Genomic DNA, 51,470 nt, shown 5'->3' on the forward strand with positions numbered 1-51,470 from the left:
ATTTATTCTAAATATTTATAACATTAGCAATAATCTGTACAAAAATCTAACCACTCATTAATTTTGCATTTGGTCAAGTAGTCCTAAAAATGCAGTCCGTTTCACAGAAGGTATAATTAAATTATCACTACGTAGAAACTCGCAAACTCGATAAATTTTATCTATAGCTGATACGGTATCTTTGATGTACTGGAGAAAATGAAAAAATGAATAGTTGCATGAAAAGCGATGCATTTTTAAAAGAGTAAATTACTCCAATAACTAAATATCTCAAGATTTCACAAATTATAGGTGAATGGTGTTTGGATTATATAATATTAAGCAAATACATCTTTAGAAAAAAATAATTATGAAGGAAATCATACGAATTACTTTGTGAAAAATGACGTTATTTCATTTTATAAACACTATATGAGACATATCTGGTCTTTCATTTTTGACAAGTTCATTATCAATATCGGTCTACCAGTCGATTATGTATTGCTTTTATCCGATAAGATATCTCTACGTTTTTTGCAACTCCTTGCTTAGCGTCGATAATGTCCATGATTCACAAAATTGATACATGTTGAAAAGAAGATAATGATGCATGCTATCGATTCTTTGTTCAATGTTTGATTATAAAGCAGGAAATAATTCTAAAGTAATCTTGGACAAGTTCCGTGCCGCCACCTATTCAATTAAAGCGACGCTACTGACTACGATCCATCTTTGCCTTCTCTTAAAAGTTACCAATGGCGGCTATTTAAGGTTGTTTGACTAAGAGAAGATCATTTAAAATTATTTCACATCTTGGCAGTTTGCACAAAATTAATAGGTGTAATTAAATCAGTTTCATTCCAATGTGAACAATCAACAGAACATGTCTCTGATAATGGGAAAGGTTCGTCAGATAAACTTAAACTTGACACAATAAGTTTGGCGACTCGCTGGTTACATATTTCAATTTGCCTATTTGTTGACATCTGTTCCTTGAATGCCAAATCTGCGTCTAATATGCAACACAAAATGTATCATTTCTCTTCATCTTGTTACAATGTCGGTATCAGTCTGTATCAAGAAGAGATCTGTAATGCACCGAAATACCTTAGGAAAGCCTTACGCAGAACCTACCATCAAAGTAAATAACCTAACTCTCATGGCAGTGGGCGTGTTCACCGATGAAACGTGCATTAGAACGGCTAAAATAATGTGTGGGCTTTGGCAGACTACGCGGACATTTGTAAGATAGTTAATGAGAATAAGATGGCAGGACATGGTCAATAACACCAAGCTTCTCACACGGGCAGGTATTAAAAGCATCCACACTCTGCTGACCAACTCTTAGTTGAGATGTGCAGTCTACATCAACAAGATGTTAGAAGACCAGTAACGAAGGATGAAGGAGGGTCCTACGAAAGTCTTAAAAAATTCCCTCAAGTCATCTTGAAACACTTCAACATTGCCCTAGACTCTAGGGAGGAGTACGCATATGATCACTCCACCGGGTAGGGCATCATCCATGCTGTCGCTGCAGACTTTGAAGAATTGCCGAGTCCTGCAGATCACGATTCTATAATTTCGTTTTGGGGTTTATTTACTCATTTGTTTTATTGGGGGTATACTGTTGGCATATTAAGGAAATACTGCACTAAACTATACTCTTATCGGTGAAAGTAGATTATATGAAGTTGATGATAGGTTTTGCGAAATTTAAAGAGTCTATGCAATTCAATAATTCATAGAGTTCGATTTCGTATAGTCATTAGAACGTACCCAACTAAACGTATCACCTAGTGTTATTGCGAAACTGTTGTAATATTGGTCTTCAAGAGTAATTTCCCTCAAATTATTAAACATATGAACCTGCATAAATTCGGTACCTTGAAGAAAGGTTAAACAGTTGGTTTTTTTACATAAATCTATTGTTGGAAAATATTTTAGGTGTAATATTGAAATGTGAGTGAAATAACTGAATGCTAAATGTATATTGCATCTACTTATTTCTAAACAGTTCAACGTATTTATCGCTTGTAATGAAACCTATGCAGATAAGAGTAGTTGTAGTATACATTGGGCTATAACAGAGATACTAGCTATTATGCTTTAACGAGAATATATGGAACAGTTATATCTGGTGATCATTCATGAATGTGTTTGAAATTTAGTTTGTGCGTTAAGGTGCGCATATTACACCTACAGACATTGTACAATCGACATGTACGATTATACCTGCTTTACATACGCTTACCTCGAAAAGAGCATTGCATGGTCGCTGTTTTTGACGTTGTCATAAGTCCAGAGTGAAAGATGACGCAGGTACTTTTCAACATCAACTGTGTACTTTCCTTCAACAATCTCCACCATAGAATGATTGTGTCTAAAGTCTTCCATTGTCTTTATAAAACATTAGGAAATAAAATGGAAAAATATAGTAAGTGTGCAACTACAGTTACCATCTATAAGCAAAACAATCAACGAAAGATGTAGTAATTATTTCGATTGGATTTCTAATGTAGTGTTAAAACACGCAAATAGTGACATGGGTGAAATAAGGAAACAAGTGCCATATTTGTTTAAATCTATTTTTATTTAGCAAATTAAAACTTAAAACGACGACGAGAATCATACAGTTTATCTGATAATAGATGGCCCCAGATCAAATGTCACAAGTTCTGGTGTTTTTAGATAGTATGGGGTTAGGACTACGTGCAAGGTTTACTTGCCTCCAGACTTGAAGGATATAACAATGTGCTAAACTATGCACCTTAAAATATGATCATGGAAGCGCTCCAACTTCCAGAGGCAATCTGTCGTTTAGCAAAATCACATATTACACAAATTTTGTTGGCAAAGAATGGCAGGTTAAATTGAATCCAGAGATATAGTAGACCGACAGTCAGTAAAATGAACCAAGCAATGGAGCTAGTTGTTGGTAACTATTTTGCTGCTCTTAACATAGAGACGAGATGTCTGAATTGGTCGGGAAATAAAAATCAATCTCAGCTGAATATATATATATATATATATATATATATATATATATATATATATATATATATATATATATATATATATATATATATACTATTAATATTTAGGCAATATAGAAATGAATGCATTCTTTGAAGTATGTTTAGAAAATCTACACATTCATGCATGCCCATTGGCATTTCAGTACATTCAAAGACGTTGACACTGTGCATTTTCAAACCCTGACTCAGAAACAGTGGCAATTATTAGAGTATTAGAGCAGTTGTAATAAACCATGTACAAGTCTTTGTAACTTGTAAAAAGCACAATATTTTCCTTAGCAAGTAAAATGAATTAATGTAACCGTTAGAAGATTTAGATTGTTGCATCTGATAAATGAGAAGACCTGACTTCTGGATAATTGGAAGGTTCGGTTATATTTGAACGACTCAAAGACGCCTGAATCATGAAACTCCACCCAGACAAAACCTTCAATTGTTGTCATGGAGGATCCCATTAGGCCATACGTTTTCAAACATAATGTATGCAATCGTCAACACTAAAGGATGCGAAAGAATCTATAATTCACAAAATGTTCTTACCTTTAAAATGTAAAATTCATGAAGGGTGACAATGATTTCTATACTAGGATCTTCTATTGTTTTGTATCGCAGATTTACCTACAACCAAAAATATTTCCAATGTTAACATAATGCTTTATATTCATTATGAGATTTCGCATAGAAGAAACAATCATAAAATGAAATATGGGTAGCATACACAATCAAATTATATATGGACAGCTTGTACTATCACAAAATGATATATGTATAAAATAAAAAAATCCTTAATCGATATAGAACAATCATACATTGACACTGCATTCCAGTGCATAATATCATATTTCAAATACAGTTTAGATCTATTACAACCAGAGCAGATAAACAAGGAAACATCATATTCAATGTTTTTCTATCAACGAGAGTTTAATTTAAGGCAATTGCTGAAACGTATCTAAACCGGACACTACTAATAGTATCATTTAGCCACTTCAGATTGATGTGCACGGTGCATGAGATTGGTTTACAAAGGCAACTCGGAAGGGAAGTTTCGATTAAAATACGAAGAGTACAGTCTATCAGGTCAGTTGCATCCAAGTAACTCTAAAATCTTCCCTGTTAGGGCGACGTAACAGAGAATGTACGATCCTGTGGAATCACGCTTCGTTCCATTCCAAGTTGTTTAATGTTTTCCTTTAAACTAATAGGTAACATATAGTTTAAGAGAACATTAAAGTGTTTCTTGGCTACGTATTCATTACTTACACCGTTAATGATGTGTGAGTAAACTTCTCTGATTTTTCTTTCGACTTCACCATCCATTACTAGGGCATTACTTGTTTGCATCATCAGAGACGAATAGCTGAAAACACAGATTATATCGATATGTCAGAAATCTCCCATTCAGTATCCGCGTATCAACATATATATATATATATATATATATATATATATATATATATATATATATATATATATATATATATATATATATATATATATATATAATGTGTCTGTGCATGCTCACGTTTGTACGCCAAAATGGTTACGTCAGAAATTTCTAACCCAGTATCCGAATATGCGCGTATCAACATATATTTACCATCTAATATCTTAATGGGACACTACCTCTTCATATATGTTTGTGTGAAATTAAGGCACGACTGTCTTGTTTTCATGCATGTTGTTAGTTGAACAAAACGTTTCAGTAAGCTTTGTTTGCAAGAATTTCCAGGGGTAGATAAACAAAGGCATGTGCTACTGAATAATATATACATAGTAGACTTGCTTTTGCTTACCTGCACAATGTTTAGCATTAAATTCTTTTTTAGATAATTTATAGTGATAAAGAGAAACCATAAAAAGGAAGTTCAGAAATATAAAAAAAATGCAAGAGACCACAATCACGGTTACACAGTTGGTACCATTGCGAAATTATAGTCAGCTTTGAAATGATTAACCGGGTATCTTTTTTTTTTTTTTGTTTTCTTCTAGCCGCTCTTGACCAGCTGATGTTCTGCTCAATACCAAAGTACTAGCCAATTTCAAAATATATTTACTATTGTTTTTACCAATATTAGCCACTGTGCCCTAGCACTTTGCTTCATTTCGGTTTCCGCAACATGTTCCTTTTCATAATTCATAGATTACACACAGATCATATTTTGCGTATCACATGAAATACGGTTGTTAAATATTTTACCTGTTTTCAAATGCATTATACTAGGTCTGGGCTACTTAGAGGATGACACAGTTACCTGGGATCTGAACTATTAACATATTTGGAACATCATCTCTTTAAGGTCCTTTAAGACAAAAAATCGAGATTGTTGTCTTCAGCTGCACTGCATACAGATTTAATCAGCTTGTTTTGCATCATAGATAATTGTAGGTAGAGTAAATATGTAGTAATGTAGATATTGGGAGCCAGATGTAAGGATGTAGCTACGTAAACAGATAACCAATTGTCTTAAAGATAGAAGATAACACTCACAAGTCCCATATTCCTGAATCGAGCACCACAGCCGTCTCAACATAGTAGACTTGCTTTTGGTTACCTGTGAATAGAACATGAAATAAATAAACATTCACTTTGCATTGTTCCCGCCTCTAAGAGGTATAATTTAGTTTTAAAAAGTGCATGTTTGTTGTATTACTAATTTAGAATGATTCGATGTAGTAGTTTCTATGTGAAGTGTTATATTCTTCCAAACTAAGGTGCATTATGAATACATACGCAAGCAATGTTTAAGAACAATAAAGCAGTGTAATATAACATAAATGAAATCAATTATCAACTGAATTTGGCATTCTCATCCCGGGTTACCTTGCCATCTTTATATATAATAAAAAATATTTTGACATCCGTTAAAACTGTTCTCACCTCTATTATGTAAACTTGATCCTTTTCTGGACACTGGCGTGGAGTTTGGGAAAAGAAACTGCTTTTGTCCGTTTGCAAAACGTCGGAGTAGGCCTTTAACTACTTGTTCTACTTTGGCGGTTGTTGTATCTGCAAGATAAGATAATCTTTATTATGTACGAATATAGTAAAGTGAGAGGGGCTTTATATTCCCGTATTTTGTGACTGAGTTATATCTTCAAAAGCAGCAGAGGGGCTGTACAGACCGAAACTTTTTGCACAATAAACCCCTCCAGGAAGCTATTCCTCGATAGAGGGCTTATTTCGACGAAATAAACCCTTCTATTCAGAATACAGGACAAAAAAAAATGTCCCCCGAAAACTCGAAGAGTTTCCAGGGACAAACTCGTTGAGTTTGCACTGACAACTTGGGTTACTTCAATAAATCTGAAACAGTTTCCGTGGCGGGGTCGTTATTGAAAAATCCATGGGTCGGGTCCATCCCCTCTGCTGCTCTGGGAAATGAGTTTCCAAGGAAAAACATTTTTATGTTGCAAATAGTGTATCAAGTCCAATACGGTATCTTGTTCTGGGATCGTGTAAATTTATTGTCACAAATCCGTGAGGTTTTCTTTGAGCATGACTGAAGAAATTTTTAAATTTATTTAAATCCATATCGCCAACCACACCAGGTTTGATGAATATTTCTCAGTGTATGTGTATCAACTCCATTGAATATCGCAAGGAGATTACAATTATCCCTGATTACTTTAGGAATTTGTGTATAACGCTGAGTAACATAAATCACATCAGTGTTTTTGTGACGTCCCCGGGAAAATATTCTTGCGGGATTTTTTTGCTTGTCCAACATAACATCATCATACACTACTAGGTTGTTAATTGATTCATCAAGATCCTCGACGCTGGGGGCTTCTTCGATATCAGTGATAAATTCAACAACATCCTCACCGTCTTTACTCAGCGCGCTTGCACTCTCATTAAAATCTTTTATAACGTTATAGCATCGTTGATCATCTACAGATGGAGCTATCAAATACAGTTTATCCCATTTCATCCACTTCATTATCAAGTTCAGCAACAGCTGTGTTTTACCTGAACCGGATGGCCCAATTATAATCGCGCGGATAGAGTTTGGTAGCACTGAATTATGCTTAACTGGCTCTTTCTTTTTTGTCGCAGAAAAATCTGTAATTTCCATTTGTATATAAAGAATAATAATTATGGATCTATATTGTGTGAAGTGTAAGGCACGAACCCCTACGAATGATCTAACAACCATTACAACAAAAAATAACAGACAAGCACTTTCTGGTAAGTGTACGCGATGTGGCACAAAAAAATTTAGATTTCAAAAAAAAAGCGAGAATTTAGCGGAGGTGACATTGCAGCCAAACTTGGAAAGCTCCCCGGAACTCCCTGGGCAAAGTATCCCGGAGAAAAACATCTCCCAGGATACAATTACTGCGGTCCAGGGACCCGACTAGATATCAGACTTGATGAACAATCTAAACCAAAACCGGGAGAGTATCCGATAAACGCTATCGACGCAGCGTGTCACATACATGATGTTGCTTATCGAAGTAAAGATCTACAAGACAGGCATATCGCGGATGTGAAATTAATTCATGCACTAAGCGCCATAAAAAATAAATCATTTAAGGAGTCACTCGCTAATTGGTTAGTAAGATCAGCGATGAAATCTAAATTAGTATTAGGCGCTGGATAATTAAATAAAAATGCAAGCGATTTATTATTCCCCAATCGGATACTGGAGAGGTAACTCAGCAATTAATAAACTCGCCAACGCGGCATCAGTAACACGCGAGGTTGCCAAAAATTGGCTATCAAAACAAGCAATATGGCAAATCTACTTACCACCACCTCGACAAATCAACTTTGCACATTTTGATGTTAGTGTGCCCAATGAAGTTCATCAGGCTAACATACTATTCCTGCCTCATGATACTGTCCGTAGAAAAATATACAAATACGCGCTAACAGTAGTTGATGTTGCCAGTAGATACAAAGAAGCAGAACCGTTAGCGACTAAAACAGCGTCCGAAGTCGCCTCTGCGTTTAAACGAATTTATCAACGAGGACCTCTAAACTGGCCACGATTATTACAAGTTGATCCTGGCAAGGAATTTCAGGGCGCGGTGTTATCACTGACAAAGCAGCATAACGTTACCATACGACGAGGACATACTGAAATTCATCGGGATCAGGCAATTGTTGAGCGATTTAATAGAACACTCGCTGAGAGATTATTCGGATACCAGTACGCGAGGGAATTCATTTACGATACGAGATCTCGTGAATGGGTTGCAAGACTGCCAAACGTGATAGCCGCACTGAATAATGAAATTACCAGAACAACAAACATGAGACCTGTAAATGCAATCACAAAAAAATATATACCCCGCGTCAGTGAACGCGGACAACAGCAACAAAATGTTTCAACGCAGCCAGGGACGCTAGCGTCCCCACTGCTGGGTAATGTCACCGTTAGGTATTTATACGAACCAGGCGAACTAGAAGGAGGAAAAAAAAGAGCAACCGATCCCACATGGAGTGTTACTACACATAAGATATCCAGCATAACCAGATCAACTGGGAGAAACGCAATCTACAGATTAGATTCGACTGCTCCTCAACGCGGATTTAAACGCGAGCAACTTCAGGTGATTCCCGAGGATACACAATTACCACCCCGATCACTAAAGTGATCCGCACTGAAGTGATTCAATCATTTAAATAACTGCAGCCACACCTCTGCGTCGGTTACACTCAAGACAGGTCAACATCACATTTTCACGTGTATGACCGCGACTGCTATCTATTCTATCTACGGTGAATTGCCTTGGGTCGTTTTTCGAATACTGCCACAGCAATAAACAATTACAACTCGCACAGTGATTATTCTGCTGTTGTTGTAATTGTATTACAAATTCAACATCCAAACTTTGTTTGGGATCAAACTCTCTACCATTTTTTTTGTCGCTCTGTTTGTAACCGGCTAATTTCTTTCTTATTGTGTCATCAGCGATTGAGCTGTCGTTGACAACATCATCTAATACAATTCTTCGTAACTGACCTATCCTTCTTACTCTTGACACGGCTAAATAAACTAAATTTGACCACTCGATGCGATCATCAACAATCCAAACTGTTGTATCTGAAATAGTTAGTCCCTGCGAACTGTGGATGGTCATAGCGTATCCTAGCGTCCACGGGGATTTGCTCATTTTCAGTGCCTGTTCAACAGCATCAACATCAACTGTGACAATATCATTTAATACTAAATTCTGTTTCTCCGGACCCGACGCAGTCAGGCGCCCTGGAATATCAACATCAATATTCTGCAATCGCGTATCAGCTGGTCTATAACACAACGGCACTGGCAACATGGGAAATTTCTTCTGATGTAACTGAAATAACCGCTGCTGAAGTGTGTCCCTGACTATCTTTCTACTTGCCACAATTAAATCACCTGGTTTCCACGTTTCCCAAAAGTCGCTCAGCGAAGTCTCTGGAATTATTTCACGCATTATCTCACACTGGACTTTATTGGTTTGTAGCCTGATCAGTGCCTTAAACTCTTTCAGCGTTTCATCGAGTGCTCTAACATCGTTAGTTATTTCCTCATAATAATCTACAAAAGTTTTCAGCCACTCGTGTGGAGATTCACCTGTAAATGGGGGTGGTTGACCATGATCGCCGCACATCACCACTGCGGTATTTTTCTTTAGCAGCCAATCCAGAAACTGTTTTAATGTATCCAACGGCACAGTGTCTATCTCATCCCAGATGATTTTCTCGGGAATATATTTCGTTCCCATTCGTTCAGGTGTCCACGTGCCGCCGCTGTATTTGAAAAAACTGTGATACGTGCACGCGTTAACATCCCGTTGTCTCATCTCCCTGGCAAGTCTGTGTGTGGGTGTTAGCACAATCATGTCAGAGTTTCTAAATAATTCAATCGCTCGAGTTGTTTTACCAGAACCACCAGGACCGTTCAGATAAACTGTTTTGTGTCTTGTAACAGGATCGTGCACCGGCGGCAACAACGAAGTTGCCCCCGACGAAACCATCGAAGATATTTCTGCGCTGCGATACTCATCCTCGATTTCAACATCAGCCGATTTACAATATCCGTGTAACATTTCATTCTTTATTCTCCACGAGCCCCACGATGGATCATCCGATATAACATTATCCAACAGCGCTGAGTGTTTTTTATCAATATAAAATGAATCCGTTGCAACTCTCACTGCGGCAACAGGGAATCTATTGATCATCGACAACAAATTTATGGATACATAAGCCAGCATCGAAGATCTCAAATGTATGTACTGAGATGATTCTCCGTCAATATAACTAAAAACAGTCCCTAGTTTTTCCCCGTTTGACAGAAACACATCTTTGCGGTTACAGAACATGTTGTTCGTGGCTGCATCAGCGACAATAAGATCCAATTCAGTCTTGTCCATGATTAATCGACTGTGATGTTGTTTATGATCATACGCTCCACCTTGAGTGAATTTCCCTATTATTCTTCGTCCTAGATCTTTTGCTGTGCTTTCATCATTTCTGAGTTTGCTTTTAAGTACTTCAGGAGCTTTCTTGATGATAGCGTCGATAGAAGTTTCTGGATATTCTCGTGACCAATCTTCGATGACTTCTTCTAACGTAACCGGCGTTGGAGTTGGCAACCAAACTTCGGTTTGACGACAATAACATATAATCGCTTCGCTGACCGTCAGCGACAACAGTATTCGACTGTCAAGCATGTATCGCAATAACACTATCGGTGCCCATCGCTTCTCAACGAAATGTCTGCCAAACCAAACATAACACACAGGATGTAAATCCTTAGCGAATTTAAACGACGACACACAAGCAAATCCGGTCAAGTCAAAATCGGGTAAAACACCGTTGACAGCTACTCTTGTCATGATATTGCCAGCGTGGCCAAACCGTTTAAAATATTCGCTGCATTCTCCACGCCCAAGGAAACTTCCTGGATAACACGCCGTCATGTCCACGGATATAATACCGCGGTGATCATACTGAGTATTCCACAAACCGCCGTGTCCGTATTCGACACAGCTCTGCTGGATATCAGCAAGAAAACTTTTCGGAGTTGGTCTCCATGAATTTCGTTCCCGGGCTACATGCGCGACAACACCCGGGACAGTAAAACAGTGTGTCAGTAACGTATCAGTGTTGCCAGCATGATATTTTTCTGCGAGTTTTTTCATTTCCTGCTGTAACGCCATTGTTCTGTATATTTCCCCGTTGGGTCTCACAAACTGATCATATTCTCCATCTTCGCTACTTCTGAATAACCACACAGACACTGGATCGGTTTTACTTATCTGATAAATAAAATCAAACATGCTCCCAGAATTGCTTTGCAATTCCGGATAATACTTCACAACACGGTCTTGCGGAAATATCCTAACCGAGTCAGTCCAGGCGTGACTGTTATGATCGATAATAGTTATTGGTGTTCCACGGGAATTGTATTTACACTCATACAATACCTCACCGGTTAACGATGAAACCGTTATAGGAAATTTTAGTAATCGCTCTAGCTCAGCAACATCATTTATTGACGCTCCTTTATCCGCTACTCGTGTCGCCCACGCTGTTATTTTAGTTTGTCTTAGCGGTGTTAGGCCGTTTCCTCGCATTGCATTTTTAAAATGTTCCATTACTCGCTCAGCTACACAATTCAACACCGACACCTTCATCGGTTTGAGTTTATCAACGCGTGGTTTCTTCATCGGATAAATTCCATAAACAACTGCGGTCACAGGATACGCTCTGGCATAATATGGTATATCAATCCCAACAAGTACTCCCGGTTTTGAGTCTTTACTTAACAGAACGGTTTTTCCACGAACGCCTCTGGCATCAAGAACAGGGTCTAGTTTGTCTCTGATAATCCACTTTCCCTCGCCGACTCCAACAATAAATTTTATCTGTACGAAATATCTTCTATCGTCGAGATACCCAATTATGTTACGCGCGATTGTATCGTTCATGGTAGCATCAATGATACGGTCACGAGAAATGCTCGCGTTTCCGAGGATAATTTTATACGAAGACCACGTGTGTGCGGCACCATCACGACGAAACTCTTCTTTGGCATTCTTGATAACACCAATTACCTCTGCTAACTCTCTTCGTCGTGGATCAGCGGTTAACCGGTCAAGATCGAATCTAGAACCTGATATGGGTTTTATTCTGGATAGTCTTTCAAAACCCATTATTATAATTAAGACAAATATTTAAATAGACAAATATATTATATGATGAACCAATGCAAGTGGATCAAACTAAATTCATCAGCGCCGTGTAGCAAACCCTGCAGAGGCGAATACTGTGGACAACATGCTCAACAGGTCCGCGGTGGGAGTCTAGGACCGATACCGTGTATCAGATGCGGCATTGGAGTACGAGGAAAAACGCAATTATGTTCAGCGTGTGGTGGAAAACGCTATCGAGAACTAAAACGGTATTATGATAAAAAAAATCCAGACTGTGATAACGCTCTCAAATGCGAGCGTGATTACATAAATAAGTTTTCAGACAAATTATGAATTAGACAATGATTTGCTTATAGTATAATGAATCAAGAATTCGTCCGACATCCAACTATTCCAAATTATGAGGCAAACCGAGATGGCATAGTGAGAAACTACAGGCTGAGGAAACAAGTTGGTACAGTTGATAATGCTGGTTATTTAAGATTTACTGTTAGGAAAGGGAGGTATTTATGTCATCGTTTCGTCTATGAGGTTTTTAACGGAGAGATCCCTAAAGGCCTTGTCATTGATCATATTAACGGGAACAGACTTGATAACAGTATTGAAAACCTTCAAGCGATCACTCAGAGCAAGAATACCATACGAGGAAGAGTTAAATGTAAAACAGCTATAAGAAGAGCAGTGAAATCTGTGAATGTTGAGACTCGTGAAGAAATAATATTTCAATCAATGAGCGCAGCCGGTAGGTATTTCGGTATTTGTCCACCTTCTGTACAGCATGTCGCAGATGGGATCTACAAAACAGCATTTTCAAAGAAGCTCAAACAGAAGATTTCATTCTGTTATATAACTCTTATCGTTGACACAAACGACGATAACTCCTCCGAGAGTGTGTAACGCTTTGCAGAGTTGTCGTTGCTGGTCAGAGGATTTGCTCCCCCTAAGAAAGCCACCTTGATAAAATATTTTATCGAGTTCATAACATGTAATCATTTATTTACCGTAGAATATATATTTTTTTACAAACAATATCCTCGTTTTACTGAATATATCCGACTGTTTTGCTCTTCTGTGCTTGTTATATGACCGCGCTTAAGAAAACATACAATTAAAATATTTTAAACAAGTCCCGCCCACTGCTAGAGCGAATTTCCAACTCGCAAGTAACAGTTGGGTTATATACGAAATCGCTCCCTAAGACCTTTGGGTCGATCGAAAGTCAGCACGCGCAAGCAAAACCATAAATTTAATCCGCCAATGGCGGGTGTCTTTTGTGCACCATCCAATGGTCGATTCAATGGATGGTTTTGCTCTGCTGCTGACCGTAGAAAATGACCCACCTGTGTATGTTTGTGTCGTCATAGGATAAGGTCTTAGGATAAGTTAGGATAAGATTACATGTTCATTGTGCCTTTACTTGCTGTCATACTCGAATCAGAGGTTAAAGGTTGTCTGTTCTGTACCGTCTCTTAGGATAAGATTACATGTTCATTGTACCTTTGCTTGCTGTGATACTCGAATCAGAGGTAAAGGTTGTCTGTTCTGTACCGTCTCTTAGGATAAGATTACATGTTCATTGTACCTTTGCTTGCTGTGATACTCGAATCAGAGGTAAAGGTTGTTTGTGTTGTCAAATAAATGTTTGCCGGGCCTGCTAGAGAACTCGATCCTAGAAGCCAGGGCTGTCTCGTCTTGTAAATAAATGTGCCTCTGAGTCACTTGGCAGTCAGAGGGGTCCGTCCTTAGGATAAGTTACGTGTTATATGTTTGTCCTTGTCAATTCACTAAACACGTCCTCTTGAGCCTATAGAACGTTATTTGACGATCTAGAGGCTCTTGCAGGGGATAAAGTGTTTCGTGTTACATGTTGTATTGTCATGTCGGAAGCAGTCCTCGTGGGGTTCTAGAACGTTATTTGACGATCTAGGCCCTTGCAGGGGATAAATGTTTCCGACTGTCTCGTTTTGTTTTGGAAAGCTAGCGTTTCTCATGCAAAGTGTTTCTATTAAAAATATAAAAATATATAATAATATGAATCACGAAAATATAAATACCATACTTGTTGAAATTAAAGAATTACAACAGCGAGGTTTTAATATTTTACTAGACACTGAAACAATTATGTCAGATTTTGAATCCTTGAATGAGCTATCACGCTTGGGGAAGAACAATCTCCCTGCTCGTTATAGGTTCATTAAGGGTTTGCAAGATCGTGTTTACAGATCACTTGCCGGGATAACTGAAAATCAGGTATCTGAATTTATTCCACTGTGCCGTGCAGTTGAGAAGATTCGTCTTGGATTGTCACAAGAGTATGAGACTCGAAAATTAATTAGCACCAGGGTGAGACGGTTAAAAGGTTATATAAAGAATCTAGACACGGAAATGCCTTGCATTTCTGACAAAAATACTAGTGTTTCTGACTACGAGGCCGACAAGGAAGTATAAACCGCATAGCGTGTGACTCACAGCACAAAGTGAAAGTAGAACCTGAGAACGCTAGCGCCCCCCCCCCCCCCGCTTGGAGTGTAAAGCACATTTCCACGGGTAAAAAAAAAAGTGTATTATTTTTTTTGCCCTTGGAAACTCAAAGAGTTTCTCAAGTGAAGGGCGCTTTCAGATTTTCAGGATTTGCTTAAGCGTTTCAACATCAATACAGGAATGAGAATAGTTCATAATCTGTTCTCGTTGACACCAAACTATGATCATATGATTTTGCTGTAGCTCTGTTAATTGTGACGGAGTTAACAAGAAGTCTTCGTCACCATACACGTCAATAACTATTTTAACGGGGAAATACTGTTCTGGGAATGTCTGTATTTGAAATGCGGTTTTTATTGCCTCGTAAAGAATTTGCTTATCATGAATATGAACTCGTGCATGAATGTACTCGGGTTGATACATTATACACAACCGTTTTTTTTTAAATGCGTGCTAGCACTTTCAACGATAACTTATGCTGGTTTTGATAGGGTATTTGCACGATAAAATGACGAAAATGGATCAGTGCAGAAAAAAAAACTATTATAAATATTATGGATCCCTTGACTTAGGACTTCACCAGTAAGTTTATACTAACAGTCTCGTCACGCAGGTCCAACAAATTCCCCCTCTGGTCGGTGAGTTTGAAATTTATCGTTGACAACCACGGGTTATGACACCGTAGATAGACCGGATTGATTGGTTCTTGCACAATCAGAAAACCAGGGGGGTCTCTTGGTGTGAACGTATACAGGATAAACCCCTGTTGTGCCGTCGTAGTATCTGATGCGCTGTAACTGCCATCGATGACGTCACATACAAGATTGACCGCAATAACATCTGTGATATTTACGATCCCGGGTGAGATGTGTCTGCCATCGGATGCTGTACTGTTGTCGTGCTTGAGAATAACAGGTTGTGGTTTTATTCGTTCGTACGCGGCAAGAATATCTTCGAAAGATTGATCGATGAGATCAGAGACTGATTTTCTCAGCTCGGGCACGTTATATCCAGGAAATTTAAAATCTGAAATATCATTCACTTGAATACCATATTTAATTGCAAAATCTGCTCTGGCTATCTGTCTATAATTATCATCGATATAGTCTTTAAGATCCAGTAAAGCCTGAATTATTCTTAGATTTATAGTTTCCATGGCCGATGCGAGTTTGTTTAGTTTTTCTATGGTTGTGATAATATTATCACGCGGACTTGTTAAATCAGAAATATAATCTTGGAAATATACTCGCAGGAGTTGTAGCTGTTGTTTATGTACTAGATTGATCGGAATAAATAATTCAGATTCTATATCATCTAGACGGTAAACACGGAGCTCCTGCCCCCCCTTAACACGTGGAGCTTCTATACTCCAAGTATCGGGCATTAAAGTACTTTTTCTTGCTAGTAATTGATCTGCAAGGAGTAAATAATAATTGTACTCGAGGTCGTGTAGTGCTTCTTTATAGGTCATAAAATCCGATTTTTCAGGTTTTGGTGGACGAGGTTTAACCTCGGGGGCCTTTGGCCATCCTAATAATGTTCGGATTGAGCTGTTATAAATATCCACGGCGTATCCTGGCGTTGAGATTTCAATGACCGCAGACAGCGTTGGTTCATGAGCTGTTATAGATATTTTGGCTTCCTTGCCGGTGATTCGTTTTATTTGGCGTTGTATCTCATTATTGATTTCTTCGATCTGATAACTCCCAGTGGGAAGTGTAATTGTATTCCAGTCAAGTTCACCCTGTTCGCCGGAGTCGGCTTTGCTTTTCCCGAACACGAATGAATTATTTGGCTGCAGACCACCAAATGATGCCGACCTAACATTGGGCCAGCTGTGATACACACTGAGCTTTGCTAACGCGATTTCACTCACTGGAATTGGAGTTCGAAAATTAATACCGAATTCTGGTGTCGTCGAGGACACTGAGATCATTGTGGTCCTTACCGGTGTTGTGTTTGTGACTATTTGTTGAAGCAGTTCTATTGACATTATTTATTTGTTTAGTTTTCAAATAGTCATTGTACGCATCTGACATTAGTTTGAATTCAGAATCTGATATCGTAGCGTCGCTACTTTGCACGTCTAACGATGATGATATCAGCGATGATAATTTCTGATATGCGGTCGTGGCTGTATTTAATTTTGTCGTGTAATCGTGTAATTTTGTGTTAGCACATGATGATATTTTTTTTGCTATGATGCCGAAAACTCCAGCTGTTGTTGTGGCCGCGGAAACACAGATCGTGGCGGCGACTGCTGCAGTTACCGGAGTGACCGCTGATAGTATTGCTCCGGCAGATGCAACAACGGCAGATACTGAATAAACCATAATATCCAGCACTGTTATGCGGCGCTTGTATTTTTTTACTTTTTGACTAGTTACTTCGATGACAGTTTTTAACTCAGATTGCCACTCACGGACTTGATTGTATCGATATTGTTGAGCATCTGGCGTCGTTGACATTATTCAATTACGCGGTAACCAATTGAGGCGTTGCAGCGACGAATTCCAAACAAAACCAGTAAGATGTTGCTGTTAAACTATCGTCCTCGGCTTCAAGCATAAATGTTTCCTCGGTTCCGCTGTTTAGTATTACAGTGCAAACCCCGGAATACTTATCGGTGGAATGTCTCCAAGGATATGTTGTGAAGATTTCAAATTTAGCGGCTGAAAACACAGACAACCTGTAAACACCGGTGGCTGTTGCTGTATATTTGATAGTGTTATTTTGTCGTGACCATGTTGCGAATCCCGATGATACCGTGAATACGATGTTGGTGATATGCCCCGGAGTAACTCCAGTGGGAACTTTAATCAAACTGGTTTTGTTAACGATATCAGGAATACCCGATACGATATCCTGCTGTGTTTGTTTGATCGTGTTAATGTCGGTCTTTACATCAGCGAGTTTTACATCGACGACTGGAGGAGTCCCAAAGAACTTATCCACGACCTCATCAGTTTTTACGAAGTTTCTTCGAAATCTTGTAAACGCGCCCACGTGAACATCATGCTCTGCACGCAGCGTATTTAGTTTACCGTTGACGATGTCCACGTATTGTTTGTTTGACGCATCCTGGTCGGATTCGGGATTCGCTAACGCGGTTATTTTGTTGCCGCTCATGCTGAGTTCGCCTGTCATCGTGTCACCGGCTTTTTTCACACATTTATCAACACCTTTATCAATACTGTCTTTGATGCTTGCGATTGATATATTCGAGTTCTTGATCCGGCCGCCATCACTAAATGCAACGAAGTTATCCTTGGTAGCTCCAAGAACTCTGCGAATTATATCATTCCACTTAATGTTGCTCGTTCTTAGTTTTCCTTGCCTGTCTTGGAAAATAGCAACTTCATCTGGGTCAACTCCAGCTATATTCAAAAGATTATCGACTTCATCTTTGGTCGCATATTTTGAGAGATCAGCATCTGTGCTTGGTTTACCTCCTCGTGTGAAAGGTCTTCCGTAAATATCCACCATTATTCTTATTGCTGTTTTTCAAATGCTAGCATTTCTCGATGCGGTATATTCATACACTACTTTATGAGGAGGAGTTGCTGGATTTCTTGAGATTGCATCAAGAACATTTAAAACCTCCCTCCCACAAATGGGCGGATCAATTAATGTTTGTGTTGGTAACGTCGACTGCCACACTGGAACATTAGAAAATCTGCAGACATACTTGAGAAACTCAACTGGCGGTGCTAAACCGTACGAATCAAAATAGATAATTCCACGTGGATCGATCGCGTAAGCAACCCAGTGAGTTCCCGGACCATCTTTGTTGTCGAGATTGATAATGCCAGTTTCTGGATTATTCGGTCGTTGCGGTAATTGATCTCGCATAAATACGCCTCTGAAATGTTTTACACGCAATTTTTTAACAGCATCGAGTAAATCAAAATTGCTCAACGGCGTTAGAATTTTTTTGGATACCATGATGGTGGAGTTCCTGGTAGCCTTAGACCGCGTCCCTTTTTTTTCTTGTATCCTTTTCCCGTTGCCTTTTTTAGTGCCATTCCAGCTGCAGTTCCAACTGCACCGAGTGCTGCGGCTTTTGCTACGGCTGGTGCTGCCGCGGCAATCAACGCCGGTATTGCTGCGAGAAGAGGAAATATTCCACCGGTTTTAGTCATGTCCTTGATAGCTGCAGCAGAGAAATCAAGTCGGACACCGGTTTTTGCTGTTAGTGCCTTATTAAAATGTTTAAGCTGAGTATTAGTCAACGACAATTTGTTTGGACCACCAGTAATCTGATCTCGTTTTAGTGTTATTGATGTCCCGCACGTGCTTGCGTTCTTTGATTGCAATTTCTTCGTTTGACCGGAAGTCAAGGTGACATTAACATGACTGTATGACATTATATCCTAAGTTTGATTTTAATTGCGTTACATATTCTCGATTGGAGCGTCGATGACCCTCATTCGTCCGCCAACACCTTCAAGCAGCATTGCTTTATCGGAGAGTATGACAGCAATCGCTCTGTAACCACCAGCAGGAACACCTACACGAGCTCGGAAATGTAGGTCGACAACAGATTGTTTAACCAGATCAAGATGTTCCAGCGAAAAGTAATAAATCGGATATAAACTCATAAAGTCTCGCTGTGATATTTGCAGGCCAGTGTCTACATTAAGGTCGCGCCCCATAAATGACATCAGACGATGATACGCGCGTGCGACACGATGATGTTCGAAATCTATTAATATATCCTCAGATGGCTCCTGATGCCCATTTATTCTCAACGAAACTTCAGAAACTCCAAGTGTATCAAATACCATTGGATTTCTTTCCTGGCTATCTGTTCTAGCACGGTATTGAAATGCAATGAAAATATGTCGTGGTGCTGATACTCCTTGTTGCGATGATATATGCCATGTAAACAACCCACCATTATCACCCTGAATAACGTCTGTGGTTGTTGTTTTCCAGGATAGCAGTGATTTACCGCCCGTGTCCATGAAAGACAACAGTCGTTGTTCTTCGGTGATTGACGGAGACAACACTGGCATCCACAACCACAGTTTAGTTAGTATTACCTGACCAGGGGCAACAGCAGCATCTCGCCAGATAGCGTCATTATCATCAGGTTTTCGCACAAGTACAACTGTGTGTTTGGCACCGAATATGACCTTGTGGACATCTCTGCAGAATCCAAAGATGTGAGACAATGGAATCACACCTGAGAACTCTTCATCTCCACTTAACATCGATCTACGTGTTGCAAAACCCAAATTAAAATTTTCGTTCATCGATGCAACTGCGTCACCGGCATTATTCATTGTTACATTCATGTTCTCGGGGCTGTCGGTTATATCCTTTGCAAACATCATTGATGGTCCGGCTGATCTGGTGTAATCATCCGAGTATCTCGCCAACCCGAGAATTGTTGTGGCAACGTCGACGTTATCATGAATTGTTTCAATTTCTTTTCCATCTATCATGTAAATAGCGGATTTAAATAACGCCATGATGCCGTTGTTAACAAATCCAACTCGGTCGCCGATTCCGTAGTTAGTGTTATCATTCTTTAAAAGCCTACCTTCAACTTCGATGAAGGCCTCAGCGGGCAAGAAGTATCTACTTGTATCCTGGACCTGTAGTTCAATTCTTCCGCGTTGGTTAGGATCACGTGCTTCATAAGAATAATATTGAAAATCACGTACAGAATCATCTTTAAGTACTGGTTTGGACATATCAAACGCGTCATTGGATTTTCGTGCAAACATTATTATTATTTGTGATGATCTAATTAAAATGTTATCGTCACCGGAAACCACTACCAGCTATCAAATTAGCAGTTACACTATCTTGCAACGCTTTGGAGGTAATTCCTGCTGTTGCGATCTCAGCTAATTTCTGATTTACGGCCTTATTTACTACGCTACTAACATTTGCCGGCATAGCTTCAGTGGATGGTAGTTTTACTGGCACCAACCTCTCGACTGGGTTTTTTTTTCGTATCAGCTGTGCTAGTCGATCCTTGATTGATTGAAATGCTTTCCCGGCAAGACTACCAACAGTGCCAATGGCTTTATCCTTGACAACATCAGCGGCTTTCATCGCGAATTGTTTTGCTAACGGTCCAGCTTTCGGAGCGATTCTTGTGACTAAATCCCTAACAACATCACCGACTCCATCTCCGTAAACAACCTCGTATACTGGTAATCGTGAGTTTACTACTCTGACACTTCTTGGTCTGCGAAAAGAATCGTGTAGTATCATTTTATTTAATTATTGTTTATCTAACTGAATTTGCTAGCAAATTTAATTATTAGTCGCTGTGGTAACCGTCTGCGAGTTCATCAATGAGCCCCCGGTAGATGCTGATATCCATGATGCCACGCTGAAATAGTCTCTGACAGATATCTGCGGCTTCATTTATAATTTCCGGAGAATTGTTTCCGGCACGTCTTCCTCCGATGAGAACTTCCAACCGTGATACATCATCGATGATATTATTAGGGCAGGCAATAAAACCGGATCCTAAACCCTCCCCTGTTGATGGTACAATTCTTGGGGATAAAATGTCTTGAGGCAAACTTTCAGAAGATGTTGTTAAGCTAATTATCGGCGACCTAGTTTGTTTGAATTTTTGGCCCCGCGGACTTCCTTCAGATGCAGCCTCGTATTCACTTAACGGAGTTAGGTCAGGATCTATTGCTCTTCGCCGTGAAGGATATTGTTGTCGTTCTGTGTGTTGCAACGGTGATTTTTCTTCTTGAGGTTGCGATGGTGGAATTTCAAGTTTACGTATAGCATCTACAAGTCTATCGTATTTTGTATCGTCCCTGCTGATTTGTTTTTTATTTTCACGTATACGATACGAATATTTGATAAAATTATCATCTGTCATAGAACCGTGTTCTGGGTTTAAAGACACATCTCTTCTAATCAATCCTAACAGTATTGTCTCAGGTAATTTCTCTTCTGGTACATTTTTAAGAAGTTCAATATAATCCGGCGTAAATCTTTTGGCGGGGTCAGTAATTCTCCCTGTTACTCGCTTACCAGCAGGTACTGACACAACAACTTCATCGGGTGGAGGCGGGGGTTTAAGTCCAGCTGAAATATCCTGTAAAATTTTCCTTTGCTCTATTAAAGCCTCTTTGGTAACAGCTGCGGATTTTTCAGTAGCTTTGGTCACGGGTTTAAATAATTCCTCCGTAGTCTCTGCAAAGCCTTCCCGTGCTTGCTGTCTTAGTTGTAATTTTTGTCTGACACTATCACGGACAGGAAGAAATTTCTGAATTGCTTCGAGACGTTCTCGAGCTAATCTAGTCGTATGTGCTTCTCCAATATTTGCCATTATTTATTTGTCAATGATTTAATTCCGCTAACATAAAAATGTTTTTCCTTGGAAACTCATTTCCCAGAGCAGCAGAGGGGATGGACCCGACCCATGGATTTTTCAATAACGACCCCGCCACGGAAACTGTTTCAGATTTATTGAAGTAACCCAAGTTGTCAGTGCAAACTCAACGAGTTTGTCCCTGGAAACTCTTCGAGTTTTCGGGGGACATTTTTTTTTGTCCTGTATTCTGAATAGAAGGGTTTATTTCGTCGAAATAAGCCCTCTATCGAGGAATAGTTTCCTGGAGGGGTTTATTGTGCAAAAAGTTTCGGTCTGTACAGCCCCTCTGCTGCTCGTGCTGAAAAATGGTGTTAAACCCCACAACAACAACAACAACTTAAACTGATACATTAAAACAGTTACATTGATATTGGAATAAGTACAAAGATAACTGATATTCAGTTGGGGGTGGGGTTTGGGGGGGGGGGGGGGTTTAATACTATTTTTAAGCACTTGATAGGTTATACATCTTATACCCCTCTGCTGCTTCAAATAAAACACATTCAAGTAGGAGTATGAACAAAGCTCCATCGTTAGAGGAACAAATGTGTATTCACAATGTATTCTCAATATTTCTTCACTAATGTAAATCAAGAGGAGAACTCTAACGAAAAAAGTGTGCAAACAAAATAAAAGGAATAATGACACCGTTAAGTATATGTATATGCTACGCTTCACAGCGTGTATTACTCTAGATGTGTTCTGAAAGTATTGTTACCATCGTTACAGTGCAATAAATATAACAAAAATGTATGTGTACCTTATGCATAAAACTTTATAAAGACTTACAAACCTTCATGTGTGAGTGAAATTTCTCTTTGGACATCTGTTTGATCACGTAGAACATATCTTTTGCCAAGATCAGGAACATCAAACAGGTCTCTCGATGTGATGTCAGTCTTCGCTGGATGAAGATCGTAATTTCTTTCTTCTATTAGTACATTTCCGTTCTAGTTCAAGGCGAATATATATATATATATATATATATATATATATATATATATATATATATATATATATATATATATATATAATTAAGAGTATCAATCACATACTTTTTCCTCTATCTATGGTTTCTCATTAGGTCTTATATATCCATCTTAAACATTACTGGTAGTGGTACCTAAGGAATAGTATCAGTTTTTCTTTTGAAGAAAATCTCAAGGAGAGGTTGGTTTCTATAGTGATGTTAGATATGTGTCCTATTAGAGTATGTTAAGGGCCTTAATGTGGGAAAGAAGGCTCCTGATCCTCAATAAAACCGAGCAAGAAAATGTTTTTAATCATCTGTTAAGTTGTCCCTTGTCCCCCTTTGGTCAATGCAGTGTCACAAGATAGCATTCACTATCACACGAGGATGTTATTCTGCTGTACTATATGCACACAAAAATAGGACCAACGGTTTCTCTAAATTCTACTTAAATAAACCAGTATGATGCATTTGCTTGAATTATTCAAAAACGTCGATGTCCTTCAGATGATGCTAGAGGCAATATTCAGAGAGTGTAGTAATTAGGCATTTGGATTGACAGGGGGCAGGTTACACGGAAGATATTTCAGCACGCAGAATATAAATGAAAGAGGATTTGGATACATTCTAATTCAAACACTTTCAAGTGTCGCATTGATTAGAATGGAACGTACGCAACTAAGCTGTAAAGCAAGTAGGGAAATAGAAAATTCAATAATTCATCACCGTGATACCGCATGTAAACGTGTATTTCATATTCGATTTTCATAGCCTAAAGATGACTTTTTATAGTGCTACGAAGAACAATGATATAGGACGACATCATATATTGTTTTTGTTTGAAGGTTCCCGTGCATAATGAATAAAAACAATGAATTCCATGACTATAAAATAGCACAATCTGTAGAATGCCAAAGACGTACTTTGACAAAGGAATCGCAAAGCACAATACCAACATTGACTGTTTGGACGCTAATATCTAGGAAATATACAGTGCTGAGCAAACTAAATTGTGCAAGCGAAATAAAGGTTTAAAATTTAAAAAATCGAAAAATTGTTAGTTCGAATCTTGTGTCATAATTATTTTCCTATACTACAGTAATGTACAAATTTGGTTAGTATAAAATGACGATAAATATTTACTTTGTATCTTCACAGTCACTCAGTAAATATTTAAAACGAAACAAATAAATAAAAGTTAAAATAAATAAATACATAAATGAAAAATAAACAAATAAATAAACAAATAAACAGAAATACACAGCACGGCTAACTTACATGAAACGATAGCTGAAACTGGTGGACATAAAAAGGTATGTAAACAATAAAACACAGCTCATCGTATGACCAACAAAAGAAGCGTGACATAGTCTCTCGCGTTTTTAAATTATAAACAGAAGAGGAAAAAGTAAAACAAGAGTAGGAAGAGAAACAAAATTACAAACAAGCACAAGAAGAGAACAGGAATTGTGATAAGATAGAGATTTTAAAAGTAAATGCTATGAAAATGTTAACGCTACACTTGGTTACAGTACGAATGTGCAGTGGTTACAACAATAAAGGAAACTGAGGATTTTGTTTTTAACAGATACTTTAGAGAAATTTCAGATAAGCCTTTTATAGGGAATTGAAAATCATATTCCTGAAACTCTGAAGACATGAATATCATGCTTATTGTACGTTAAACGTTTTCGAAACGTTAATTTGCCTCTGTGGAAATAATGATGCATCACTACATGGAACTGGACCAAAGCTGTTACACTTTTCTGCAACAGTAATTTGCCAAGACTGCAACACAGAATTAACATGAAGAATATTGATAAGCTTTAAATCGTTGTTCAGACCAAAATATAATTCTAGGAAATAAAGTTAGCTATCACTCTGATATTTACTATTTAAATGTCTGAAAAATAAATCGCTAACCTAATTTAATTATACATGAATGTTCTTAATCTTTCTACAAAAATTATCCAACGCTTATGCATTCCCTTTCGTTTCAAACAGTCCTAAATATGTCTCACATGATTTGTTACGATGAATACATGAAATATGCCATGTTTAGTGGATGCTGACCTAAAAATATAGTACTGATTTTGAGAATCACAATATAAATATAAATATTATTATTATTATCATTGTTGTTGTTGTTGTTATTGTTGTTGTTGTTTTTATTATTATTATTATTATTATTATTATTATTATTTCACTTGCTCAATGCATCATTCTCGTAACATTTTCTGTATATCAGTAATCTTATGTTTTCATTGGTCACAGCAAAATAGGCAACTCGCTTGACAAGTGCTACGAGTTGTCCTTAGAACTTCCCAGATGGACAATATTCCATCCAAGCAGACACTTCAAACTATGCATGATGGAAACCACACTGTTACAAGCTAGGGGTCTTTACTTGACCGAGCGGTGTCAAACCCTAGCGCGATTCCCGCTAGAAGTCATAAGTTTACCCCAAATTTCCAAAGACTTCCATACAACTTCAGTTGTAAATTAGAAAGCCCGAAATGTTCGTTCTATACGTCAATTTTACTCTAATCAGTGCAAGACCACCGATCTCACAACCTGCCAAATATCTATCAAACACACATCTGCCTGGATTCTCTTCGTTAGGTTTCTGTACCGCCAGCAGTTTACCCCGTAGAAACTATAAGACTGTCCCTTAACATCTGGAACTATTTTAAATACGCCACCTTATGCTAGTAAAGCTATGATTTCCAGGCACATTTCGCCTGACACAACTGCACCACATTTGCCATCATGGCGACACAAACGGTATCTGCCGAGCCCCTTCTTATTGATTCCATTGTGTAATTTACCGGTTTCCTACCGTAAATACTGCCACTGCAGTCACACCATCAATGTACACCACTAGGTTTTAATAGGGACTATGGAACGACAGGGACAGTCATTCGGTTTTGACCTGAATTCACTACTAGTGAACCATGGCATCATGGAAACTCACTAACACTTTATTCCGTGACGTTTGCTCCTAGTAACTGGCTAATTTTTTCGAGCAAAGGAAAATTTATATTGCAACGAATTCCAATAATCAGATAAGTAATCCAAATTTATTACAATATGTAGATTTCATACGCAAACTCGAGATGAACTATTTCCATATATGTGTACAACTTAAATCTAATACACGAAATTGACTTACTTGCACTTGCATTTAATACACTTTAATAAATCAAAATCAGCTACATGTAAGCCTGGTAAATAAGTCATGTATATGAAACTGGTAAATTCTCGACGGACTCAGACCGATAAAGCCACGTGCCTCTGCCTCTCTCTCTCTCTCTCTCTCTCTTTCTCTCTCTCTATATATATATATATATATATATATAGTATGTACGTTGTATCAATGATATACCACGAGATGTATAAATTTTTCATTCAAAGGAAACGAGGCTTGGCGAGTTTCCTTTTAATGAAAAATGTATACACCGAGTGGTATTTCATTGATACAGGGTACATACTATACATACATTTTATTTATATCACATACAAATACATACATTTGCTGTTGGAACGGAGTAATATTGACGAGTGGCAACTGTGTATTGACTGAGTGAATGAACTCACATCCCTGCCGAGTTAGTAGATTCCTTTTTGGTCAAGTGTGCACCAGCTTTTTCATTATTTTTTTCATTAACGTTATTAATTGTTATTTACTGTTTTTGGCCTCATTTACAACGTTACCATCGATAGTAGTGACATCAACATCTTGTTCAGGTTATAAAACGAGTTGTTATTGATCGATACAAATATTCTATAGTGGAGGAAGGTGTATACATGACTGACAGCGAGGAAAGTAACGTTATAATAATTGTGTGTACGAGCCAACAATCGCAACGATCAGACCGAAACTGCTATAAATAGTACCTACGTTTAGGACGTCAGTATTCTTGGCATTATATGATTGCAGTAATTTCCGCAATGCACTTAATGTAATAAACCACTTAGCAATCTCACTGACTATTTAATATCTAAATCGTTCTGCTATTGTTACGAATGTACTCTCTTTAAATAAGTAACAGAAAGGAGTGAACACAACAAGCTTTGTAAAATTTACCAACAAATTTGTTTCCCTAGATTATAAAGTAAAAAAATAAGAAAACTGAACTTACGGTATTGTGAATTAAATCCAAATTGTAACCCAAGAATTAAAACACAAGTCCTATCAATGAAAAGTTCTATGTAAATCTCAGTTCAAATCCCGATGAAATTCAAGATGGAAGGTGATGACGCCAGTAATAGTCAGCGTTGTACTGATGTGTCAATAGTCTTTCGTTCAATCACAGAAAATATTATTCCAGTTCCGTATAAATTCCAGTATATGTCTTTGTCCAAAAATTATATCAGAGCACTTTTGTATTTCAAGGGAAAGCAATAACTTGAATTCAATAATTTGACGAAAAATAAAATTCAGCCCAAATTGGTCACAACATAATACATCTTAACGTGTCAAGTGTTAGAAGCACAACTAACTAGCTTTATCAGTACGTCTCTTATACGACTATCTAAGACGCAAAAGAGATTCCCGGATTAGGGGAAAAAGTTCATACTTCTGATAAAAATAGAAGATTGTTTACCAATTGACACATGCTTGATGTCACATAGTCCAGGAATGACTTTGACACAACTTAATGATTCTTACTTTGAGAAAGATAATAAAATAATAAACAGAAGTTGCTTACCAAAAATAACAGTGATTTTGGAACAAGGTCAGCAACTAGATACAATGTTTCTATTATTAGTTGTTTACATTTAAACTTTTGGGGAAAAAATCAAGTCTGGACAATGTCAAATTCAGTAAACAATATTACAATATCATGCAATGGAATCATTTTTTTAAACTAACCGACAAACAATGAAATCAAATATACATAACACTATAGATATTGATTCACTTTCATACGTGTTAGTTTTATATCCAGAAATCGTTTTCATGCATTTAACCGTTCAGAATTTCTAATGCAAACCGCGGAGTCCAAAACTAAAGGGATCAAATTAAAATTCTCACCATCTGAAATGAAACAGCACAGTATGAGGCTATTTGTTGTTTGTGTAATGATCAATAAATTCTCTTAGCTGACGTACAGAATCTTATGAATTTTGCGGCGGTGAACTTCACAGCATATTATTTGGGATTATGATGGAGGAGAGTTCCTTCCACTACGTTGGTCTACAAAAAATCAAGGCCTATTGTTTTTGAAATAGATCTTAGAGAGGTATTGTACCTTCCTGACGGCTATGGCTAGTGCTGGACATTTTGTTGCTCTTGTAGGGATACTAACTGACCATATGCTTCTGGATTTGCAGCACCATTACAAAGTTGTCTGCACATTTTAAACTTGTTCATTTCAGAATATACTTACAATGACTCTGTCACACCCTCCATTTGATCTTCTCAAACATTTGACGGTCATAAATGCTCCATTCTGCTTATCTTGATAGTAAGCCAGCTCCTATTGATATAAAAAAGGGGTAAATATATATATCAGAAGATAGGCTGGAAGGAAATAGGTGAAACTGGATATTTTGTGAAGTAGTAAGGTAAAAATGTAAGTAAGTTGGTGGCAATCCATTTGTCACTTAGGTGTGGTTAATTGAGTAGATGGGTAAATAGAGTTTACTGCGTCGGGTTGAATATGTAGGTACTATATATATATATATATGGGTTTGGTGACAAACTGGTTTCTTAGGACAATAGGTGGGCAGTAATTTATTTCAGTTTTGAGCCAATATGTTAAACGGATGTTCGTTCGAAGAACTATGTAAAATACTATGGAAAGATGTATTGAGCAGAGACTTGTGTTTAATATATTTACTAAAAGACTCCTTACAAATTTAATGTTTTTAAATATTTATTAGGACTTCACTTTAGAGTGTCGACTTAAGCTGACTCGGAACTCAAAATTCTTAATGCACATCTTCTTGCCATATTTTCACAATATTGTAGCCAAGCTTTGACATTTGTGCGGTAACCGACATGGGGAAGATATCTGCGTTTTGATAAAAACAACATCGTCCCGCATCTCTAGTCTGACGGTAAAACAAGGAATAGTGTGTCTGCACCGTCATCGACCGGCAATAAAAAGTGCGCTATGGCTGCTGCAAAGAAAATAGTGTAAGCATCGATCGTCCTCAGGTAACATTATCAATATTGGAATTTTAACTGTAAGAGCACTGTTCGAATGTGATGCTGCTAGGCTTCTGGCAGTAGAACTTGAATGCAGAAACTTTGCAATATAGAGTCTGCAGGAAGGTATAACTTTCTGAGGTTATGTGGGAATCCACGCCATACCAATACTTGCCAGGGAAGTCATGGCTGTATCGCAAAACTTTGGTAAGTCTTTGTGCGCATGGCAGCCAGTCAAATGCTGCTTAATGTGGGTATCTTACATACAACAACTAACGAGGCGAACTATGGTTTAAATCAGATACAGGAAGTCACTATTTGTATGGTGAAACGAAACAGTCAATTTTTGTATGTCTGGGGAATTTTAATACAGTTCCTGGCACAGCACGAACTCAATACTCGCGTAACTGGTCCAAGGGAGTTGAGTACCGACAGAAAAATATATACGGGAGGAGCCTGATACTTTGTGGCACCTCCTGCAGGCGAGTTGACATTCATCGCAAGGCATGAATATAAATAAAGATCGGACATATACGTTTATTGATTCCATCCTCGCAAACAGCAAGTGGAAGGTGGTCTCAAACTGCCGCGCCTTACGTTCGTTTGAATTTAAATTGTCGTTGCTATAGTGTTGATGAGACTGAACTGTTGCCGAATAAGTTCACAAAACCTGTGGGATACGATACTGCCGAGCTGAAAACTACCTTTGTGGATTCGCAGTCCATATCGGCAGCCGCTTTGCTGCGTTATCCGAGAATGAATGACAGTCCTAAGGATCTTTTCATGATAAAATAAATGAACGACATCGCCAAACTTCATCTAGGTCGAGCGAAAATTAGTGAAAAAAATCGCGAACAAGACACTGGATGTCAGTGAGTCCAGAATTAATGTCATTCTCCAAGATGGCTTAATAGCATATTGAAATCTCAACAAGACCCACAATAAACAGTTTGCATTGGACACGAACAACTGTGCCGATTGCAAGATTAAAGAGGCAGAGAAGGGTTTAGCCAGAGGCCTTTGTTAAATAGTGGGACTTATGAAGACAGTTTTCTGGATCATCACCTAACCCTGTCGAAGATTCGCCGGTTTAGATGCTATTGCACAGCAAGCAGAAGCTAGATCGATGGAGAGAATCTCACGGTATCTCGCCACCCCGTCCAACAGCTTGATGACGCTTCCAGTCTAGCTGTATCAATGCATATTATACATGTTGGTACACCAACGAAAAATGAAATAGCATTAGCACATACGAAATTGAAAAAGTGAAAGCAGTTGAGATTTGCAGGGTTACAAACAAACTACTGGAAACAGGAGGCAAGAGCTGTATTGATCTGCCGGTGAATGGGAAAATGCAACGAACGTAAGAGGGACTACTACAATTGCTGGTGTCTAATCCTCCTATCTTTATCTGGAAAGACTGTGGACAATACTCTCCTAAACTGGGTAAGGGATCGAAGGATTGATCACTGGAACCGCGCAGGAAAGAAAAGATCGAACTTACAAAGGGAAATCAAACCACTTTCCGCATCCATAGGATCAGCACACAAATGCAAACTCACGAGCATTTCAGTCAATGACCCTGAATTGCTCACGTAACCTAAAAGGTTGATGTTGACTAGGTCGACCGAGTCGCTTATTATCATCTACTCAAGAGCAAAGGAATACCTCCGTCTATGTCGACACCATTTGCTGTTTCTGGGTCGCTGGTGAATCGTTGAAATCGTTGTATACCAATAGTCACGTTCATATGGATGTACTTTAATGCAGAACATTTTTTATGTCGCCAATATAATGGCCGAATGACAAGGAAGGTTCATCCATAATTAACCAAGGTCCTCCAATACTGATTACGTTGGTGACGTAGCTCGACCGTCTGCGATGCTGCAGACATTTTTGATTAACCTGATCGCCATGCCGGGGAAGCATACACTTTAATCCTCGAGATCAACTGAAGTAAGAACAAACTTCAAATGACCAGCCCATAAACCAGCATGACAGAAGGGACACAAGAGGGACGCAAAGTTAATGTACCTGACTCTTATACGCAGTCTCAACTTAGTCTACAGCACAGCCGGAAGCGAAATATAAATTAAGAACCGCATAGAAATTGCCCAGAGCTCAATAAATACCATATATGTCTGGTGCTCCAAGATCCACATTGTTATCAAGATCGAATAGCATAAAGCATGTATCTTTAAATATACGGTGCTGACATACGGATGTATCAAGGTGCAAAAGCTAAATTGACCAATTGGTGACCCTCAGTGTCACACATGTCCATCATATCATCGATGCAGTGGTTATATAGAGTGAAGCAACCATCGGTCTCACACATGATTTGGTTCTAACGCCTCAGACTTCACATTGGATAGGGAAATGCACAAGATCGCATCCCCTGGAGCCGTCTCGTATCTAAAGGAACGATGTCTGCTGCACGCGAAGGATGATGACAATGATTTAAGTTTGTTACACTCGAGAAGAAACGGTATACATATTGGTTAAGAAAAAAATCTGTTGAAAAATATAGCAATATCATCGTTTAATTAGCGATTTTTCCCTCTACTCAGAATCATAGACGTATCTGAAAGCGACGGAGAAATCAGGCATTGATGAGTGTTGATTGCGCTGCACTGACAAAAGAGTTACATATATGTGCAAGAGGACCGAAGATATCCATTATATATTTGACATCCGACCAAGTCTGATACATACATACATACATACATACATACATACATACATACATACATACATATTTTACGTGAGTGCGCACGTGTGTGCGCATGCGTACATACATACAGACATTCACACAGATATACAGACATACGTGGATACATACATCCATCTGTTTGAGACGTTTGAAACACTTATAGAATGGTTTCACCTCAATTTCTGTTTTTCAACATTTATATTGCAATAGATTCAACATATGTGAGATAGCATAATGATGGCTTATTCTGTACTTGCGTAGATGACGGGATGAAATGAAAGTGTTTGGAGCAAAGTCATACTGAAAGAACTCAGAATGTTGATTTGTTAATATCGCACCTCAAGCTGTTCTTCGGTGGTTTATAAATATGAGAATTTACTTCTTGCTTTTGGTGGCGATAACGCAGAGATTATTCACTAAACATGATAACAAGATTGCTAATACAGTACTGTGTGACAGAACGAAAGATTGCTAATACAGTACGGTGTGACAGAACGAACATGACAGTAGGTTTGTTAACACAGCACGCTGTGAAAGAATAAATCTGACAACAAGATTAATACCTTTAAGGTGTGACAGAGTAAACCTAACAGCAAGATTACTAGTTCAGTTCGGTGTGACAGAAGAAACCTAACAGCGCCAAATTGCAGTAACAGCACGGCGTGACATGATAAACCTCCCAGTAACATTACAAACTAAGTACGATGTGACAAAAAATAACCTGAAAGAAAGATTATTAATTCAGCACTGTGTGACGGAATAAACCTGATGGCAAAATTGGGACAAGACCACGGTCTAAGAAAATAAACCTGATAGCAAGATTGCTAACTCATTACGATATGACAGTATACGTTGTTATTCAACTAAATTGGGATATAGGAGATCTAATACACTGTACATGCTCAGTCGAAGTGAAGCGTGAAGAAAACATAAAATGGTGGTTCAACACAGGAAACAGCTGCTCTGGAATCGACAATAGGAATGAAAAGTATGACATAAATCGATCTTCAATTTACAGGTGATTTGACATAAATCAATCAATCGTAGAGACACAAAAAACTGCCAAACAAATTCATTTAAATGAAAAAGTAGTTGATTGACATTTTTATATACTCTCTATGTAGCACGGCAGAAAAGGCTTTCCACACAGAAAGGTTTCATTAAGACACATGGATTGCCAATGGCAGGCAGATATTGCTGTTATACAAGCATATACTAATAGTAGATACAAATGTTCTTGTCCGAAACTATTTGTGAAAGAGCAAAAACGAAAGAAAATCGAAATTATCAAAGAAAACAAACTCAAAGTGTACCATTATTGGAAGGGGAAAAGGCGAAAATAATTATGGATTTGATGGAAAGCAAAGCACATGCATGTGTTTTCCTATATCAACTCATTTTTTACTACTTTTATTAATGTAATTCGGTTTTCTTTTATCAGCACGTTGAATCTCTATTTCACATTGTCCATGTATATACAACACAACAACATTAAATATTCCTCAGAAACATATTGATTCCGGATAGTGCAAAGTTAACATGTTCAACACCGTCTCGTTTAGGCAACTAATTGCATCAAGCCATGCTGTTCACCACATGTTTAAAAATTTAGGATATCAATTTATTTAAACATAGAAATATGTTCTGATCTGAAATTTAGTTTTTTTTATACTAATATGTTTAATAACGAATAACTTCATACTGGAGCACATTAGCTGGTGAAAGGAAGTAGATGATAGACAAGGAAGAACCTAGCCGCAGACATTACTTTTTCAGCAAATTAGTAATGACCTGTCTCACAGATGAGGTTATTTTGAAGGTAAATAAAGCAATAAATCATATGCAATTTGCATTTTAGGCGCAAAGGCTCAAACAAAACGTTTATCAGGGACGGACGATTACAACACAGATTAAAACACATTAGACTAAACCAAAGCAGAATACTGTAAACCACTTTTAATTCTCATGGCTTGTTTAGGCAAGGTAGCACACGTGACAACAAAATTGTTTTTAGCAACCTGATATTCACAGAACTCCCTCCCCCACCTCCAGTCCACGCCGTATGATATGGTAAAATGGTAAATCATCACTCATGGTTTGCTTGTTTTAATACTACGGATTTATATCGACTTATTAAACAGTAAAGAAGAACACATTAATATAAATATAATCAGCTGATGGATATACAATAATCAGATCGATCGCGTATTATAGAACCTATTTTAATCGCGTCTCTCTGAAGTGGGATGATCATCTAGTTTGCGTTAATTGACTTGAGCATACATGCTTTTTTCTCTAGGTTGATCGATACCATATACGAAAGAGCATCCCCAACGTTTTCCCATTCATTTCATTGAACAGTCTACCAGGCCATACCGCTCATTAAAGGATGCTAGGAATTCTTCATTGGAGAATTTAATGACATATATTTATCGCACATGCCTTGCAAAAATGTATGATATCATTTCCTTTTAAAGAGATAGCGTCCTGTCTTCAACGAGTTCTTTGGAAACATGAAAAAGCATTAAAGCCTTTTCTTCACACTTACTAATTGCTGCAGTAGTGTTGATTTGTTCGATTTGAAATACGTGCCAAACGATGCCACCATCTCCGTTGATTCAGACACCCTCATTTATTCTCAGTGGTAACAATGAATTACGTACCGAACTATTACTGCAAATATGAAGTACGTCTGTTTGCTTGGAAATAAGTGTACATATATAAAAACGATATATGTGGTAGAGAGATAAGCTTGTCTTCACATACATTTTAATTATATATTTCTTTTTAAATGAGAAAACACCACGCAAGGTGAAATCCAAAATTTAAATTGATTCATAAGAACAGACTCAAAAGGTAAAATGGACTTTGCTCTGTATTATTATCGTTTTTATTATCGAGTTATATAGTGCTGAAACCGGTACATCACTTACAGAAAACCAGTGACTAGTTTTGAATTGCTGATAAGTTCTATCACTGATACGAGATCATGTAAGAGGTATTGCAAAAATGATGAGCAACCAATGTCAGTTTGGCAATAAAGGTAAAGGGACAACAAGCATACTATATTGGTAGAAATTATGAAGAGGAGCAGAACTGTGATGATGTTTCCGCTTCCGAAGATGATATTTATATTGTCAGGCATGCAAATGAGAGCAGATGCTTAAAAGATACGTGTCATAAAGACACACCGAGAAAAACTGAACAAAATTAATCTATAGGCCAATATGAACAGCTAAATGAAAAAACGAATCGTTGTTGACGCCTTGGTTCCGTTAGTATCGCTTTTTGCAATATGACATAACTTCTTGAAACGATTTTTATTATATATTAAATAAACAAAGACTGTATATCTCAAAAGGTTTTCATCTGTTGTGGATTTTCTCTGTGTTTTGTGATTCCCCTGAATTTTTCGAAGGCTTCACATAACAAGATAGGATACTTCTTCACACGTAATAGTGGTATAGATCACCTAATGATTTATAATTCAAGTTAAACATCCATCTGTACGAAATATTTGATTATTTCGATAACGTTTCCGTTGATCCAACCCTTTGCCAGCTATGCACCAATGTGACTCATAGATCAATACTTATGTACAAAAAATGATTTACAAACAGTTCGTTTCCATCTTTAATGAAACTGCTCCTCAGTGTTGCGTATCTTTTATAGTGAAGTAGCTATTCTGAGGTACCAACTATGAAGCAAAGAGATGTCACTAATATCATGAGAGACTGTGAAGAAATGGAGATGTGTATTCGAGTTGTAATTTTATTTCAATCTGTGTATTCGAGTTGTAATTTTAATTCAACCTGTGTATTCGAGTTGCAATTTTAATTCAATTTGTGTATTCGAGTTGTAATTTTAATTCAATCTGGGTATTCGAGTTGTAATTTTAATTCAATTTGTGTATTCGAGTTGTAATTTTAATTCAATTTGTGTATTCGAGTTGTAATTTTAATTCAGTCTGTGTATTCGAGTTGTTTTTAAAGCTTACATGATGATTACCTTTACCTATACGCAATGGCATTAAGTAAATTGTGTATTTTTATTTCGGTGCAACGTATGTTTGTTAGATAAAAGTAACTAATAAAACATAAGTATGGTGTGCTGAGAAATTCAAACTCTGTATAAACAACTAACGGAGATTCAAGTTGATGACTATTATTTTTTAAATTCTATAACTGAGCCCTCTTTTTGCGTTCATGTGTTGAATTTTTACCTCCTTTTCCAAATTTAGTGCTTTCTCCAGATGGGATCGACCGTCATTCGATTTGCTAACAAAATACACGTTAGCGTTAGGATCAATGGCATAATTCCTCTTCAAGTTTAAAGTAAGAGCTCGTGGCCCGCCTCTGAGTTGGAAAGTTAAATTATCAGGGAGGTTAGGATCACTGAATTTCCGTTTGTGTGTCTGCAAACTTGTAGTCACATCTTTCAGCCACACCATTTCCGACTCGCCGGGTGCTGCCGAAACAGAGAGAAAACAAAGGTTGATGATGCAAAGTACAGAACCAACCAAAGGAACAAAACAATGAATGATATGAACAAAAAGTGCTCGGCGGTCATGGATTTTCTGTACATAAACTATTCGACCAAAAATTTCCCTTGCCTATGTTTAATCTATCTTTCGTTTTGCGCATTTTTAAACTGTTTGGAATTTGATTATTAAAAAAAGAAAACTTTGTTAGCTAGGTTAAGTATAATTCCGTTTGATGCAGCAAAATTAAATGTATATGATTTCTTTAAATTGTTTGAAAACTCGACGGATAGTTTCATATTTTGTAAAGTTTTAAAACATTTTTGCACCTTTACTGTTTAAATATAGAGCTTGTTAAAACGATGCAGCAAATATCACTTGAGCTAGGCAAAAGGAAAATACTTTTTTTTCACAACTGAATCTGAAGATGGTCGAGAAAGTAAATAAATAAATGAATTAGTGGAAGTAGTACATATACTCCTGATCGATCTTGAGGAAAGATAATAATTTCAATATCCCGTTTCCAACAGTATTTAAACACCCCAGGGGATGCACGCGTTTTTCTCTTGATGTACTATTAGTGTAGTCACTTGGATGCTAAACAAGATGCATATTTCTTTATGTTCTTATTGTGCTTTTTGTTAAACATTACTTTTACAAAACCATGCACTTGAAGAAAAAAATAGCATACAAAGATCAAATGTTACAGTAAGGCTCTAATAACTATTAAATAAAGAGCCAGTAAATATTGTTTCAAGATGTCTAAATGTCCTGATATAAAAAATACACAATGTAATCATAAAAGGAGACATTATATATACTTGTACTAAAATATTCAAATATTTTGAGTACATGAGTCAAACAAACGATACATATTCAAATATATTCAGTACACGAGTCAAACAAACGATACAATTTCAAATATTTTCAGTACATGAGTAGTTAAGTGGGGCACCCTAGCGACAATGGGAATTAGCATTACAGACTCCCCTGGGTCACTCTAGCGACAATGGAAATTTAACATGGGGAAAAATCATGGGTCACTCTAGCGACAAGGGAAATTAACATGGGAAAAAATCGTGGGTCTGTTGAGCGACAAGGGAAATTAAGATGGGGAAAATTGTTGGGTCACTCTAGCGACAAGGGGATTTTAACATGGAACTATAATGTGGGTCTGTCTAGCTACAAGGGAAATTAACATGGGAATAGAGTGTGGGTCTGTCTAAGGACAATGGGAATTTAACATTGGGAATAGATTGTGGAACTGTCTAGGGACAATGGGAAATTTAACATGGGGAATAGATCGTGGGACTGTCTAGGGACAATGGGAAATTTAACATTACGGAAACCCTAGGGGATATGGCCTCAAGGGAATTTAACATATGGAAATTGAAGATGGTGGGTCTGTATAGCGTCAAGGGGAATTGAACATGGTGGGATTGTCTAGGGACAATGATGGTAGAGGGTCAAACACAACAGAGACAGAGACATACATACACTAGTACAAGCGTGAGATTTATATATAAAGCATTACCAAGACCTGAAATCTTGCTGGGGTGTTCAAAAATTTGCATAATTGTAATGATGCTATAAATAGCTATACTCAAGGAAATGCTCAACGACAAAATGGATGTGATTAAAAGTAACGCTAAAATGACGAAATTGTCCCAGAATTTAAAGGAAATTAAACATATCCCCGAAAATTAAGTAACAATGGTTTAGACTAAAATGGATAAAATTAGTAACTACTTACAATATCAACTTGTGTGACGATCGTGGATAACACCCATGTATCTATTTACAGCTATAATCAGCTAAAATTCATATCTATTTATACTACAACTTGTGGGTTATTCCTTTGGAAAACCCCACTATCTTTTTACAGCCTCAGCTTGAGTGACGCTCCTGTTTATGAACTCTAGTACATATGTATAGCTACAACCTGTGGAAATCCCCAAGTCCATATTTATAGTATCAAAATTTCCAGCGTCAGTGACGTCACTGTACTGGAAACTAGGGTATAAATGGCAACAGTGTTGCAAGTGGCTGACCTGAATATGCGCAACTGTAGGTAGGTAAGTAGAATGTATTTGATAGGGATAAAGGGAGTTTTATAGGGACAAACAGAAACCAATACACACACACACACACACACACACACACACACACACACACGCACACACACACACACACACACGCGCACACCACAGAGGTAAGAAGAAAAAACAAACCTAAAATATACTATTCACACAGGGAAGAGGAAAAACCCAACAAATATACTATCCAGACGTTCTTACACACACACACACACACACACACACACACACACACACACACACACACACAACAGATCGAAGAATAAAACCAAAATATAAAATATAGTATTCATAAAAACGTACGCTAACGCGTGCAAACCCGAAATATGCTATCCATACAAACGTACGCGAACGCGTACAAACCGCAAATATACTATCCATACAAATATACGCGAACGCATACAAACCTCAAATATACTATATACACAACGTCGCTAACGCATACAAATCTCAAATATACTATCCATACAAACGTACGCTAACGCCTACAAACCCCAAATATACTATCCACACAAACGTACGCGAACGCATACAAACCCCAAATATACTATCCATACAAACTTACGCGAACGCATACAAACCCCAAATATACTCTCCACACAACGTCGCTAACGCATACAAACCCCAAACATACTATCCACACAAACGTACGCGAACGCATACAAACCTAAAATATACTATCCATACAACCTTACGCGAATGCATACAAACCCCAAATATACTCTCCACACAACGTCGCTAACGCATACAAACCCCAAACATACTATCCACACAAACGTACGCGAACGCATACAAACCCCAAATATACTATCCACACAAACGTACGCGAACGCATACAAACCCCAAATATACTATGCACACAACGTCGCTAACGCATACAAACCCCAAATATACTATCCACACAACGTCGCTAACGCGTACAAACCCCAAATATACTATCCACACAATCGTACGCGAACGCATACAAACCCCAAATATACTATCCACACAACGTCGCTAACGCATACAAACCCCAAATATACTATCCACACAACGTCGCTAACGCATACAAACCCCAAATATACTATCCACACAAACGTACGCGAACGCATACAAACATCAAATATAATATCCACTCAACGTCGCTAACGCGTACAAACCCCAAATATACTATCCACACAAACGTACACGAACGCATACAAACCCCAAATATAATATCCACACAATGTCGCTAACGCATACAAACCCCAAATATACTATCCACACTCGGGAGGAAGAAGAAAAAAAACAACCAAATATACGATCTACACAACGTACGCACACACACACACACACCACAGAGGGAAGAAGAAAACCATTATACACTATCCACACGGAGTGAAGAAATAACCCTTTATATATACTATCAACGGAGAGTGAAGAAAATAACCCATTATATTCCATCAAGACAGAGTGAAGAAGAAAAAAGTTTTTTAAAAGCACCTAAGCCCTCACCTGCAATGACCAACTCTGCCAAACACCTACACCCTACACCCCACACCCCACTCCCAACACTACAAAACCCATTTAACCCGTTATTTTATGGCATCAGTGTGTGATTTAGGAAACATCAAGACACAAAATGATGGATGAATAGACTGACTATTGTTTACCGACTTGCATGCCTAAAGAGCGTGCGTGAAGGAAAACATCCTTCCATTTCAATTCTAACTAAAACATGATCCAGAGGGATAGAGAGAGGTGAAAGAGCACAATTTCATAAAGTGTGAGTAAAAACAAACACGCCATCCTTATTATACAATGTCAAGACCAAGAGACACTTACGTTTTCTTTCTGGTCTATTCTCTTTTAGAAGGTAGTATGAAATTTCACATCAGGGCCAACGCATCGGCTCACATTGTCAATTTTTCCATTTACTTGTCTTCACTGGCACAAGTTCTTCCTCATCTTCAATTTCTTCTTCTTCTGAATCCTTCTTCTCTTTTTCGTCTTGTTTCTGTTTCTTCTCTTTTCTCGTAGGGCACTCTGAATCCCAGTGTCCTTTCTCCTGACAACGATATTAGGTATCTTGACTTTTGTCTCTCTTTCTTAGACGAAGCAGGTATTCTGGAGACAAATACCCATTTACCTTTGCAGATATAGCAAACTTCATCAGCACTTACACACTTTCGTATGACTCTCATCAAATCAACGACCAAAAGGGTAAGTTTTGTTGCCACTTTCGCGTGTGAATTATGCTTTCGTATGACTTTTAGCATATATTTGACCAGCAGGTCGATCTGTGCTGACTCTTCCATCTTCTTGATCGTTTGAGAGTGGAATGAATACTCTGACGCTAAGACACTCTCCCTATATACAAGGACCTGCTGCGTATGAAACCTAGTCAAATGTAATTTTGCAATAAGATGAAACGATTTCATTGAGAAAGTAAAAGGCAATGATGCACGGCATCGCCTCACACAAAACCTGAAGTTTTAGTTCAAATCCGTGTCAGCGATTTCGAAGACGACATAACTGAGCTTTAATCAATGCTCACCATTTATGCCACAAAACCACGAGTCCTGATTCACGCCAAAAGAAATTTCGTTCGGTCCATAAAAGATAGTATCACATCTGAAAACGCAAAAACGAACTTCCAGAAAACTGAGAACGACGGCTTACACCTACAACGTAAATTTATGAGTTTAAGTAGTGCGTAAAACTTAGTCAAATTAAATTTTTATAGTCAAGACGAAACGATCTCTTTTCGAAGAAGAAAGCAGACACCAAGCGACAATGGCGATCCGTGTCACACAACACTTTTCAAAATGTGTATTATCAGAGGTTTGTTCTAGCGATCTGCACGGTTAAATTAAATGTTGATGTATTTTGCAATAAGACAGACATAATTTCCATGGGATCGCCCATGGTACGATTGTTCGTGCAATAGTTTAATTTTTTAAAATAATTTTTTATATAAATCGCCTATAGGATAGAAACAGTAAAGCATGGCCATTCTCGTCACTGTGTGAATAGCTACTCAAGTCAATTCGAAGTGAACGCGGTAAGAAAATAGGTATAGCCAATGAAATGGCTTACAACGGGTGATGCATTGTTTTGTTCTAGGACTGTGTGGCATAATAATCCCTATGCTCTTGCGTTGTTACCATTACATTGCAGACAGACTGAAATGTGAACTTACAAGCCCCCTTTGTGTATTGTACCATTTCTTCTTACCACATCAAAATACTGAGTGTCACAGTATTGGTTCGCGTTTTCAAGCTGATCATTTTTTTATATCTTACTTAAACATTTTAACATAAACACTCACACTCACATCGGTAGAGTCAGAACAGACGTGTTACAGTATTGAGGGGCATGTTATCTTTTTTTTCTTCAAACTAATAAATTTGGGGTTTGTGTGAAGTAAAGAACCTAAAGTACAGTGAAACTCAAGGATGAGGACCCAATCTGTCTGTCTATTGATGCGTGTATTTACTTAAAAAGAAATATGACCTCTAAAACACAAAGAGATACGGCAAGCATGATTAGAATGAACACAACGATGTTTTCCTTCCCGCCCGTGTAATTTAGAGTTTCAATCCTCTTTCAAGACAAACTTGGTCTCCTTTTGTAGGGCTTGAAATAACAAAAACTGAAAAATCTTAAGCACTTTGCTATAAATAATTTCATCAACAGACTAAACATCATAAATACCGTTACAACACTAGAAAGCCTTAAATCTTCTATCAAAAAGAAATGCATAAAAAATTAAAGATTAACGATAACTAACCAATGAAACCGAATTTAACAAAGGCAATGACATGTGAAGAAATGTCTCTCACTTTGGAAAGGTAGGCGATTGTAATCTGTCATGCACCATCAACTTGAAAAAAAATTATAAACAGGCAGCTATGACGTCACATTAGGACACATGGGCGTGTGGCAGGTGGAAATCGTTCCACATTCTGCCACGTGTACGATGTCCGAGCGTGGTAAAGGAGGAAAAAAGGTGCTCAGCAAGCCAGCGATGGATGTTAAGTACTCCCCAAAACGCCAGCCCATACTTATTTCAAATCAAGTCCCGTTTTTGCTAATGGACAATAAAAAGTACCAATAATATGTTTTCCACCTGTGCAATTAGTTCAAATCTAACGAGTCTGTTAAATTTCCTACTTCCTAATGTATCTATCTAATATTAGTACTTAGTATACATAAAAATAACCATACTGGTCTTATTTAAATTAATATGTCTAAGCGACATATACAAGTTTTGTCACTGTTAGGTTTGACAAGTTGCTTTGTTGACGTCATACAATGCTTGGTCCACTCTGACCCACGTTGAGAAGTACACCGAAATGGGGCTAGATCAAGCATTGTATAACGTCAACAAAGCAAGACAGTGTATAAGAGCCATACAATACGTTGCCTACAAGTCTCTAGACACCTTTAAACCAAGACATTTTCAATGGGGATTTGGGGTAAGAGTCCCCCCCCCCCCCAATTCTACAGACAAGCCTACACTGGATACCCCCTCAGTCAACTGGTAGAAGCCGCTGCTCACAGTGTCGCCCGTCATGGCTACGCATGTCCTCATATTAAGAATCATGAGACTAGGAGTGCGGGAAAAATCGTGAGGGTAAAAGAGAGACGTGGTACCTTCTAGCAGAAAAAACAGCCCTTTTTAGGGCTCCAAAAGATTGCCTTTTATTAAATAGGGAACCATATTTGGCTTGGTATCCCTCCTTGACTAAACTATTCTCGAAACAAACTTGACCCATTGGAACACCACAACAAACTTAACTTGTGTCCTAATGTGACGTCATAGCTGCCGACCAATCGTAGCGGGCTTTACATACTACTTGGGTTGACACCTGAGGCATTTCAAACCAACTAAGAAAAATGAGTGTGTGGTGAGACTATTCCCACTCATGTTTAAAGCCTTTCCGTCAGGTTGTTAAGGACTAGTTAGTCCTACACCTTGAGTGGCTAAATTTAAAAGTAGTCTGTGAGTACATAAAAGCCTGGGGGATGAGATTCTCTTTCCTTCCCCAGGAGTGATTAAAAATCACGCGATGCGTGATTAAACCAATGATACATGCTCCACTGGAGCGAAAATCACTTTAATTCGAGTAAGCAAGCAAGCAAGTTCGGGTACCGTCTCTAGCACTCTTGATGACACCAACTGTCTGTGTTATTTTCTTTCTTGCAAGCCCCTATGGTCCACTTCTGTTTGTGATAATGACTTGTGATACTTCACATTTTCTAAAGTGGAAATCTTTACAAGCCGTACAAAATACAAAACTTATATGACTTTGGCTTTTGACACTTGCACAGACTCTTCACTTTATAAGTCTCACGAAAAAATTGTATATCCAATTTTTACCATTTTCCAAAACACGCACACACTTGCAGCTTGACCAGAAATATGTACATCTTGTTTTGTGAATAAGTCACAGACAATTCCAAGCATATATAGGTGATTATGAACGTTAGGAATATCCCTCATTTTTTCAGAAATATCAAAGCTTGTATGTGCATTTTCCCTTTTCCACACTATATTAGTGCTTAGATTTGTTCCAAAAAAGAAAGGAAACAATTTTGAAAGAAAAACAACTGAATTTTGAATTCAGATTTCTCTCTATTTATAATTTTTTTTCAAGTTGATGGTGCATGACAGATTACAATCGCCTACCTTTCCAAAGTGAGAGACATTTCTTCACATGTCATTGCCTTTGTTAAATTCGGTTTCATTGGTTAGTTATCGTTAATCTTTAATTTTTTTTATGCATTTCTTTTTGATAGAAGATTTAAGGCTTTCTAGTGTTGTAATATTATTTATGTTGTTTAGTCTGTTGATGAAATTATTTATAGCAAAGTGCTTAAGATTTTTCAGAATTTTTATTATTTCAAGCCCTACAAAAGGAGACCAAGTTTGTCTTGAAAGAGGATTGAAACTCTAAATTACACGGGCGGGAAGGAAAACATCGTTGTGTTCATTCTAATCATGCTTGCCGTATCTCTTTGTGTTTTAGAGGTCATATTTCTTTTTAAGTAAATACACGCATCAATAGACAGACAGATTGGGTCATCATCCTTGAGTTTCACTGTACTTTAGGTTCTTTACTACACAAACCCCAAATTTGTTAGTTTGAAGAAAAAAAAAGATAACATGCCCCTCAATACTGTAACACGTCTGTTCTGACTCTACCGATGTGAGTGTGAGTGTTTATGTTAAAATGTTTAAGTAAGATATAAAAAATGGTCAGCTTGAAAACGCGAACCAATACTGTGACACTCAGTATTTTGATGTGGTAAGAAGAAATGGTACAATACACAAAGGGGGCTTGTAAGTTCACATTTCAGTCTGTCTGCAATGTAATGGTAACAACGCAAGAGCATAGGGATTATTATGTCACACAGTCCTAGAATGAAACAATGCATCACCCGTTGTAAGCCATTTCATTGGCTATACTTATTTTCTGACCGCGTTCACTTCGAATTGACTTGAGTAGCTATTGACACAGTGACGAGAATGGCCATGCTTTACTGGGTCTATCCTATAGGCGATTTATATAAAAAAAATATTTTAAAAAATTAAACTAATGCACGAACAATCGTACCATGGGCGATCCCATGGAAATTGAGTCTGTCTTATTGCAAAATACATCAACATTTAATTTAACCGTGCAGATCGCTAGAACAAACCTCTGATGATACACATTTTGAAAAGTGTTGTGTGACACGGATCGCCATTGTCGCTTGGTGTCTGCTTTCTTCTTCGAAAAGAGATCGTTTCGTCTTGACTATAAAAATTTAATTTGACTAAGTTTTACGCACTACTTAAACTCATAAATTTACGTTGTAGGTGTAAGCCGTCGTTCTCAGTTTTCTGGAAGTTCGTTTTTGCGTTTTCAGATGTGATACTATCTTTTATGGACCGAACGAAATTTCTTTTGGCGTGAATCAGGACTCGTGGTTTTGTGGCATAAATGGTGAGCATTGATTAAAGCTCAGTTATGTCGTCTTCGAAATCGCTGACACGGATTTGAACTAAAACTTCAGGTTTTGTGTGAGGCGATGCCGTGCATCATTGCCTTTTACTTTCTCAATGAAATCGTTTCATCTTATTGCAAAATTACATTTGACTAGGTTTCATACGCAGCAGGTCCTTGTATATAGGGAGAGTGTCTTAGCGTCAGAGTATTCATTCCACTCTCAAACGATCAAGAAGATGGAAGAGTCAGCACAGATCGACCTGCTGGTCAAATATATGCTAAAAGTCATACGAAAGCATAATTCACACGCGAAAGTGGCAACAAAACTTACCCTTTTGGTCGTTGATTTGATGAGAGTCATACGAAAGTGTGTAAGTGCTGATGAAGTTTGCTATATCTGCAAAGGTAAATGGGTATTTGTCTCCAGAATACCTGCTTCGTCTAAGAAAGAGAGACAAAAGTCAAGATACCTAATATCGTTGTCAGGAGAAAGGACACTGGGATTCAGAGTGCCCTACGAGAAAAGAGAAGAAACAGAAACAAGACGAAAAAGAGAAGAAGGATTCAGAAGAAGAAGAAATTGAAGATGAGGAAGAACTTGTGCCAGTGAAGACAAGTAAATGGAAAAATTGACAATGTGAGCCGATGCGTTGGCCCTGATGTGAAATTTCATACTACCTTCTAAAAGAGAATAGACCAGAAAGAAAACGTAAGTGTCTCTTGGTCTTGACATTGTACAATAAGGATGGCGTGTTTGTTTTTACTCACACTTTATGAAATTGTGCTCTTTCACCTCTCTCTATCCCTCTGGATCATGTTTTAGTTAGAATTGAAATGGAAGGATGTTTTCCTTCACGCACGCTCTTTAGGCATGCAAGTCGGTAAACAATAGTCAGTCTATTCATCCATCATTTTGTGTCTTGATGTTTCCTAAATCACACACTGATGCCATAAAATAACGGGTTAAATGGGTTTTGTAGTGTTGGGAGTGGGGTGTGGGGTGTAGGTGTTTGGCAGAGTTGGTCATTGCAGGTGAGGGCTTAGGTGCTTTCAAAAAACTTTTTTCTTCTTCACCCTGTGTTGATGGAATATAATGGGTTATTTTCTTCACTCTCTGTTGATAGTATATATAAAGGGTTATTTCTTCACTCCGTGTGGATAATGGTTTTCTTCTTCCCTCTGTGGTGTGTGTGTGTGTGTGTGTGTGTGTGTGTGTGTGTGTGTGTGTGCGTACGTTGTGTAGATCGTATATTTGGTTGTTTTTTTTCTTCTTCCTCCCGAGTGTGGATAGTAGATTTGGGGTTTGTATGCGTTAGCGACGTTCTGTGGATAGTATATTTGAGGTTTGTATGCGTTCGCGTACGTTTGTATGGATAGTATATTTGGGGTTTGTATGCGTTCGCGTACGTTTGTGTGGATAGTATATTTGGGGTTTGTACGCGTTAGCGACGTGGTGTGGACAGTATATTTGGGGTTTGTATGCGTTCGTGTACGTTTGTGTGGATAGTATATTTGGAGTTTGTACGCGTTAGCGACGTTGTGTGGATATTATATTTGGGGTTTGTATGCCTTCGCGTACATTTGTGTGGATAGTATATTTGAGGTTTGTACGCGTTAGCGACGTTGTGTGGATAGTATATTTGGGGTTTGTATGCGTTCGCGTACGTTTGTGTGGATAGTATATTTGGGGTTTGTATGCGTTAGCGACGTTGAGTGGATAGTATATTTAATGTTTGTATGCGTTTGCATACGTTTGTGTGGATAGTATATTTGGGGTTTGTACGCGTTAGCGACGTTGTGTGGATAGTATATTTGGGGTTTGTATGCGTTAGCGACGTTGTGTGGATAGTATATTTGGGGTTTGTATGCGTTCGCGTACGTTTGTGTGGATAGTATATTTGGGGTTTGTACGCGTTAGCGACGTTGTGTGGATAGTATATTTGGGGTTTGTATGCGTTAGCGACGTTGTGTGGATAGTATATATGGGGTTTATATGCGTTCGCGTAAGTTTGTGTGGATAGTATATTTGGGGTTTGTATGCGTTAGCGTAAGTTTGTATGGATAGTATATTTGAGATTTGTATGCGTTAGCGACGTTGTGTGGATAGTATATTTGAGGTTTGTATGCGCTCGCGTACGTTTGTATGGATAGTATATTTGGGGTTTGTATGCGTTTGCGTACGTTTGTGTGGATAGTATATTTCGGGTTTGTTCGCGTTAGCGTACGTTTGTATGGATAGTATATTTGAGGTTTGTATGCGTTCGCGCATGTTTGTATGGATAGTATATTTGGGGTTTGTTCGCGTTAGCGTACGTTTTTATGGATACTATATTTTAATTTTGGTTTTATTCTTCGATTTGTTGTGTGTGTGTGTGTGTGTGTGTGTGTGTGTGTGTGTAAGAACGTCTGGATAGTATATTTGTTGGGTTTTTCCTCTTCCCTGTGTGAATAGTATATTTTGGGTTTTTTTTCTTCTTCCCTCTGTGGTGTGCGTGCGTGTGTGTGTGTGTATTGGTCTCTGTTTGTCCCTATAAAACTCCCGTTATCCCTATCAAATACATGCTACCTACCTACCTACAGTAGCGCTTATTCAGGTCAGCCACTTGCAACACTGTTGCCATTTATCCCCTAGTTTCCAGTACAGTGACGTCACTGAGGCTGGAAATTTTGAGACTATAAGTATGGACTTGGTGTTTTCCACAGGTTGTAGGTATACATATGTACTAGAGTTCATAAACAGGAACGTCACTCAAGCTGAGGCTATAAAAAGATAGTGGGATTTTCCAAAGGAATAACCCACAAGTTGTAGCTATAAATAGATAGTGAGATTTCATAGGAATTTCAGCTGATTATGGCTATAAATAGATACATGGGTGTTTATCCACGATCGTCACACAAGTTGATATTGTAAGTAGTTACTAATTTTATCCATTTTAGTCTAAACCATTGTAACTTCATTTTCGGGGATATGTTTATTTTCCATTAAATTCTGGGACAATTTCGTCATTTTAGCGTTACTTTTAGTCACATCCATTTTGTCGTTGAGCATTTCCTTGATTATAGCTATTTATAGCATCATTACAATTATGCAAATTTTTGAACACCCCAGCAAGATTTCAGGTCTTGGTAATGCTTTATATATAAATCTCACGCTTGTACTAGTGTATGTATGTCTCTGTCTCTGTTGTGTTTGACCCTCTACCATCATTGTCCCTAGACAGTCCCACCATGTTCAATTCCCCTTGACGCTATACAGACCCACCATCTTCAATTTCCATATGTTAAATTCCCTTGAGGCCATATCCCCTAGGGTTTCCGTAATGTTAAATTTCCCATTGTCCCTAGACAGTCCCACGATCTATTCTCCATGTTAAATTTCCCATTGTCCCTAGACAGTCCCACAATCTATTCCCCATGTTAAATTCCCATTGTCCTTAGACATACCCACACTCTATTCCCATGTTAATTTCCCTTGTCGCTAGACAGACCCACACTATAGTTCCATGTTAAATTCCCCTTGTCGCTAGAGTGACCCAGCAATTTTCCCCATCTTAATTTCCCTTGTCGTTCAACAGACCCACGATTTATTCCCATGTTAATTTCCCTTGTCGCTAGAGTGACCCATGATTTTTCCCCATGTTAAATTTCCATTGTCGCTAGAGTGACCCAGGGGAGTCTGTAATGCTAATTCCCATTGTCGCTAGGGTGCCTCACTTAACTACTTACATGAGTCAAACAAACGATACATATTCAAATATTTTCAGTACATGAGTCAAACAAACGATACATATTTAAATATATTCAGTACATGAGTCAAACAAACGATACATATTCAAATATATTCAGTACATGAGTCAAACAAACGGTACATATTCAGGAAAAGGGAGCGAGCATTTCTTCCTCCAGACTACTACAAATTCGAATTAGAAGCTGTAATAAAATGTAATTTAAGATATTAATATTACTGGAGTTTATTTTTTATGAATAATTTCTCAATTGTTTGAGAAATTATTATAAAGAAAATGTTGTGTACTTGAGTGAGTAGCCATCTCCTTAAGTTGGAAACTGTTACTTTAATAAATTTTTAAAACTATTTCTAACAAATTTAGTATCATGTACTCTCTGATCAGATTTGACATGGTCTATACAAGGACATCATAAAATTGGCTATAATAACAGTTTTCCCAGGCATAAATAGGGTCACGAATGTTTCTTAATCACAATATTAGTTGCCTTCAGGGATCATTGTAAACATACGCAGTTCGTATTTAAATAAGAGTGGAAATAGTTACATCGTCATAAGTAAACACGCAGAACAAATGTTTTGCATTCTGAAAATAAGCTATGGAAAAGAACTTGGTCAATTGGTTTAAATTATTACGCACCCTACTTTGTCTCTTGACTAACATCAATATATTATGTAACAAATTAGATGGATTACCTCCCTCACTATCAGCATTTCGTGATCCTGACATACGGTATATAAAAAGGTACATTTCCTGCCATGATTATTGATGGAATTTTCATTGAACTTGGAGATTCAATATCCCAATGGTTTTAATGTTTTCTCGTTAATCAATCAATGTTTAATTAGTAATCTTTTTTTTACAGAGAATGTTTGTTTATATGTTTAAAATACCGTTTTGGAAAATACCTACTATACGGTATATATTAGAATGACAGGTGAAGCTTAAAATATTACTCTCTCGCTCCACTCCAACACACTTTCGAATAACTTTCGACTGCGCTTTGCTGAAACTCTCCTTAAAGTTATGAAACAATGAAAGGGACACTTACGACGAAAAAATATATAATTCCTCTAAGTTAATCATCGGAATTTCTGTACGAATGTCGTACTTAAACCTTTAAGGATATCTTTGGTTTGCGCTATTTTGTCAAACCGTACCCTGAGCGGAACAAGGTTAATTTTGTTTTAGAAAAATATGATGCACTGTAGCTTCCGAGACGATGAGCGCCTTTGTTATGTGCGGATTGCTTCTGCTAGGATAAACAGAGATAAGTGAAGTGACGCGTGCCACTGAATGCAGCAATGGACATAAACAATGACTGAGGAAATATTTATGAGGAAGGGTGACATTCTACAAGTGCCGTACCGTTTATGTGGAAAGGGGACTCATGAATAACAGAGGGTGCGTCGTGCATGCTGTAGCAACAAGACAAGGGCCAACTTGCAAAGAAAATAAGACAAGGTGCAGTATAGGATGGTAATGGCTAAACTGCGAAATAAAATGCATGTCTTATAGTGTGACAACAATTAATTTTGTGGAAAACAAAATGTGGTACGTAATATATAATCATGCATTTATTATGGATTCATTAGGTAGAGTATACCGTCCAGCTGACATTGTGATGTCATATGCGAGATCTGAGACGACATAGCAGGCAGATAAGAAAACAGGGCGGGATATGATGTCCTTGGCGCCATAGGTAATTCCATGACCTGTACCATGACTGATTTTGCTCCAATTTTGTGAATGCCGAAGAGTGCAGGGCGGGAAAATGGACACAAGTTCGCTTGAAACAATGCACGAGGTTTCTAATGGCATTGATGTCATACTATGATAATGTTTATCCAGTGGCGGCCGTTGTTTACAGCCTCACGAAATACACGAGGCCGACTCCAACAACCTGCCCCACTCCTCAGAATAGGTGATTTGTATCCAAGTCGAATGCATATATTGTCATCTCTGAGAGCAGTTTAAGCTCCTACTGAACGAGCGTGACATATAAGAGTGTACTTTACGAAGTGACAACCCCCAAAATCAATAGCTCTCAGTATCAAGAAAAGTCTAAAATAGTCAGCTGTGTAATTTTCATAGAAACTATACAAACAAAAGAAGTGAGAACACAATCATTCTGGCTCTAACCTCTGTGCATTAGGATGTTTTGTTTTTTTTCTTTTTAAATACCGAGTCGATAATCAATGATAATACCAAAGCGGCCTATCTGTGCCCTTTGCTTGCATACATAACCTGTTTTCATCTTGATTTGAATTTTATATCTTTTCTCGCCCAACTTCTTTTCTAATCATCATTGCTTGTTTGATTACTTCAGTTTCATAATAAG

The 51,470-nt window shown here is 37.9% G+C and overlaps 1 protein-coding gene across 1 annotated transcript; it reads right to left on the minus strand.

The window, feature by feature from the left end:
* Positions 1-2,226: 2,226 nt before the first annotated feature.
* On the minus strand, positions 2,227-36,301 carry LOC149804356 (uncharacterized). The gene is made up of 8 exons (XM_089932238.1): positions 36,074-36,301; positions 28,375-28,464; positions 22,805-22,961; positions 5,896-6,024; positions 5,506-5,569; positions 4,278-4,374; positions 3,555-3,632; positions 2,227-2,376 (listed from the first exon to the last, which is right to left on the minus strand). Exons 1-8 carry the CDS (start codon positions 36,299-36,301, stop codon positions 2,227-2,229), a joined length of 993 nt encoding a protein of 330 aa, XP_089788364.1.
* Between the last annotated feature and the right edge of the window lie 15,169 nt (positions 36,302-51,470).

This window comes from Sinohyriopsis cumingii, chromosome 2 (assembly GCF_028554795.1).
Source record: "Sinohyriopsis cumingii isolate HCF-2022 chromosome 2, ASM2855479v2, whole genome shotgun sequence".
Taxonomy (NCBI): Eukaryota; Metazoa; Mollusca; class Bivalvia; order Unionida; family Unionidae; genus Sinohyriopsis; species Sinohyriopsis cumingii.

Coding starts and splice junctions, on each gene's coding strand:
- LOC149804356 (XM_089932238.1), bottom strand. CDS start 36,301: ATGGTGTGGCTGAAAGATGTGACTACAAGTTTGCAGACACACAAACGG. Junction 5,570..5,895: donor ATCAAGTTTACATAATAGAG/GTGAGAACAGTT, acceptor TTCTATTCACAG/GTAACCAAAAGCAAGTCTAC. Junction 4,375..5,505: donor GATTCAGGAATATGGGACTT/GTGAGTGTTATC, acceptor CTGTGTTTTCAG/CTATTCGTCTCTGATGATGC.